The sequence below is a fragment of the Myxine glutinosa genome, chromosome 5 (genome assembly GCF_964187855.1).
Source record: "Myxine glutinosa chromosome 5, kmMyxGlut1.1, whole genome shotgun sequence".
NCBI classification, from domain to species: domain Eukaryota; kingdom Metazoa; phylum Chordata; class Myxini; order Myxiniformes; family Myxinidae; genus Myxine; species Myxine glutinosa.
In genome coordinates this window covers 127,249,244-127,315,673 of record NC_136265.1, presented here as the reverse complement: position 1 = coordinate 127,315,673, position 66,430 = coordinate 127,249,244, and the positions used below count along the sequence as shown (strand labels likewise).

The window sequence follows — 66,430 nt, the reverse complement described above, 5'->3', positions numbered from 1 at the left end:
GGAACCACATTCGGACCAATCAGGATGTTCCAAGTCTTTAAGACGTCACTGAAGCACAATTTATTCCCTCAATGAAATCATTTCAAACACCGCCCATTTCACCATTGCTTCCGTAACTTCCCGTCTATTTATTACGTACGGAAATTCGTTACATCACTCACACCCTCTCTCTCCCTTCCCAAGCACCAGACGCTGGATCCTTCCGAAACACGGCCCACCTCATCCGATCTTACCCATTGCCCTCCCAGACCCCATATGTTATTGGCAGACCCCATATGTTATTGATATTATTCAATCTACGAATGCAGATATTCCATAGTTGGCAGAGCCGATTATCCTATATATATATATGTGTACCGTCTAGTGTATACCGTCAAGGAGACTCAAAAAGAATTATATATATATATATGTATATCAAAAAGAATTATATATATATATATATCAAAAATAATTATATATATATAATTATATATATCAAAAATAATTATATATATATATATATATATATATATATCAAAAATAATTATATATATATATATATATATATAAACGGACTTTTCGGCCGTTGGGATCAGGACGAGTGCACGTCACAGAGCACACATTTTGATTTATATCTCCGCCCAATCAGTGGTGCCTTCTGGGTTTTTGGTTTGCATTAACTGTAAACAAATGTGTGTGCTGCAGATATGACTGTTTCTTGCAGATTATGCGGTTTGCCGAGTGAGACATAGCATAGGCCCAGGCTGATGCTCTCCATTGAAGCCACGAGATACTATGATATATAAATATAAACATAAATATAAATTATGCAAGTATAAAATTAAAATATAAAATTAAAACAATTTTAAAACGTAAATTTAAAACAATTTTAAAACATAAATTTAAAACATAAATCTCCTTGAATGGCCCAAACAGAACCCCGACAAATATCCAATCGAAAATCTGTGGAACGACTTGAACAATTTTATACAGAAGAATGGGCAAATATTGCCCAATCAAGGTGTGCAAAGTTGGAAGAAACCTATCCCAACAGACTGCTGTAATTGCTGTCAACGGTACTTCCACCAAGTATCAACTCAGTGTACACTTATCCAACCAAGATATTGTAGTTTTGTATTCTTAATTAATTTTCTGAAATTTGTAGAATTTGTTTTTCACTTGGAAGTTGTGGGTTACGATGTGTAAATAAAGATGGAAAATGTCTGATTGAATGTAATTTAATTACAGGCTATAAGGCAACAACAGGTGAAATTTTAGAAAGGGGGTGTAGACATTCTATACGCACTTATGTGTGTGCATGTGTATCTTTCTATCTATCTATCTACATATATATATATATATATTGTTACGGATCCGGGGAAAGCACTCCCATTGGCAAGGTGGGGTGGGGGGGGGGGGTTAATCCCCTTGTCCTGTTAAGCTGGTCGTCCGGCCGGTCCTGGGGGTATGACTTCACTTCCGGTCGATGGTAAGTATGGTTGTAAGCCCAATTTGTCTTAATACCTAAGTACTACCACCGGCCGTAAGCGAAGAAATACTCCGACCCGGGCCGCAGCGTGGTTGGATTGCGCCGAGCGAAGCGAGCTGCGACTCGGGCCGTTACCAAGAGACGAAACCCGATTATAAAGCAGTTTGGCCAAAATCGCGCCACAGGTACTCAGTCGAAAGAAGGGACTAAAGCGATCGGATGAGAATGAAACCAAAGAATAAGGAGGAACAGCTATTTATTAATTATTTACACAAAACCAAAGAAAGAGAAACGAAAGTAATTTACAGAAGAGAAAGCAGATACACAGGGCAAGTCTTAAATAGTCTTAATTATGAAACGCCAGACAACACAAAGGACAGACCACGGACTTACACGACAAAGGGAATTGCAGGCAGGAATCACTGGAGGAGGGAGAAGGGTCCATGCAGGACAGCAGGGCTGGAAGGTTCGGCAGGGTACAGCAAGGAGGTCCACTCCAGCTCCACGCTCCGGGCTGGAAGCGAACAGCAGCCGGCAGCTCCACGTAGTCGGTTTCACACGGCAGGGCTTTCTGTAACAGCTCCGCGCAGCTCGTCTCTCATGCCTTCTCACCGGCCCACGTACTTGTTCGTCCCACTCACTCAACTTTCTTCTGAACCCCTCACTCCAGCTCCCTCACTCAACTGACTCTCTACCGACTCTCCTTCTCACCGACTCTCCTGAAGCAGTCCCTTCCAGTCGCTTTTATTACTCGTCGCCGTATCAAGCCGCGGGCTGCGATGGCACGCCTACCGGTTCGCTCACCGCGGTGCTGGTTGGTGGTTAGGGCTGGCTGACTCCACCTCCGATGATGACGAAGTGCCACGCCCGTGATTTGGCGGCTCCTCCCCCCTTCTTCTCCGAGATGGAGCACATGGGCAATGGCGTCTGGGGCGAGCGCTGAGGCGACTGTGGCTGGCAGAGGCGCGTACCACAATTGGGAGAGGGAGAGCAAATGGACCGAATGGGGCCTATCTAATTTGATTAATGCAATGTAGAGTCAAACTATTGGAAACACAGCCTTACCTGAAACACATAATAATGAAATAACTACGAAGAGGGCCTATGGTTCGCTACGTGTTGTTCATGGACTAACTAGGGGACGACCTTTGATCTTAACAATGAAATGGAAGTATTTACACAGAGTATTATTTACAAAGGGTATATTTACAACAATTTACAAAGTGCAGGGTTCTCAAAACCCCAACAATATATATATATATTGTTGTGGATATGAGGATTGTGTTTTTTGATTGTGTTTTTTATTATTATTGCTTTATTCTGGACCCTCCTTACTCCAGTTATGTATAAAGGTCAAAGGGCGTTCCCGTAGTTAATTCCATAAAGCATACACGTTAGCCAATCATAGATTTCCCCCCTTGTTGGTAGTTATATCTTTATTATGTGTATTAGGGTAAGGCCTTGTCTTCCATTAAGATGACACTCCATTGCACCAAGTGAAACCAGATAGATCCCCTTTCATTCCCATTCCCAAAACCTCCATTTCCAGCTACATCCCCTCCAAGTCTCCATTGCCAACCGCACTGGGCAGTTTGCCAGGTTTGTTACAGCGGTGGTTGCTGATTTCGCCCCAAAGCCGCCATTAAGCATGTGCTCAGCTCGGGGAAGAAGGGCGTGCCCGCCCATCGTCATCAAGGGCGGAACCAGAGGGCCGTGCCGACCAATCAGGGCCGAGGCGAGCTGACCGATGGGCGTGTCCTGAAGGCCGGCGGCTTGATCGCCTGAGGCGCTATAAAAGCGCGCGGGCAAGAAGCAAGGGGTTGTTGAGACGTGTGGTTGGACCAGATGAGCTGTGACAAGACGAGAGAGACGAGTCCTGAAAGGAGCACGTGACGTCCACACAGCCGCAGCAGCAGCAGCAGCAACAGCAGCAACAATAGCAGCTTGGGACCAGACGGCAGTTTTGAGCAGGGCCGCGAAGGAACGGCGGCTGCTAAACGCGCCGATCGTGCTGCAGGACCCGTTGGACCTTCCTCTCCCTCCAGCCATCCACCTCCTGCCTTTCCATCCTTTTGTGTACGTGAGTTTGTTCTGTGTGTCTTGTCCCTGGGTATTTAATTAAGCTTGTATAAGTTAATAATTGCACTGTGTCTCTAATATCTTCTGTAAATTATTTTCTTATCTTTCCTTCTTCCTTGGTTACTTTGAGCATGTAAATAATAGGAATAAATTTAGTTGTATTTCCAACCTTTTTGTCTTCTTCTTCTTCTTCACATCCGTGTCGCCTTTGTCTTTTCCCTATTGAATATCTGTGGCGCGATTCGGCCAACGTTCGGGAATCGGGTTAGTCGGGGTAACTGTTAGGGCCGCGGGGCCATCCGCTCGGCAAACCAACATCTTATCCGCGGTCCGTAACAATATATATATATATATATATATATATATATATATATATATATATATATATATATATATATATATATATTGTTGCAGATTCTGGGGTCGGCGCTCCCCTTACCAAGGGGGGGGGGGGGTTAATCCCCTTGTCTTTTAAGCTGGCCGTCCCCCAATCCTGGAAATTATGACGTCATTTCTGGTCGGTGGTATGTAGGGTTGTATGCCCAATTAGTCTTATTCTGGTGTGTGTGTTCGTCTCCCCGGTGGTAGTACCTAAGTACTACCACCGGCCGTAAGCGAAGAGATAACTCCAACCCGATCCGCAGCGGTAATGGATACGCCGAGCGAAGTGAGCCGCGACTCGGTCCGTTAACCATAGACTAAACCCGATTAAAGCGGTTCCTATCGTGCCACAGGTACTCAATTGAAAGAAAGGACGCAAACGATCGAATAAGAGGAAACCCAGAAAATAAGAAGAACAAAGAGTGGGTTTATTAATTATATACAAAAACCCAAGGAAGAGGAAACGAAAGTAATATACAGAAGAAGAAGAGCAAAAGGACACAGGGCAAGTTTAACTATACAGTCTTACTTACAACCCCGGACAAACAGACTCACACGGGATGGTAGTGGTAGGGGAGGAGGGTCCAGGCAGATGGTTCCAGGTGATGGGATCCGTCCAGGCTCCGGGTCCGCGGGCGAAGAATGGCAGGCAGCTTCGCTTGTCGTTGGCGCACGACCGGACCTTACATATGCGAGGGCTGGAATGCCGCATACGTATATTGTGCCAAACGCTCTCTCTCTCCCGATCACTCAATGTCCGTATCAAATGGAACGCTCCCGGATCAGTCCATTAACAAAGGCTCGTGGCGCAGTTCGTTACGAAAGGAGGTCGTACAATGCAATCGAGCTCTCCCCGCGCAGTCCTTATTAAAATCAAGGAGTCAGTGGCGCAGTTCATTACGAAAGGAGGTCGTACAATGCAATCGCGCTCTCCCCGCGCAGACCTTTCACAATGGAGCTCCCTCGCACAGTTCTGAAAACAGTCCTCGCGCTTGCGCTTATATAACGCGCTTTGAAATCAATGCGCGCTTCATAGAGACACGCCCACCAGTGAGCTCACCTCAGCCATGGTTGGATAGCGAGGGCTCACTGGCTCCGCCCCCTTCTTCTCCAAGCTTGACCGCGTGCGTAATGGCGTTTGGAGCGAACGCTGAGGCGGCTGCGGCTGGCAGAGGCGCGTAATACAATTTGGCGAGAGAGACTGGCAAAATGGATGGAATGGGGCCTATCTTATTTAATTAATGCAACGCAGATGCAACTATTGGGAACACAGCCTTATCTGAAACACATATTAAGGAAATAACTGAAAGTCCTATGGTGTCCTACGTGTTGCATATGGCCTAACTATGGGTGCGACCTTATTAAATGCTGGGATATTTACAAGAGTTATTATTTACAAGTATTTACAAGTGAGGGGTTCTCAAAACCGCAACACTGCACCCTCCTCTTCTCCAGGCCCATCCCGGGCCGAAACAACTTTAATTTAATGTGACACTTAGGTGTGGTAACCCTCTACTTTTAACCTCACCCTGAGTGCGACAGTTTTAATACTAAGTATGTCCCGCCTGCTGCGTTGCATTCTACCTAACAGACTCATGCCCACAGACTAACCGAATTGCGGAATTATTTTCAAAACTACACATAAAGCCAGTGGGGAGCATTATTTACAAACACACTACTATTTTGATTATTTACAACTACACCCAGGACCTGTCTTTTGTGGGAAACAAAAGCAGAACTTTTGAGAAGAGGAAAAATACCACACTGCACTGCACTGATGCACCATACCACATGCACCAATATGCACCAATAATAAAAATACCCAGCAAAGCACCATCAAGAAAAGCACAAAACACATTTCAAAGGAAAACTAATAAATGGTGTCTTGTGATGTCTTCTCCGCTGGGCCGCTGGTTGTGGTCGTCTTGCTCTTCTCACTTGCTGCCTATTTAATAAAACGGATTGCACCGATCGTGTCCGCTCTTTATTTATGGCTAGCAGGCCCAACTCCGGTGGTCCACCTGCATTGCATAGGTGCCACTTAAAACCGTGGTCCTCAACCAAGATCCTGCTGGCAACAATGACCGGTCCCCAACAGAGGTGCCAGGCCCCAGAACATGGGGTCCATAAGGTGGTGCTAGGCCACAGAACGTGTGGTCCATAAGTGGTGTACCAGTGCAGGCCGGAGGCAGCGGAGGTGCGGGCACACAACTGCAGTCACCTGCGCACTCCCCCCGGGCCAAAAAGAAACAAGTCCATGAGTGGGGGAAGGAGGACAAGCAAAGCAGCGGGGCAAAGCCGCAAGAGTACACGTTAAAAACAAGGCAATGCAAGGTGAAGGTCGCTGGAGAGCGAGCGGAGAAAGCCCGTCCCTAGCATACGTCCTCCCCCCTCCCCCCCCCCCCCCCGCTGTCACCTAACATACCCTTGCCCCTACCCCATATTTACACAGTCTACACATTTACAAATTCCGTCTCTACCCGTCTTGTCCTTCCCATTCCCTCTAATCCAAATTCGTCATCAATCCCCCCTAAGGAGGAAGAGATGGAATAACAAACAATGTCACCCCCACGTCGAGATGCATCTTTCATTCCCAAATGTCTGCCAAAATATGGTGTGGAGTTTATCACCTCGGTGAGTGGATGCGGATGGTGCGAAGAGACTTTCATCCTAGCTATCTCCTAAATGACATTAACTCTGTTTTCTCTACCCGGGGTCTTTCCCTGCAAAACCATTGGCCACTTTACTCTATGCGGTTCTAAAAACCAATTCCCATTGAACATACTGTGGCGCTCACCAAATTTGGGGTCTCACTCCCCCGATTCTTTCCCCCTGTGCCCTCGCACAATTTCAGGGCTGGGTCGTGTGGCTCATCAGCAGGTCTGCTCACCTGCACACCTCCGCCACCGTACGTCACCACCCGAGCTTACCTGCTCCTCACCCTTGCCTACCTGGGGAAGGCCCTGCCTGGCGCTTACCCCCTCGGTGCCCTCTCTGGCACTGGGCTACCCGGGTCCGTCCTCCGGATCCTCGGGCCCCATTGAACACTAACTGGCTCCCAGAGCCTACCTGCGGCCTCACCTGGCCGACAGACTAACAGTGGCGGAGTGCCCAACCAACCATTCTCACTAACAGGCCACACGCCCAGCCATTTTACTCCACTTACGCACCAACCAAGCAGTACTCTGCTACTTTCAGCACCACAGATGTCAATGTCCAACCACAATTTACCTACTCCCTCTACCTACTTTTAAACTACCCTCCCCGGGTATTCGTGAAGGAGTCCATCCTTCCCCCATCCACTCCTTCGCACCATACACTCCACTCCACGTATTCCAGAATACTCACTCCACATATTCCACACTACTCACTCCACACCATTCATTCCATACACCTCTTTTCTTGCACACCTTTTGTGCTCACACACCTCAACCCCAAAAATTCTCGTGCACACAGCATCATCTGGCTAACTATTACTCTTCGAAGATTAGTGCTTCCCTGTCATCCCATTAAACTATGCACATCCCTCGTCGTTATCAACCATCTACCCTACTCTACGTCCCCACTACAGGTACAAAAGGCACTACTTAAATCTCAAGTCACCTAAAGTCATTTCTAGGTTCCCTATCAATAACATAACCCTCCCGGGCTAGTTTGTACAGCCAAAACCCCATAAAACTACAGCTCCTTTGTCCAAAGGTACGATGTGAGGGATGGTAGATCTACCATCCCTCTATACCGTATACCATTTGCCATCATTACTGCTACCATTAATCGTCCACTATGCTTGAGCCTCTCGGTGCGGGAAATACATTATCAAAGCTCGGCTTCGCAAAGCCGAGCAATGAATTTGGGTGGTTTGTCTCCTGCAGGTTGGGTCCGTCCGGCATTCGGATTCAGGGGAGGAGGTTTTGTCGGGCCAAGACTCCAGGCACCATCTCGGCGCAAGGCCTCGCGCTCCCAAGCGCGATTGCCCAGCCTTGCCCGGCCGGAGCGCCGCCACCACAAGGGGCGCTGCTCCGACCCCTCCTACCTCCCCTCGAACCGGGCCGGTCGCCTTGCCTGGCAAAGCACGGAATCGACCGTGCAGGGCGGAGCCCGGCGTGGATCGCGCACGGCGGTTCTTGAGAAACCGCCGTGGCTATGACCTCCGCCGGTCCCCGCAGCACACAAAGCCCGTCACGGACCGAGAGCTCGCGTCGGCTAAACGTCGGCCTAACCGCTGTCCCGGTTAACGTCGATGCTCGGATTGCATTCTCACACCATGCGTTCCGTTCTTCACTCACACCTCGAGGCATCTCCGCGCCTCTCATACACTCCACCCACTCTTTTACCACACTCTCTCTCCGTGCACTCTCTTCTCTTGCACACCCCATTATCACACACACATCCGTTTCACAACTTTCTCATGCACACCCGGGCGCACTCTCTCCCGGTACGTACTCCGTACCACTCGTGGGTGTGCACTCTTGCACCTACCCACTCGGTGCACACCTACCCACGGGTTTGCAATCCCCTATCGCACACCCAATCACGCACTCTAATGTGCATTCCCGCACACGCTCCTCAACCAACCCAGGTGTGCATTCTCGCACGCTCGCCACAACCAACTCACTCTCTGTATCACAATCACTCCCACTATCACACTCTGTCATGCATTCTCACTCTCACACTCTGTAGCACACTCACTCTTCGACGCACACTTTTCTCTCACACGCGCACCATTTTCTCTCACACAGCGCCCCACGGACCTTTCACACATGCCCGGGTGCTGTCTGGATCCCAAGCGCGCGAAAATTCTTTTTGCGCCAAACACTTTCCCGAAACATCTTTTGGCACCACATCCAGCCCGACTCACCTTGGCGCTTCTTCTTCTTCGCTCCACCACCACCTGCAAACTTTCATTGTGGTTAAGCACGGCATCACGATGCGAATACAGACTTTGCAAGCATTCCATCTTTTCCTCCTGCAAGTGGCTTTCTAAGTCCGCCGTCTGCTTAATCCCAATTTCCACGATTGCTTCGGTTTTAATTTCTTTTTCCTCGACGACCGCTGGCGCTAACAAAATCAAGTTTTCTAATTCTGCGGTCGCCGGCTTCCCCATACCCCGGGTCACGATTTCTATACCCGTCCACGTGACTTCGCTCTGCTCAACGTCGCTCAACCCGTGCTCCTCTAGCCGCGTTACCTCGTCACGTACCCATGTGCTCTTCCCACCCAACTCGCGGTCCCTCTCCCTCTCAAATTCCTTTGCTTCATACCTGGCCTGCCCCCTCGCTAGCCCCTCATTAATTTCTCGGGCTTGGCCATTTACGTACTCCAACTGGCCCTCTAATCTGCTTCCGAATCCCCCCAATTTGCTTCCTAGCCCCCCAATTTGACCTCCCAATTCATTCCTCAACCCCCCAATTTGGTCTTCTAACCCCCCAAATTGGCTTCCCAATTGCTCCCCCATTTTGTTTTCTAACCCTTTTATTTCCCTAGTGGACTTATCACTTTGGGTGTCCAATTTGTTTTCCAATCGCTCACCCATTTCATCCATTTTATGCTCCGCCTTGATCATATAGGCTCTCATTTGCATCATAAATAATTGGAAGTCCCCTAGCCCCGTGGGCTCGGCACTCGCCACCACGTGCGAGGTGCCGCCATTTTGTGCGCCTGCAACCCCCTCTCCCGCACCTTCTTCATTCTCCTCCTCCATTACTCCCACCTCTTCCCTGGGGTCCTGGGTTGACTCTAACTCCTCATTTTCCCCCACCGGCATCCGATCGCCTTGATCATCCATGGCACGACTATAATTTGGATGTTCAATAAAAATTTTGGCCGCTCGAAATTTTGACCAAATTTTTCAGGTAATATAAAAATTTGGTTCGGGCTTCAAATCCCACTCCCAGACACCAATTGTTGCGGATTCGGGGGTCGGCGCTCCCCTTACCAAGGGGTGGGTTAATCCCCTTGTCTTTTAAGCTGGCCGTCCCCCAATCCTGGAAATTATGACGTCACTTCCGGTCGGTGGTAAGTAGGGTTGTAAGCCCAATTAGTCTCATTACCTAAGAACTTCCACCGGCCGTAAGCGAGGAGACAACTCCCACCCGAGCCGCAGCGGTAATGGATACGCCGAGCGAAGCGAGCCACAACTCGGGCCGTTAACCATAGACTAAACCCGATTAAAGCGGTTCCTATCGTGCCACAGGTACTCAATTGAAAGAAAGGACGCAAACGATCGAATAAGAGGAAACCCAGAAAATAAGAAGAACAAAGAGTGGGTTTATTAATTATATACAAAAACCCAAGGAAGAGGAAACGAAAGTAATATACAGAAGAAGAAGAGCAAAAGGACACAGGGCAAGCTTAACTATACAGTCTTACTTACAACCCCGGACAAACAGACAGACTCACACGGGATGGTAGTGGTAGGGGAGGAGGGTCCAGGCAGATGGTTCCAGGCGATGGGATCCGTCCAGGCTCCGGGTCCACGGGCGAAGAACGGCAGGCAGCTTCGCGTGTCGTTGGCGCACGACCGGACCTTACATATGCGAGGGCTGGAATGCCACGTACGTATATTGTGCCAAATGCTCTCTCTCTCTCCCGATCACTCAATGTCCGTATCAAATGGAGCGCTCCCGGATCAGTCCATTAACAAAGGCTCGTGGCGCAGTTCGTTACGAAAGGAGGTCGTACAATGCAATCGAGCTCTCCCCGCGCAGTCCTTATTAAAATCAAGGAGTCCGTGGCGCAGTTCATTACGAAAGGAGGTCGTACAATGCAATCGCGCTCTCCCCGCGCAGACCTTTCACAATGGAGCTCCCTCGCACAATTCTGAAAACAGTCCTCGCGCTTGCGCTTATATAACGCGCTTTGAAATCAATGCGCGCTTCATAGAGACACGCCCACCAGTGAGCTCACCTCAGCCATGGTTGGATAGCGAGGGCTCACCGGCTCCGCCCCCTTCTTCTCCAAGCTTGACCGCATGCGTAATGGCGTTTGGAGCGAACGCTGAGGCGGCTGTGGCTGGCAGAGGCGCGTAATACAATTTGGCGAGAGAGACTGGCAAAATGGATGGAATGGGGCCTATCTTATATAATTAATGCAACGCAGATGCAACTATTGGGAACACAGCCTTATCTGAAACACATATTAAGGAAATAACTGAAAGTCCTATGGTGTCCTACGTGTTGCATATGGCCTAACTATGGGTGCGACCTTATTAAATGCTGGGATATTTACAAGAGTTATTATTTACAAGTATTTACAAGTGAGGGGTTCTCAAACCCGCAACTATATATATATATATATATATATATTGTTACGGAACCGGAGTATGGCACTACCCTTATGGGGGGGGGGGGGGTAATCCCCCCTTCTATTTTCACTGGCCGTCTCCGCTCCTGACGATACCCAGCTACCTCCGGAAAGGCAGGTGCGCAGCCCCGTTCGTACCCCGGACAGATGTTAATTGCCGAGCGGTTTTAGCAACCGCGGCACGAACTATTAACAAGGACTAGACCCGATCCTTGAACATTGGCCAAATCGTGCCACAGGTTTTCAATGGGGAAAAGACAAAGACGAACGGATGTCAAGAAAAAGAAGAAGAAGAACCAAGGTAGGAAATACAACTATGATTTATTTCTACCTATTATGTACACAATGAAAAGTAACCAAGGAGAAGGAAAGATAAGAAAATAAAGACAGAGGATGGAAGGACCAGAAGGACACAGTGCAATATTAACTTATACAAGCTTACTTATACCCCAGGGACAAGACACACAAAACAAAGTCACGTACACAAAAGGATGGAATGGCAGGAATGGTTTGGGACGGCAGAGGAGGGTCCAGGTAGATGGTGGCATTGAGGTCCGGCTCCAACCGTGCGCTCCGATCCACGCTTTGGGGTCGAGGCGAAAACCCGGCAAACACAGCTCCGCTTCGTGTCTCACCGACCGGCAATAGGGCCTAGAGGGTCTCGGCCTATTGCCGCAATACAGGCACCCCCTCACGTCTCTCTTATCTCATCTCTGTGGGGGCTTCCTTGGTCAGCCGCTCCACTGGACTCTCCGCTCCTCCTCAACTGGACTGGACTCGACTGGGCTCCGGTGCACTGCCAACTCTCTCACGCATCTGCCGACTCCTCACGCATCTGCCGACTCCTCACGCATCTGCCGACTCTTCACGCATCTGCCGACTCTCTCAAAAGGCTTGCGCACGCGCTTTTATATCGCGCCTCGAGATCAATCCGCGGGCTCCCAGGGCACGCCTACCGGGTCGCTCACTGCAGTGCCGGTTGGCTGGCACGGGCTCTTTCGCTCCACCTTTGATGACGATGGGCGGCCAACGCCCTTCATACGGCTCCTCCCCCTGCTTCTCCGATCTGACCGCGTGCTCAATGGAGTCTTGCGGCGAAACACACGGTCCCAAAGCAGCAGCGGCGAATGCAGAAAACCGCACGCAGAAAACCGCCCAATGCAGTTGGCAATGGCTGACAAAAGGGGAATTGGAAGGGGATCTACCTTATTTGAATTCGGTGCAATGGAGTGTCAATTAATGGAAGACAAAGCCTTAAACTGATACACACAATAAGGAGATAACTACTAAAAAAGGAAATCTATGATTTGCTACGTGATTGTATATGGAATAACTAAGGGGACGACCTTTGACCTTTATACACAAACTGGAGGGTGATATTTACACAAAAAAACACAATTCTCATATCCACAACAATATATATATATACACACATATACACTACATGGCCAAAAGTATGTGGACACCCAAACATTACACCCATATGTGCTCATCAAACATCTAATTCCAAAATCATGGGCAATAATATGGAGTTGGTCCCCCTTTTGCTGTTATAACAGTCTCCACTCTTCTGGAAAGGCTTTCCACTAGATGTTGGAACATTGCTGCGGAGATTTGCTTCCATTCATCCACAAGAGCATTAATGAGGCCGGGCACTGATGTTGGGCAATTAGGCCTGGCTCGCAGTCAGCGTTCCAATTCATCCCAAAGGTGTTCGATGGGGTTGAGGTCAAAGCTCTGTGCAGGCAAGTCATGTTGATCCACACCGATCTCGACAAACCATTTCTGCATGGACTTTGCTTTGTGCTCGGGGGCATTGTCATGCTGAAACAGGAAAGGGCCTTCCCCAAACTGTTGCCACAAAGTTGGAAGCACACAATAGTCTACAATGTCATTGTATGCTGCAGCGTTAAGATTTTCCTTCACTGGAACTAAGGGGCCGAACCCGAACCATGAAAAACAGCCCCAGACCATTATACCTCCTCCACAAAACTTTACAGTTGGCAGTCTGGATTTGGGAAAGTAGTGTTCCAGAGAACGCGTTTCCACTGTTCCAGAGTCCAATGGCGGCGAGCTTTACACCACTCCAGCTGACGCTTGGCATTGCGCATGGTGATCTTAGGCTTGTGTGCGGATGCTCAACCATGGAAACCCCATTTCATGAAGCTCCCGTCGAACAGTTGTTGTACTGACGTTGCTTCCAGAGGCAGATTGGAACTCGGTAGTGAGTGTTGCAACCGAGGACACATGATTTTTACTTGCTACACGTTTCAGCACTTGGCGATCCCATTCTGTGAGCTTGTTTGGCCTACCACTTCGTGGCTGAGCTATTGTTGCTCCTACACATTTCCACTTCACAATAACAGCACTTAGTTGACTGGACGGAGCAGAAATTTGACGAACTGACTTGTTGGAAAAGTGGCATCCTATGACGGTGCCACGTTGAGTCACTGAGCTCTTCAGTACAGCCCATTCTACTGCCAAAGTTTGTCAATGGAGATTGCATGGCTGTGTGCTTCATTATACAGTCACATGAAAAAGTAAGTACGCCCCATGTAAAGTTTTGACTTTTTCAACATATTTCAACATACAGCTATTTGATCTTCATTTCAACAATATTGATAGATAAAGGTGATATAATATAACAAATATCATGAAACATTTACATTTTGTAGTCCATTGTATAATTTAAATAAACATAAATGCAAATTTCGCATGTGGAAAAAGTAAGTACACCCCTACATTTATCACTACTTCAAATACCTAAAACTAGAATCAGGTGCACCAGCTCAGGTGCAAATGATTAGGACATCGTCAGAGAGGATCTTGGAGGAACCTGTCTTATTTAAACCTCAGACATTTCGTTTGGTTTGTTCTTTGTTGTTGAAGTGTGCGGCGTCACCATGCCAAGATCAAAAGAGCTCTCTGAGGCCTTCAGAAAGGTTATAGATGCCTACGAGTCTGGGAAGGGATTTAAAAAGATCTCCAAACAATTTAAAATCAATCATTCGACTGTCGGGAAGATCATCTACAAGTGGAGAAGATTCCAAACAACTGCCAACTTGTTTAGGCCAGGCCGCTGATAGGGATATTTTTTAGATAGTATGTGATAGCTGAATCAAGAAATTCAATGTCCATAAACTTTTGTCAGAAGAAGAATCACAAATTTTAATTCCCGAGGAGGACAACACTTTCTGTCTACAAGGAAATACACAGCAAGAAACAATAACCTTTATCAAACCAAGAAGAGCATATTACAATTCACAAAAGCACATTGCAAAATTCACAGAAGGTCCCAAGTGAAATCCTGGTACAGTAGAGATGTACATAAAAGGAAACATCATAAGGATACAGTAGCATGCACAGTATAGTGAACATACAGTGTAAACATACAGAATCGACCAGCCAAGTAAAACATCCTAAGTACACCATTTACAGCATTACAACCCTAGTGAAAATCCTAAAGTACAACAAACCAACATCTTACAAACCCAGTGATAATCCTAATATTTTGACGTCAGTCCTGACCTTTATACAATTTGAAGTGGGAGTAGCAAGTGGAGGGAGAGGAGCAAAGAGAGGGGAGGAGAGCAGTAGGATTGGTTAGGCAAAGTGTGGGTGGGAGGGAGTAAGGATCGAGGGATACAATGTGATTGGTCGAGTGAAATATTGAGATGGGAGTACTCCCCGCCGAGAGCAGGTCTGCATTTCAAATTCTTTAATGGGACTTTGTTTTCCCATCGTCTCCTGCCAGACATTTCGGAGCCATCGTCCTTCTAATCCTGCTTGGAGACTTCAAGAACATTTGAAGGTCATTCTCAGTGAAGCACAAATAAGAAATAAGTGGATATATCTTTTACTCATTTTGGACACGACAAGGACAAAGATTACTTACTTTATATCTTTAACCATATTATCCTTAGTCATAATTAAATAATTACAGTGCCTTTATTATTAAAACTATACCAAATGATTTACTATTCTGTGATTTTATCTGTACTTCATTTATTGTTAACATCATTGTTTTCCACAGGACCTAAGTATTCTACCAGTTGATGCAAGGATTATCATACAATATTGTAAATTAACACACTAGTAACATGAGTTTTTAATAAGTCATGTTAAAACTTCAAGACAGGCATGCAATTAAATAAGAAAGTCCTTATTTAATCAATAGGGCACTCAGTAGCTATGACAACCACATCCTTTGTCAACCTGCAAACTCATCTTTTCTCTCATAAGTCAAAATCATATACAAGAGGTATAAACCTATATACTGTATATACCCTAACAAAAGATTTTTTTACTGAGAAGATATTGGATCAGAGAGCCAGAGATAGTTAGCCTACCAGACTGCATGTACGTGGATTTGGAATAGGTTTATAGGATTTTACACTTTAGACTAACTTTTATCAAACACTAATAAGCTATAAGTTTTATTCGATTCAGTGTTCAATTATCGTTCTTTTGAAAGATTTACTGAGAACGTTGACAATTCCATAAAACTATCTATTTTTATTTTTATTTTTTTTGTATACAAGATCGAGGCTCGTGAAAGAGCGAACATTAATCACACAGAAAGACAAACCGACACATAAAACATATAACATCGGGAGCGGTAGACAAGATGGGGAGAGAGGAGGAAGGACACAAACACAACATTATTTTGAGAGCAGGGACCGAGAGACATGGAGACATCGAGAGATCTGTGAGAGGGAGAGGGCATTGGGCGGGGCATGGGAAGGGGGGGGGGGTGGGAGAGGTATAAAACATATGGACACTGCCAGGACTTCCAGTAAAGAAGTTGGAATTTCAAACAAGGTGGATCTGGGGTGAATTAGCGGGGGTAGAAAAGATCAAGGTTTTGGATGGGGGAAGATATGAGATGGTGGTGAACAGCTGTTTTAAAGACCTGGAGGGACGAGTGGGATTGAAGGGAGTGAGGGACTTTGTTCCAGAGGCGGGAGAAAAGAGGAATGAAAGAGTGAAGGTGAGCAGAGAGCCGAGATTTCGGCAGTTTAACCATCAGAGGGTTGCTGGCAGATCTTGTGCGACCTGTAGGAATGTTTGGGGGACAGAGCACAGAGAGAGCTGGGGGTGCAAGGCCGGAGAGGAGTCGGTAGAAGACAGAAAGACCACCTACCTGCCTGCGGTGAGTGAGTGAAAGGCCCTCAGAGATAGCTTCATCGCGGGAGATTCCAATAATTCTGAATGCTTTGGTTTCAACAGCGTGAAGCCGAGCTAGGTGTGAGGCAGGAGCACCGGCCCATAGGGGAGAACAGTATTCCATTGAGCTGCGGACGAAAGCCTTGTATGTGGTGAGGAGCTCAGGTAAGTGGCATTAAATTAACTTGCAAGTGGAAGTAGAAAGAAAGTGCACTGGGCCCACCCCCCATCGACCAGTGCAGAGTAACTCATCCACTTCTATTGTCTCAAGGAACTCTTTGTCCAACTCTGCAAAATAATTACCATGTATTTTACATTTTACTTATCAAAACAGTTAGCTTCGACCTCGTACTGAGTCGATTATTCACTAGTTTTACCACACACAATGGGATTTGGAAAGCAGTTCAGTGAATGATAATTACTTCAGACACCCTGGTCAGACATTGTGGCATCAGTTGTATTATTTTATTTTTTGTTGGAAAATTGTATTATTTTACATTGAAAAACAATATCCTTCTACAACTTATTTATATAACTCAATAAAACATTTCATTTTATTTATCATTTTGGGAAGACCCAATCCAACACTATATTTCGAAAAACACCCTATCTGTAATCATAATACCCTCAGTCATAAAATGATTTTACCATGACAATATGTGGTCTACCATTGCCTCCACTAAAAATTTACTTTTCTCGAGCAAACAAATTTGGTCAGAGTGTCGGAGATAATTCGCCTACTGAAGGAAATCTCAAATTCTGCATGGAAATCATAAAAAAAACGTGCACACGAGGTGAGCAGGTTGTAGCTCATAGAAATTACTTGCTGCATAAATTTTACACTTCCACACCGCCCCAGCAAGTTCAGCCCGAGAGCAGACCGCAAGATGCTGAAAGAAGTCTCTAAGAACCCCAGAATGTCATCACGGGACCTACAGGTAGCTCTTGCCACTGTTGATGTCAAAGTGCATGAGTCTACCATTAGAAAGAGGCTGCACAAATTTGATATACATGGGAGGTGTGCCAGGAGGAAACCTTTGCTGTCCAGAAAGAACATCAGGGCAAGACTAAAGTTTGCCAATGAACACCTAGGCAAAGACCAGCACTTCTGGAACAATGTGCTCTGGACAGATGAGTCAAAGGTAGAGCTATTTGGCCACAGTACCAGAAGACATGTTTGGCGAAAACCAAAGACAGCATTTGACCACAAGAACCTGATACCAACTGTAAAGCATGGTGGTGGAAATATTATGGTTTGGGGCAGCTTTGCTGCATCAGGGCCTGGGCAGCGCACCATCATGGAATCCACTATGAATTCTTCATTGTACCAGAGGGTGCTTGAGGAGAATGTGAGGCCATCTGTCGGAAAGTTGAAGCTCAATCGAAGGTGGACCTTGCAACATGACAATGACCCTAAACATACCAGTAAATCACCAAGGAATGGCTGAAAAGAAAGAAATGGAGGGTTCTGGAATGGCCAAGTCAAAGCCTGGATCTAAATCCCATCGAGATGTTGTGGGGGGATTTGAAACGAGCTGTGCATGCAAGAAACCCTTCAAACATCACACAGCTGAAAGAATTCTGCATGGAGGAGTGGGCAAAAATTTCTCCCAGTCGATGTCAGAGACTGGTAGACAGTTATAAGAAACGCCTACTTGAGGTTGTTTCTGCCAAAGGGGGCAATACCACCTATTAGAGCCAAGGGTGTACTTACTTTTTCCACATGCGAAATTTGCTTTTATGTTTATTTAAATTATACAATGGACTACAAAATGTAAATGTTTCATGATATTTGTTATATTATATCAACTTTATCTATCAATATTGTTGAAATGAAGATCAATTAGCTGTATGTTGAAATATGTTGAAAAAGTCAAAACTTTACATGGGGTGTACTTACTTTTTCAAGTGACTGTATATACCTCTCTGAAATAGCCGAAGCCACTAATTAGAAGGGGTGTCCGCATAATTTTGGTCATATATTCATCCACAAGACGTGAGGTAAAGTGGCTCCGAAATTCATTTTTCACTCTTTTAAAGGTAATTATTGTACATCTGATTTTATTCTTACAACTTCCAGAAACATCGGTCACGATCTGTTTGGATTCAGATTCTACTTTTATTTTACATTGATAACATAGTAATACATTTCGGTATAACATGGAATCTCAGTTTATTAACAGTGTGTTAAGATCCGACCTCCGCAGACAGGATGACCTCCAAGGTCACTCTCCTCTAAGCTGTCTAGCCTGCTGTGCTTTTGCCAACTTTTCCTCGTATACATACAATCCGAAGATAAAATATATAACCGGAATTAATTAAGAGTTACGGATGTAGCTTCAGGATGATCTTTATTCGTGACAAGCTACCTACTTCTTGGACCTACTTCTCGATCTCAAGGAGATTGAATGTGTGTGTGTGTGTGTGTATATATATATATATATATATTCTTCATTTGTGTGCAGCACAAGGCTGCAGGGTAGCATCATTGGCTGAAGGTGCAACTGCGCCGCTGATGCGGTGCCCTCTGCCGGTTAGGACAGGAAATTGTCATTTGTTCGGTGCTGGTGATGGCTTGCCTACTCTTCCTAAAGGACACCATGGGATTTTTAACACCCACCAACGAATGTCAAGTAGATGGACACCCATTTCACATCCATGCGAGGTACAGCACACTGATTAATCTACCTGTGAAACACCAGGATGACAGTTTAGAGCTGGGTCAGGATTCAAACCCAGGGTAAACAGCTTCGAGGTGAATGTGGTAATAATTAAAAAAAACTAGAGAAGCAAACCTCCGGTGTTTGCATTGTATGCACTCAATAATATATTCTTTATTTCATAAATTCTTCAGGTACATACAAACAAACAAAACCCGGTTTTCAATAAGCAAACATGGAGGTCAAAAGGTATTCCGTTTGAACACAACGATACAGCATACTGGTAGTGTAAAGTAGGAGGGAGTTGGACAGACATGCAGGTAAACATAAATAAAGGGTATCAAAGATGCACAAAGACCAAATCTCAATGTGAACAGTGTGGTGGATGATCAACTACTTCCTCTCTTAAGTCATCTTCACTGTGCTGTGGGGTCCTTGGAACAGTCAACGAACAAGCTGCGGATCCTGAAACCAAGAGGACATCGAAGCAAAGTTAATGCTCCAAATTGATACAAGATTGGCAAGTTGTTCGTTTATGTCCAAACCAGCAACAGGAGTGAAATGGAACAATGGTGCTCGATGTTGCAGTCACGTAATTTGATTCTGACTCTATAACACTCACTGACCTTGACTTGTAGTGTTTGCAGACAGGTTCTTTCTGTCGATCAAGGTGTTGAAAAACAGAATTAGCTGCTGCTTGTCATCACCTTCAGAGTTGGGAAAGAGGGCAAGATCTACCTTGTGATACTTCATTCTTGACACAATCTCACATTCCCAACTTGTATTTTACGCTCGAATGGCTCCACTCAGACTCGATCATATCTATCGACCACCAGCATATTCTGACGTCGTAGTCCGGATCTCATCCCCATCCATCTTCAATGAACATGAAAATCCTTCCGTTATCTTTACACTTAGAAAGAAAAATCATGAACAACCCTAATATAAAAGGAAGATGACAGACGAACAGGTTTACCACTTCCGCCCACATTTAACCCCCTTCTGGGGGTGGAATGGGGCGTGACGATGATCTGGGGTTTCGGTCCACGGACGGGGGTTCGAGGCGACCTGGGAAGATTAAATTTCCTGGGAGACTTGATTGGAGTATCCTGGAGAGAAAGGAGGTGGAGGAATTGCACATGGGGTCTTTCCTGTCGATCCAAGCACTTGGCATTCCTTCGTGGCCTTCATGGCATTACTACGGTTCGGTTCATTCAGCATTCTTACAAGCAGAATGGGAATTATTGCTCCAAAAAACGAAACAAAAAGAAAAACATGTACATATACATATATCTATATATATATATATTACACAAAAAACCTCAACAGGTGGCCTTCATCATAAACTCACCTTTTTCGACAGCAAGGGGCTCAGAGGTGGTTTGGACAGAACCAGCTGTGAAAACACCACCCAAAGTGCAGGCAATCACAACACTTGATTTTACACATTTTCATTTCAATGGCCTTCCAGGAAGAGCAAACATGGCAGAGTTGAAAGCAAATCTTGGGGTACATTGCTCTGTCTTTTTATTTGTCCACCCAGGAATGTACTGGAAGACCATAGAGTCGACACTTATTCTCAAATGAAACAGCCTGGTTCAAGAACACTACTACGACCACCACTATTTCCACCTTTTTGGGGTGGAGGTGGTGAGCAGAGGGGGGAGTGAGTGGTCCAGGAAAGAATTTTGCTCAGGTCTTTCATGAACCAGTTGGCCAGGCCTTATTGTCCACTCAAAGTGATTTGAATGGCAATTTGTAACTTGTTGGGGGTGCACAGCAACAAACTTTCCTACTCTTCACAAAGGATACCGCAGGGTCTTTAAGGTCCATCAATTAATACTAGCAGACGGGACAACCGCCGTAAGGGCCGTCTGAGGGAGGGACGCCATGCTTTGTGATGCAAGGCCCTGCGCCTGCGTCAGCTCCAATCCGGCGGTTTATAGTTAGGTCGGGAAACGAACGCACGCTAGGCTCTGTACCATCCTGTTGGCCTAAAGAAAAGCTTCTCATCAGTCGTTCGGTTTCCTTTAAGCACTGGCTACAAGGAACGGACGTCATCCCATTTACCAACCGAAACCACAGACCTGTAGTTCCTGCAAAAAGTCTTCATGATCCTTCACAAGGATTTCTTCTTCTTTTGTGGGCTGTGGAAGGTAGAAACAGTGAAACAATCACACAATCTAAAACGATCATGTAATAGGAAATCTCATTGTTTGATAAAATTCCATAATTACACAGATGCTCTTCTTAGACAAAAACCAAACATACCAATAGAATGTGGGTTTATTGTCATTGGTGTTCCACAAACACGTAGTTGGGTTCAACATTTGAAGATCCACAAACCACACATTCACTGCAGTATTTAAAGGGTACACGGTGATGGTTCAGCGACTGTGCCGTGAATTATTCAGGCCAGAGTCTTCAGAATAAAATAAAATCAAAACATTTTTGTGTGAACGAGTTTCCCACATGGGGAAAAAACCCAAATGGCACAAATTAGTCCGAGTTTCCACTTAGTCCGAGTTTGGTGGATAAACTAGGTAAGGCATTGCAACCGATGCTTTACTTCAAATTTCTCACCTGAACACTGTCACGTGCTCAGGCAGCATCACATAGCAGTGACAAATTTCTAGAGGGCTGTCATTTAGAGAAAAGGGGACCGAAAAACAACAACCACAGTTCCCGAAAAAGGCCAACCCCCGCTTGCGGAGAAAAATGGCCTCTAAAGGTGTTTTTTTTTTTGTCATTTAGAGAAGTGGCAGTGTTTGTTTATTTAACAACTTGGTAAATATGTTACAAACTGTTTTTTAAAAGGTGCAATTCTACGTTGAAGTACAATCACAGGTGGATTTCTCGACGATCAAAACTTTGCCCTTTAAATCGTACTGATGTTCCTTTAAAACGGATGTTCAAAAATTGAAAGATACAATAGTCCAAGACACAAAGAATAACGATAGTCTAACAACGGCACAGCCGGGCTCGGATCTGCTGTCCCTGTCATGTGACCAGATTCTCAGGTCTGATTGGTGGGCGTTTGTGAGGAACATATATACATACACCGGTCCCAGACAGCATTGCCCTACGGGCTATGCCATAAAGATATGGCTGCCGAACCACGTGACTGATGACGTCAAATTTATTTTTTCTCCACCAATTTATCCCTCGATAATACTCAAGAAATTTCATACTGATCGGATCAAGCGTTCTAATTGTAGATTTATGACGTCATAATGAAGGCACCTATGACAATCATTAAAAACCACCTTTAGAGGCCATTTTTCCCCGCAAGCGGGGGTTGGCCTTTTTCGGGAACCGTGGTTGTTGTTGTTTTTTTTTGGTCCCCTTTTTGAAGCAATGTTTTACGGCCGGATGCCCTTCCTGACGCCAACCCTTTTTGCCACCTTTAACGACAAACAGGGAATTACCAGTGAACTGGTCCTCAATTAGCCGACCTCGGAAGGATGACAGGCTGAGTCAACCCCCCTGGCGTTAATTCGGCGATCGACCGGGATTCGAACCCAGGATCCTAGGATCCTAAGCCGGCACCCTAGCCGCTAGCCCAACACCAGGGATCCGACCTATGACAATCATTAACATATGTTATTCCCAATGGGGACTATTTTACAATGAGCCACCTTTCAATTTTTTTCCCATGGAGCAGTTTCAGAGATATAGCAGTGCAAAGATTTTCGGTGTTTCCAAGATGGTGCCCGTACCACGTGACCCATGACGTCATAATTATAATTAAAGAATTCTGCAGGAGACGGCATTCCTATGGTGAAAAATTTGTCAATCGGACCAACGGTTGCAGAGAAAACGGATTTTAAAGGGAATATACCCACAAAATGCCGGCAGAAGGGACATACATAGGACAAACACGCTTTTCGAGATGGCATTATCCTATGGGCTACGCCATAAATAAAAAAAAGGAAGAGGCCTAGATACAAAATGGTAAATTTTGCTATTACTTATACATTGAAAAATAGGTCTGGCAGGATTATTGTAGAGATAAAGTAGTTTACTACTGTAAAGGCAGTAAGAAGTCTGTTTGATTTCCAACCCGACAAAATAAACATTGGCATGCTTTGCGCTATTGTGAGTATCTCACTCCGAGAACATTTTGAACACCCCGCATACCAGCTGATGGAGTTACATTTGGTCAGGCGACTGGAGTTCGTTTTCACAGCATCGCATCGCAAATACCATGACGGTAATCTTAATCCTGACTGCATTCATTTTTTGAGACCCAAACAGCACAATTGATCAAGTTTGTTTCCTCCTCCTCCTCCCCTTCTCCCCTTCCCCCCCCACCCCCCAGACATTCGCAACCAACTCGATATCAGAGCTTGCCTTTTCACTTGTCGGCTCAACGATGATATCCTCATAAGGGGTATGAGGATCGAGGTGCATCAGTGATTTAGACAAAATGGCGATCTTGCGTTCACTATCCCAACCAGCTGGTCTGCAAAAGAAATCAACAGATAAATAATTAATTAAAATCACAGCCACAAACACATTTCGCAAAACGGAAGCCAATGTCACTGAATACGTGGAGCCCAAAAAAAACCCCAAAAAAAACCAACAAAAAAAAAACCTTAGGACATGCGCTTCCCCAAAATGAGCCAAATCCAGTAAAACTGAACTCACATGAAAATAAATGGGTATTCTTGGTACGACACCTGTGCAGCACCCCATCGCCTGCATAGTCGCCACTCCAGGTACGATCTTAGCTGATGCACACTGTTTTGCTCTTGTACGCACAGGTAAGTCATCGCAGCCCCATCTGTACAACGGGTTTTGAGGAAGAAGCAACACACAAGACAAAAAGCAAATCCTTATTGCATCTACTCTTCCACCCTCATAATGAAAGGTCCACAAGAATAGAATGTTTTTAATTTGGTTTCCCCAAAGTTAACTTGGTTTTTTATTCCAAAGACATAATTCCCATCATTATTTTAAAAAACGAACAACACTCAGCCCACAGTACAGCTTAAGCAGATACGACGAAGGTGAATCTGGATAAAATCCATGTGCTCTTCACTCAATCCGTGCTCCTTCACAAAACCCAGGAGTTTGTCACACTGTGGGATAAGAACAAAAGTAATAAACTTTCCAAAGGCAGGTGGACCGAACACCAAAAATCGACCCCAGGCCTAGTCATTTTTCAAACCAAGGAAATATGTCTACCAACATGACCCAGAGTGAGCAGCTCTCTACCTTTGATCCAACCACCACAATTGGTAGGCCGAGATTTTTCTTGACAGTCAGGCCTGCAACCTGATGCTGAGGGCTCTCGGATTGCTCGTTCCGGTGTGGGAATTCAGATGCCACGGGTGTATAATCATCACCTTTTACGAAGTCTCCGATATCGCAGGTCACTGAAACGTTCCGCCACAAGAGGAAATCTAAATATTTCCTCCGAGGATTCACATCAAAAAAAAACAAAACAACCACTCCAAACTCAACTACCAAATATTTCACCTGATTCAACATTTAAATACAGAAAATAAAATACATTGCATTCTTTCTCGACCCGATAATGGAGTTTGTCGTCATATGTATTATGTATGTGATGTGCATATTGCTCGACTACAACACTTTCTCTCAATCTGCACTTTTTTCTGATTCATACAAAGAGGACTCAACCTCTTCGGAATGAGAGCAATGACATTCCAAACAGACCTCCACCTCAAATTCACCAGTGCTGTTCCCATATCAGTTAGAAGAAAGAGCAATCAGAGATTGTAGACCCTCGCCAGGACGTGTTTTTAGTGGTCTTTAAGGAGTTTGTGTTTAAACAAATATGGTGGCCGAACCACGTGACCGACGACGTCATCATTTATTTCTTTTTTTCCTCACCAATTCATCCATAATGACACTCAAGAAATTTCATCTTGATCCGATGAAGTTTTGTACTTGTCGAATTATGACGTCATAATGGAGTGACAATCATCAACATATGTTGTTCCCCACGGAGAGTTCTTTACAATGAGTCATGTCTCATTATTTTTCTATGCAGTGCTTTCAAAGATAGAGGTGCAACTTTTTTTCGTTTTTTTTCAAGATTGCGCCCTAACACGTGACCTATGATGTCATAATTATCATTTAAAAAAATTATACAGGAGGATGTGCACCTATGCTGAAAATGACCTGTCAATTGAACCAACGGTTGTAGAGAAAATCATATTTATTCTGTGTCGACAGACACAAAGAGACAAACATACAAACGGACTCAAACGCAATACCCTCTCCTCTGGTGAGGGTAACTAGAACGACACTCGGTAGAGCGCATACCTCCACCAGGCTGACCAGGTTACGTCATCGATACGTAGCACGATATCTCAAAAAGGTATCCACCAATATGTATCCACCGATAGACCGGATCTGCATCCGTACCTGAACCAAAATCAAATTAGCTTGTTATTGCCACCTACCCATTACCCAAGTAATCCAACTAGTTTGGTCACAAGTCGTCCACACCTTTTTGAGACATCATGCCACATATCGTTTTTGGCCTCAGTAGTTTGGAAGAATCACTTTTTAAAAATTATAGTAGCCGGATCCGAATCCGGATCTTCACCAAAATGTAATAAAATCGTATTTGGCACACACCCAACATATTCACAGAGTTTCGTCCTAATCCGTCTATAACCTTTTGAGATATCCTGCTCAGACAGATGGACAGATGCCTTCCGTGGCGGAGGTAATAAACTCACGCTTCCACTGTGCCACCTTCAGCGCATCTTCAGAAAGTCCAAGTCCATCCAAATGCTGCTCAAGAACCGTGGCCCACCGTTTCAAACTAGCACATGCCGCCCAGGGACGGGCCAGGTCAACCACCAAGATGACTGCAGCACTCCACCCACGGAAAGGCTCCCCATTGCGATACTCGGTCCCTGGATAAACAGCATCAGCGGGCAGTGCCAAGTGCAGAAAGCGTTTATCCTGCCGATCTCCCGATAAAATCCAAACACTGCAGTACTCCAACTCTGTGAATGTGGGAAGAACACAAGGAGAAATAGATACAAAATAAAATATGGTGGTGGCACGTGAAGTTGTTGGAAATAGATTACATATAAAGAGTGGTGCGGGTGCAGTAGAGAAAGACAAAATAGTTTGTGCAGTTGGTTACCTTCGGTGTAGATATCACGTTTAGAAAAGTACAGGTAGTTTAGGCCATTCCTACTCTTCATCATCAACCCCCCTGGCACACCGCAGAGAGCCGCAGCCAACGATTCTTTCCCAGAGTCCTGGTCACCTGAAAGCAGAGTCAAGCCAAGACATCATAGAGGGATCAAAACCAGTCGCCACATGACAACCAGTCAAACCTAAGATAAAGTGTTCCAGCAACGGATGAGGGTGTAAAGTTGGCTTTAGTTCACACTTGGATTCCCAGATCGCCTTTATTTGGTGTCCTGAAGAGCGGAGTCCTTGGTTTGGGGCTCCTGGTTCAGTGTCTGCTAATCCACTACTCAGTTCCACCACCCACGCAACAACTTTCACCTTGACACATTTCCTTCTCCTCCACCAAAGGTGGATGGAGGATCTGTATTCACCTCTGTTTGTCCATCTGTCTGTGAGCGGGGTAACTCGAAAGGTATCGACCAATTCAGACGAAACCTGATGGACAGATTAGGTGCTAGACAAAGACGAATCAATTAGATTTTTGTGAAGATCCAGATACGAGAATTCCTTTTAAAGGGATTCGTCACGAGAGAGACAGACAAACACAGATAGACACAGACAGAGCTATACACACAGATACAGAGACAGAGACAGACAGACACACAGCGAGAGAGAGACCGAGAGAGACCGGCAGAGACAAAAACAATGCAAAACATGAGATTTCAAAAGATTGTGGACCCATTGGGACACAACTTGGTGGATGAGTTGGTTAGGTGACAAGCCAATGAGATTTTGGTTGAGGTCTGGATCCAGATCCGGCGTAAAGTGGGAATGGGATACAAAACATAACCTGTTCAGCCCGGCGTAGGTATGCGCTCCTCTAATAGTCTTGAAGCTACAGTAATCTAGCATAGCAGCTCAGGGTCCATTTGTGTCAACCTGACTTAGAGCTGCACTTGTAAGTGTACAGAGTAAATATGAACTGATCGATTCAAAAATCAATAACAAAGCAGAAAATATTTTTACCAATATCAACCAATGGTTATGGTTGAACTCATTCGTCAAAGGAAAACAACTCAACGCATAATAAACACAAGCAGACAGTTGCTATTTTTCAGGTTTATTGCTGTCCGTCTTGTTATGGAACTCGGTGCCAAGACCAGTCCCGGCCATTTACACTCACCGAGAATGACGACTCTTCTCCCGAGGGGGAACTCAGGGCGACCCCGTAGGCTCGCTTCGAACAGCAGCGATTGCCTCCGAGAAAACAAAATGTATTCATTGGTCAGGGATACGGGACGCTGCACAGGAACCATATATATATATATACATACCATACACACACACACACACACACACACACACACACACACACACACACACACACACACACACACACACACACACACACACACACACACACACACACACACACACACACACACACACACACACACAATATAGAAAACAAAAGAAAAACAAAATAAAAAATTAAATTAAAAATATAAATAAAGCAAACACACAAACACAAAAAACACAAACAAAAACGTGCACACACAAAGGAAAACAAACAAAAACACACACACAAAGAGAAACAAACAAAAACACACAAACACAAACAAAACACGCACATAAACAAAAACACGCACACAAAAAAAAACACGCACACACAAACAAAAACACACACAAATAAAAACAAAAAACACGCACACACAAACAAAAATACAAAAACAAAAACACACACAAAGGAAAACAAACAAAAACGCACACACAAACAAAAACACGCACACAAATTAAAATAAAAACACGCACACACAAACAAAAATACAAAACAAAAACACACACACACAAAGAAAAACAAAAACATGCACACACAAACAAAAATACAAAAACAAAAACACATACAAACAAAAACACGCACACACAAGCAAAAACACGCACACACAAACAAAAGCACACACAAATAAAAACAAAAACACGCACACACAAACAAAAATACAAAAACAAAAACATGCACACAAAGGAAAACAAACAAAAACGCACACACAAACAAAAAATCAAACAAACAAAAACACACACACAAATTAAAATAAAAACACGCACACACAAGCAAAAATACAAAAACAAAAACACACACACAAAGAAAAACAAAAACATGCACACACAAAAACACACACATACACAAAAATACATACAAACAAAAACACGCACACAAAGAAAAACAAAAACGCACATAAAAACACACACACACACACAAAACCAAAAAAAAAAAAAACACAGGCCGACACCGACACCGACACACACACCGACACACACACCGACACACACACCGACACACACACCGACACACACACCGACACACACACCGACACACACACCGACACACACACACACACACACACACACACACACACACACACACACACACACACACACACACACACACACACACACAATCATACTCGTATATAATATAATAAACCGAATTCTAATACTTTCAACCAAACTTTATAATGAGCGGAACCAAATCACCATCCTACCAGATTCGTTCTGATCGCCCCTTCCCTTCGCCGGACTCGGAGTGCTGGACACCGCCGGCCCGACCTGGCGAGACTCCATAAGCGGCACCCGGACCCGCAAAATGCGCCATAACCTATGCGAAACACGCGCGCCCCTCCCACTTAACTTTTAGTTTTATCAGGTGAGGACTGCGGACACCTCGCTGTTGTTACCCCGCCCGGGTAGCGCAAAGTGAGGTTTTTGGATCACGTTGTCTGTCTGTCTCTGACAATCTACTTTATAATCGATGAACTACTTGATATAAATTTAATTTCATGTTTTGAACACGATCCTGAACACGAACACGAACCGGACCAGAAACCGGAACCGGAACACGAACACGAACCGTACCAGGAACCGGAACCGGAACACGAAGACGAACCGGAACACGAACACGAACCGGAACCGGACCACGAACTTGCAGTTTATCAGTACTTTGGCTCTGAACCACAAACCGACAGAAATGCAGGTATTAAAAAAGTGCTTCTCACCACTCATCCATCCAATCAGAACGAAAGTGCATGGTTTTTTTCTTGTCTCAAGTAGAAGAACCTTCATCTATCTTCTATCTATAATTCCAGTAATCTCTGTGTGTGTGTGTGTCTGTCTGTCTGTATGTATGTATGCGACCGCTGTTTCTCGACAACTACCGGTCCGATATACTTGAAACTTGCCAGGTATATTGCTGGGGACCCGAGGATGTGCCTTTTCAAGGTTTGAAATTAATCGGACAAGTGGTTCCCAAGGTATGGTCACCGTACTCGCAAGCCGTTCGCTTTGGCTTTGCGAATGGACCAAACCATTTCATGTAAATAGAGGGGGGGGGGGGTTCTGTGGTCGTTGCGAATGGACCAAACCATTTCATGTAAATAGAGGGGGGGGGGGGGGTTCTGTGGTCGTTACTGCCACGTGGTTTCAAAGTTTTTTTTTGTTGTTGTTGTTTGCACGCATGTTTTTTTGCACGCACGTACGGGCAAGCACGTACGGGCGTGCCCGTACGTGCGGGCACGCCCTAGTATTAACAAATTATAGTAGTCCAGCGGATAGGTGCAATATAGAGACGAATCGTGCACTTTTTGATAAAAGCATCAAACTTGGAACACATATTCAGGAGGCCATAACAAACAAAATTAGAGATAGTGCCATCCCAGTTTTGGCCTGTGATCGCTATGGCAGCCATCTTTCAAAATGGCTGCCACATGACACGAAAATACCACATAACTCAGCAACCATGAGGCCTGGGATCTTAATTCTGGTGTCTATATATAGGTTTTGGGGGTCATAGAAATCAAAGAAGCCAATATCGAGTATGTGTGGACACTTACAGTACCACCTTTTAAACGTAAGTACCATTTTACAGTTTAGGAAGACACATTCATGGTCTTTTCGCACGAATGTATTGATTAATTACCAAGAAATATATGGAATCATAATACACAAAAAACCACTGTACTGACAGACAACATATTTCATAATATGGTTACTAGTACCCGACTGCAAAGCTGCAATGAGCCGGCAAAGCCAAAGCCTCTTGCCACTATTTTACCCATCACTATGGCATCAGTAGGTTAGGTAGTTGGTAGTAGGTAGGTGTAGTAGGTACCGTACCTAGTTCAAAATGACACCATTTGCATTCTGGATGAGATTAAAATTTATAAAATTTACCTCTTGATTAATTCGGTGAATTCCGTCTCAACTTCGGATATTTCCTCCCGTGAAAAACTATCCCCTACGGCCGCGAGATTTCTTTAAAAAAAAAATTATTCGTCAATTTTAGAATATTTGACGCCGTTTTCAGCCTCCGAAACGCGGTAATAAGCTTTTTTGAAATATTTTTTCAAATGCTCGATTCTCATTGGTTCCGGTGTTTGGTGAAGATTTTCGTTGAAGATAACCAGGGCCGGTGCTGGCCCGGGGAACGAGGTTGGTCTTAAAGTATTTTAATTACAAATTAGAGGTGCATAGGATGGTGAATCAAACAAATACGAGTGAAACAAACGCCTATTGAACTTTTCTCAATTTTTAATGCATACTTCCGCATCCGGAAGATGGCGGCCTCCATTGAGTGATTTGGTGCGTCAAAGCTTGGAATTCGCAAAGGATCCAGCAAAATCTGGTTTTTCAACATAATACGTACGCGTTCATTCACAACACCGGCTTTGCCGGCTACTAGTATAATACTAGTATGATCTTTGCTTTTCTAATAGTGGGGTAACTTCAGCAATTTTCATCTCAACAAGAATGGTGTACTGTCCAGATGGGAAGTCAGCTTACGTTCAAATTTTGGTATATGGTGCTGCAGCTACAGCTCACCATCCTCCTGTTTGTTAGATCTATCCGGAGTGCTGATTTCCAGTTGTATATCCAGTCATTGACAAAACTTGTGCACTGGTTCTTTGCTCTCGACCACTTCAACTACGCACGTTGGATACCAGTTCACCTCCGTGACATGTTGGCTCTACCTCAGCGGAATCCTCTGGTCTATAATGAGTTCATGAAGGGACACTTCACAGTCAAAAAGACCTGCCATGTGTTTTCGAAAATGGCACTTGATCAGGCACATGAACAAAATAATGCTGTGGTGAAGGATGATGGTGGAGCTGTTGGCTTGACTGAGTCCCCTGCTGGCTCTCCAAAGATGGATGGTCAGTGGTCCAGAAATGGCGCGCCTTATCACAGACTTTGAAGCATCGGTGGATCAAGCATTGAGAACTCCTGAGGTGCGCCACTACGAACAGTGACCAGGGGTGCAGAAAGCATTCGTACAAGATCTCCAGGCATTAAAGTCTGTCATAGATTATTATGGCAATCCTTTCCTTGAAACACACAGTGACCTGCTCATTCTGGATACATGCGATATCGCAGATAGGTCAATTGTCGATGCTCTGTATCGGATAGAGAAACTTGGACGCGAGAAGCTCAACACCTTTGTTCATGAACGACTCGTAGAATGTACCAAACCACTGTTTGATGTTATCACAAAGAGCAAACTCCCTCTATTCAGTACTCCACCAACACACCAGAAGACGAAATCAGAGGAACATTTGGTGGCACTGTTATTTTGCACTGTTATTTTTTTCATAGCACTATAAGTTTAATTTAGGGTTCAGGTATCTTATATTCCATCAATACAAATTAAAGCAATACAAAGACCGCCAAATGTTGTGTCTCTGTAAACTGGAAAAGGGCACTTATGTTCCAAAAGTGGTACAAGACGTGATCACACATACTCATTATTGCCTTCTTTGAATTCTATGACCCCAAAAACCTATATATAGGCACCAAAATTAAGATTCTAGGCCTCTTGGTTGTTGAGTTATATGATATTTTAGTATTAGACGGCAGCCAAAAGGCCAAAACTCATAGGCCATCATAGGCCAAAACTGGGATGGCACTATATCTATTTTTTCTTGCAATGGCCTACTGATGATATCTACCAAGTTTGATGCTTTTATCAAAACGTGCACGATTCTTCCCCCTATCCGCTCTACTATAGGTAGAATATAATTAGCTTACAGGTATAGCTCCACCTCTCACCCTCATCTCCTCCTCTTCTCTTCTTCTGCTAACTCTTCCCTCTGCTAACTCTTCCCTATGCTTACTTCCCCTTTTCTTCCTCACCGTTCTTGTCATCCTCACCCTCCTCCTTGTCCTCCTCACCCTCCTCCTTGCCCTCATCACCCTCCTCGTCCTCATCACCCTCCTCGTCCTCATCACCCTCCTCCTTGTCCTCATCACCCTCCTCATCCTCATCACCCTCCCATCCTTATCACCCTCCTCCTCACCCACCTCCTTGCCATCATCACCCTTCTCGTCCTCATCACCCTTTTCCTTTCATCATCACCCTCCTTGTCCTCATCACCCTCCTTGTCCTCACTCTCCTCGTTTTCCTCATCACCCTCCTCCTTGTACTCATCAGCTTCCTCCTTGTCCTCACCCTATCCATCCAAACAACCTTGTCCTTTGACCTTTTGAATAATAAAAAAACAATTGGCATGTAGCTTTTGATTGGTGAACCAATTCAGTGACCCGATATGCAAACTCATAAAATTTCAGGTCAATCAGTGAAAATTGTTGATTTTATGCAACAATGCAACATGCAACAATATGCAACAACTTTGACCTTTTGATTTAAAAAAAACAATCAGCTTCTAGCTTCTAGCTTTAACAATCAGCTTCTTGGTCTCAACACATCATCAGGGGTCAACATATCATTCGGGGTCAACATATCGTCAGGGGTCAACATATCATCCGGGGTCAACACATAGTCAGGGGTCAACATATCATCCAGGGTCAAAACAGAGTCAGGGATCAACATATCATGTGGGGTCAACATATCGTCAGGGGTCAACATATCATCTGGGGTCAACATATCGTCAGAGGTCAACATATCGTCAGGGGTCAACATATCTTCTTTCTGCTCCAATCGGCTCATCTGATCATGTGCTTGTTGAAGTGGACATCTCTCTGACCATTCTCAGAGAGCCTCCACAGCGTCGACGAGTCTGGCATTTCACTCAGGCCAACTGGCACGGTCTTCAAGCAGCCATCAATCATCTGGACTGGTCTCCCATCTCTACCGCCTGTGACATCAACTCATCCTGGGAATTCTTCCAAAGTAAATTGCTCTCTCTCATGCACAGATTTATCCCATCTCGTCTTCAGTTGTCATACCCTTCCTCCCGTCCATGGTACACGGAATCTTGTGGTGAGGCTGTTGCCCAGAAACAACTTGCTTTCGTCTCCTGGAAAGCAAATCCAACGGAAGGAAATCTCATTTCCTTTCACAAAGCCCGAAACAAGTGTGTGTCCACCCTCAGGAGAGCTAGGAAACAATGTCTCTCCGTTCTCAAGACCGAACTCTCTTATCTGTCTCCCTCTTCCAAATCCTGGTGGCGTCTGGTTAAATCTGTTTCTGGTGTTTGTTCCCCCTCCATCCCCTCCCTCACCTCAAACGGCTACACGGCTGACTCCGCACGTGAAAAAGCTGAATGCCTCAACTCTGTGTTTGCCTCTAAATCTTGTGTCCCAAACCCATCCCTCTCTGTACCCACCGTACCCAGTCGTACCCAGCTGCTCCTGGACTCTGTGTCCTTTCCTCCTGACAAGGTGGAAAAGTTTCTGTCAACCCTCGACTCTGATTCTGCAACTGGTCCTGACGGCATCAGCCCACGGGTCCTAAAATCCTGTTCTTCCGCTCTTTCACTCCCTCTCTCTGTTCTCTTCACCCTCTCTTTTGCTCAAGGTCATCTGCCAGCTGCTTGGAAATCAGCCAACATCACCGCTTTGCACAAAAAAGGTGCAAAAACAGATCCTAGCAACTACAGACCAATCAGCCTTCTTCCAATTATCAGCAAAGTCATGGAATCCATCATTGCTTCAGATATGAAATCTTTCCTCTTCTCCAATGGCTTGATCTCTGACCATCAATTTGGTTTCAGACCTGGTCACTCTACTCTGGACATGCTGCTTCTGCTTTCTCAACAATGGATGGAGGTCCTCAATGCCAAACAGGAAATTAGAGCTGTCTCCCTTGACATTTCACGTGCCTTCGATACGGTCTGGCACCCCGCTCTGCTCACCAAACTCTCCTCCTTTGGTATCCATGGAAATCTCCACACATGGCTGGCGGACTTCCTCTCTAGTTGTAGTCAACGTGTGGCCCTGAATGGGTTTCTCTCATCTCCTCTTCCTGTTCAGGCTGGAGTTCCCCAAGGCAGTGTTCTGGGCCCTGTGCCTTTTCTGGTCTTCATCAATGATCTCTCTGACTCTCTTGAAAATCCTCTCTATCTCTTTGCTGACGACTCCACTCTTTGTCGCTCCATTCCTCATCCCTCAGATCGGCAGTCTGCAGCCTCCTCACTCTCTGCAGACCTGGACAAAATCACAGACTGGGCAAACAAGTGGAACATGTCTTTCAATCCTGACAAATCTCACACTCTTACGATGTCTCTCCGAAAAGACCGACTGGACAACCCTCCCATCCACTTTCTGAATAATCCTCTCCAAGAAGTTCTGTCACTCAAGCTTTTGGGTCTCACGATCTGCCATGATCTTTCCTGGGAAAACCACATTTCAAATCTGGCCTCCAAAGCCAGTCGCCGACTGGGCATCCTCCGTCGTGCGAAGTCCTTCCTTGGCACACCTGAGCTCCTCACCACTTACAAGGCTTTCATCCGCAGCTCTAGGGAATACTGCTCTCCCCTCTGGTCTGGTGCTCCTGCCTCACACCTAGCTCGTCTTCACGCTGTTGAAACCAAAGCGTTCAGAATCATTGGAATCTCCCGCGATGAAGCTAACTCCAAGGGCCTTTCACTCACTCACCACAGGCAGGTTGGTGGTCTTTCCGTCTTCTACCGACTCCTCTCTGGCCTTGCCCCCCCAGCTCTCTCTGGGCTCTGTCCCCCAAATATTCCGACAGGTCGCACAAGATCTGCCTGCAACCCTCTTATGGTTAAACTGCCAAAATCAAGACTTTCTGCTCACCTTCACTCCTTCATTCCTCTTTTCTCCCGCCTCTGGAACAAACTCCCTCACTCTCTTCAATCCCACTCCACCCTGCAGGTCTTTAAAACAGCTGTTCACCACCATCTCTTATCTTCCCCCATCCAAAACCTTGATCTTTTCTACCCCCGCTAATTTCACCCCAAATCCTACACTTTTTTGAAATACCAACTTCTGTCCTGGAAGTCCAATGTCTCCTTGTGTTTTATACCTACCCCCCCCCCCCCCCCGCCTTCCCACGCCTCCTCCCCCCAAGCCCTCTCCCTCCCACACTTCTCCCTGCTCTCAAATGTTGTGTTTGTGTGCTTCCCTTTCTCTCCCCATCTTGTCTTCCGCTCCCTCTTTTTATATATTTTGTTTGTCTGGTTGCTTTGTTTGTGAAATAAATGTTAGCTCTTTGACGAGCCTCGATTCAGTATACAAAAAAAAAAAAAAAAAAATCATCCGGGGGCAACATATCGTCAGGGGTCAACATGTCATCTGGGGTCAACACATCAGGGGTCAACATATCATCCGGGGTCAACATATCATCAGGGGTCAACATATTGTCAGGGGTCAACATATCGTCAGGGGTCAACATATCATCCGGGGTCAACATGTCATCAGGCGTCAACATATCATCCGGGGTCAACATATCGTCAGGGGTCAACATGTCATCCGGGGTCAACATATCGTCAGGGGTCAACATATCATCCGGGGTCCACACATCGTCAGGGGTCAACATCTCATCCGGGGTCAACACATAGTCAGGGGTCAACATATCATCCGGGGTCAACATATCGTCAGGGGTCAACATGTCATCCTGGGTCAACATATCATCAGGGGTCAACATATTGTTACGGAAACGGAGTACGGTTCTCCCCCTTAGCAAGAGGTGGTTAGCCCCTTGTCTTGTTAAGCTGACTGTCTCCGCTCCTGGTACTTGTAACGCTCTCCCGTGGGATGGAACGGATCAGGGTTATGGGTCCAGGGTTTATCCCGAATACCTTTATCGGTCCCTCCGCACAACAGGGCGACAAGTACCGCTCGAACCCCGGTTTTAGATGTTCTCGTTGCCGAGCGGTTTTAGCAACACGACATTCGAGCCATTAACAAAGACTAAACCCGATCCTAAACGTTGGCCGAATCGTGCCACAGGTGTTCAATGATGGAAAATCACAAAGACGATCGGACAAGCATGAAGAAGAAGACGAAGGTAGGAAATAACAGGATTTCTTATTATTTACACAAGACTAAAGGAAGAAAAGCAATCAAAGTAATATACAGAAAATGGAAGGAGCAGAAGGACACAGAGCAATTTCTAGCTTATCTACAGGCTTAACTTAAACCCCAGAAAACACAGACAAACAGACGACAGTCAGACTTACACGGGGATGATGACAGGAATGGCAGGAGGTTCGTTCATCTGACGAGGTTCCCTTCCGACCCACGACTCTCTCTCTCTTTCTGTCGGTAACACTGGGATTCTCCTCTCCAGTACCTCGAACCCAGCTCCAGCCTCGAACCCAGCTCAGCAGCACGCACAGCTTCTCGTACCAGCCTCTCGTACCAGCCCAGTAGCATGTACCCTCCTTGCGCGCGATTGTCGCACGCCTATCTCAAGCGGGGCGTGACACGCCCTCGGCCGTTTGGGTCCCGCCCCCGTGCTCTGTTTTGTGGCCTTATATGGCAATGCCACGGTCTTGTTACCTTATTTGGGTATGGAGCTGAACAGCCCCGCCCCCGTGGCGCGCCATGGCTTGTCTCTTCTCGGCGACCCCGCCCTTCTTGTCCAAACAGAGCACGGAGCACATATTCACCATGGCAGCGAACGCCGCTTCCAAACCAGGGCCAGTTGAGAGGGCGCGCACCCCACGCTTGTCAAGCGGTTTTGCACAGAGAGGGAGAGTTTGGCTGGGAAAAGCAATCCTTGAAGGGGACCTATCCTATTTCATTTGGTGCAATGCAGAGTCAACTAGTGGAAAACAGAGCCTTAAACTAATACACATAATAAAGAAATAACTATAGAGAGGTTCTATGGTTCTCTACGTGTGTGCGATGGACTAACTAAAAGGACGACCTTTGATCTTTACACAAATTGATGGAGGTATTTACAAAGAATTACTGTTATTTACAGAGGGTGATATTTACAACACAGGATTCTCAAATCCGCAACACTGCACCCTCATCCTCCCGGCACGTCCCGGGCCTATAAAACTTTACTTAATGTGGCACGTAGGTGTAATTCCCTCTACAATTAATCTGACCCTGAGTGCGACAATTTTAAAACACAAATAAGTCTGTCCCGCTGTTGCATTGCACCCTACCTAACAGATTCACGCCCACAATTAACCGAATTGCGGAATTGATTCTCAAACTACACATGAACGGTGGGGAGCATTATTTACAAGTGACATTAATTGTATTTACAAAACGCAACCCAGGACCTGTGATTTTTCTTTTGGGAACAAAAAGGAAAATCCTGTGGGAGGGGAGGAGACAGCATGCACTGCATCGACGCACCAGCACCAATAAAGAGCACCAAAACACCAAAGCAGCAGAAAGCACCATCCAGTGCTCATTTCACACCATAATTATAAAACACACACAAAAAAAAACACACTGATGCTGGTCTTCCTCGTTCTGCTCTGCTGGTCCGTCGTTCTTCCAGATGTTGTCGTGTTCTTTGCTTGCGGCCTATTTTGTGGAAATAAAAAGGCACACAACGCATCCATTTTTTATTTATGGCCCACAGGGGCCGACTATGGGTGGTTCACCTGTGGGCTGGGTGCCACCTCACCGAGGTCCGCAAGCAAGATCTTTCTTGGGCCATCGTGGCCGGTCCCAGCAGAGGGGATAGGCCCCAACATGTGGGGTCCATAAGTGGTGCTTGGCCACAGACTGTGGTCCATAAGTGGTGCGTGGATGCAGGCAGCTGGTTGCGAGAATTTCGGGCACACAGACACGGCCTCCCACACACTCCCCTCAGTGCCCAGAGAGCACGATCCTCGGTTGGGAGAAGGAAGACAGAGAAGACAGGTGAGTCATGGGTCAGGGTGCAAGGGTACACATCAAACAAGGCAATGCAGAATGAGGGGCGCATGGGAGCGAGCTGAGAAAGGTTCGTCCCTACGTACGCCCCCCACATGTGACCTACACTGCCCCCCTTGCCCCTCCCCGTATTTACAAAATCTACACACTTACAAATTCGTCACTACGTCTCGTCCTCCCCATATCTCCCCTAATACCAAATTCATCCACAATCCCAATTTCTAACCAAATTTGCCATCATCCAATTCATCATCAATCCCTCTTAAGGAGGAAGAGATGGAACAACAACACAATGTCACACCCACGTCATGATGCGTCTCACAATCCAAACATCTGCACAGAAAAATAAAAACAGATGGCACGGTGTGGAGTTTCGTCACCGCAGGTGAGTGGATGTAGATGGTGCGAGGGGATTCTTAATCCTAACTATCCTCTAAATGACTTTAATACACTTTACACTACCTGGGGTCTTTCCCTGCCAATCCATTGGCCATCTTACACTCTATGCGGTTTTAAGAACCAATTCCCATTGACCAAACTGTGGTGCTTCATCAATTTGGGGTCTCACTCCCCCGGTTCAACTCTCTGTGCCTTTGCACAATTTCAGGACTGAGTCGTGTGGCTCCCCTAACAGGTCTACTTACCTGTGCGCCTCCGCCACTGAAGTTGCCTCCCGAGCGTACCTGCTCCTCGCTAACCTACCTGGGGAAGGCCCTCTCTGGCGCTTACCCCCCTCGGTGCCCTCTCTGGCACTGGGCTACCCGGGTCCTTCCTTTGGATCCTCGGGCCCCCTTGAACTCTAACTGGCTCCCAGAGCCTACCTGCGGCCTCACCTGGTCGACAGACTACCAGTGGCGGAGCGCTCAACCAACCATCCCTCTAACAGCCAACACGCCCAGTCTTTTCCACGTCACTAATGCACCCATCCAAACACCATTCTTCCACACGCACCACAGATGCCAATATCCAACCACAATTTACCTATACCCTCTACCTAACTCTTAAACTACCCTCCCCGGGTATTCGTGATGGGGTCCATCCTCCCCATACACACCTTCGCACTATCCACTCCACTCCACAGTTTCCACCATACTCACTCCACACCATCCATTCCATACTCCATATATTCCAGACCATTTATTCCATACAACCATGCTCCATACCTGTATTTGCACACCTGTGCCATCACACTTGGTGCTTCCTGCACCCTCCTTCCTCCCAGGCTTCTTCATTCAATACAATGCACAATCACAATTATTCCTCATACGCTGCTCCATACACTTCCACGCTCAATACAACTCACAATCACCTCACACTTTTCACAATACACTTCTAACTCTCCAAACCATTGCCTCAGGCACCCGAATTCTCCCACCCTCATACACACATCTCTCCCGAGCATTGCCTAGCAATTCCTCATTTGCTCAATATCAAGATTCTCACACACACGGCATCATCTGATCTACCTGGTGCCCTTCTAACTTGGTGCTCCCCGTCTTCCCTTTAAACTAAGCACATACCACGTCATTAACAACCATCTAATCTACCTACGTCCCCGACTACCTGTACAATGTCGCTACTTACTCCTTATGTCACCTATGGTCATTTTTCTAGATCCCTATACAATTATCCAAACCCTCCCTCGGCGAGCTTACACTGCCAAAACCCCATAACTAGTGCTCATGTGCCCCGTGATGGGAGGGATGGTGGATTGGCCATCCCTCCACCTCGGGCATCTTCCATTATCAATTTTGCCCATCAAATTCCAACCAATCAAAATTTGCCAATCTCTGCCAATCAGTTTACCAATCATCAATTTGCCAATCATTACTGCCAATCCTATGCACTATTCTCAATTTCGGATCCAAAACACTATCATCATCACAGTCCGCTATATTTGAGCCTCTCGGTACATCATTACCTCATTAAAACTTGGCTTCGCAAAGCCGAGCAATGAATTCGGGTGGTTTGGTCACCTGCAGGTTGAGTCTGTCCGGCATTCGGTTCAAGGGAGGCGGCATGCTTGGCCTGAGATTCCACGCACCATCTCGGTGCTGAACCTTTCGGTCTCCGGCCCGATGGCTCGATCCCGCCCGGCCGGAACGCCGCAACCACAAGTGGGCGCCGCTCCGGTCCCTCCTACCTGCCCTTGAACCGGACCGGTCGCTTTGCCCGGCAAAGCCCGGACTCGACCGTGCGGGGTGGGGCCAGGCCCGAAACCGCGCCGAGCCTCGCATCCAACAAAGCGCACCGCGCCCCGAGTGCTCACGTCGGCTATCCGTCGCCCTAAACGCTGCACCGTTTAACGTCGATGCTTCACTTGCATGCTCACATGCATACGCGACCCATTTTACACTCACCAAGCCCGGCGTTCCAACGCCGCCCGTACATTCCACACACTCCGTCCATTCCACCACCGCACTCCCTGTTACACACCACACCTCTCACGCACCCTCTTGCGCACACTTGTCGTTCGCACACCTTGTTCCACACCTCTCCTCCGTTACGTCCTCCGTAACACTCACCATGGGCGTGCACTCTCGCATCCACCCACTCACGCGCTTCAATGGGCTCTCCCGCACCCATGCCACAACCAACTCAGGTGTGCTTTCCGTCACACTCATCCCAAGCGTGCATACTCGCACCCGCTCCTCCACCAACTCACTCTCCGGGTCACTCTCACCCTCGCACGTACACTCCGTATCGCTCTCACTCTCTGTGTCACTCTCCGTACACTCCGACGTGCATTCCCGCTCGCACTCGGTTTTACTCCCACACTTTATAACACATTCACTCGCCGATGCACACTTTTTCCTCACACGAGTGCCATTCTTTCGTACACTACACCCCACGGACCTCCCACCAACGCCCGGGTGCCATATCGACCCCAATCGCGCGACAATTCTCTTCGCGCCAAACACTTTGCCGAAAAACCTCTTAGCACCATATACAGCACGACTCACCTTTGGGATCCTCTTCTCCACGCGCACCTGCAAATCTTTATAAGGATTAGTAAGTACGGAATCAGGATGTGAATTCAGATTTTGTACAATCCCAAGCGTGCATTGGGATTGTAGTGCTTTTCTAAGCCTTTGCGAGTGCTTTTCGAGTGCTTTTCTAAGCCCCCGGTCTCTCCAATTTCAATTTCCACTACTTCTTTTTCTTTATTCACCTCGACGACCGCTGGCTTTATTAAAATTCCCTCTTCTACCTCAGCGGTCGCCGGCTTCTCCATAACCCGGGTCGCGATCTCTATACTCATCATTTTAATCGCGCTTTGCTCCGCCTCGCTCAACCCGCGCTTCTCAACCCGCTTTACCTCGTCGTGCACCCCGCAACCTCCTCGCTCAACCTGCGGTCAACCTCCCTCTCGGCTTCCCTTACCTCATATGCGGCCTGCCCCCTCGCCAACCCCTCATTAATTTATTTGGCTTGGCCAATTATGCCCCCCAGTTTGTCCCCTAATCTGCTTCCGAATCCCTCCAATTTGCTTCCCAACTTGTTCCTTACTCCTCCCGATTTGCCGTTTAATCCCTCACATTTGTTGTCGAAACCCTCAAATTGGGCTCCTAGCCCCCCGCTTCGATTTCCCATATTACTTAACCCGTCTCTCAATCCCCCGATTTGGTTTTCTAATCGCTCCCCCATTCTGTTTTCCAATCCTCCAATTTGGTTTCCCATGTCATTCCTCAGGTCTTCACTCGTCTGGACCATGAGGGCCCTCATTTGCATCATAAAGAGGTCCAAATTCACCGGCGCTGCGGCCGCGGCTGCCGCAGCGCCGCCATTTTGTGCCTCTGCAACCACGTGCGCAAGGCCGCCATCTTGTGCGCCTGAAACCTCCGCTACTCAATGCGTATTGTTTTCCTCCCACATTACTCCCACCTCTTTGTGGTCCTGGGCTGCTTCTAACTCTTCTTCTTCTACCCCCACCGGCATCCAGTCGCCTTGATTATCCATGGCACGATTTAATTTAGATCTGACTACAATTTCGGCCGCTCCAAATTTTGACCAAATTTTTTTTTGGGATGTTTTAAAAATTTGGTTCGGGTCCAAATCCCAACTCCTCGACACCAATTGTTACGGAAACGGAGTATGGCTCTCCCCCTTAGCAAGAGGTGGTTAGCCCCTTGTCTTGTTAAGCTGACCGTCTCCGCTCCTGGTACTTGTAACGCTCTCCCGCGGGATGGAAAGGACCAGGGTTATGGGTCCAGGGTTTATCCCGAATACCTTTATCGGTCCCTCCGCAGAACAGGGAGACAAGTACCGCTCGAACCCGGGTTTTAGATGTTCTCGTTGCCGAGCGGTTTTAGCAACACGACGTTCGAGCCATTAACAAAGACTAAACCCGATCCTACACGTTGGCCGAATCGTGCCACAGGTGTTCAATGATGGAAAATCACAAAGACGATCAGACGAGCATGAAGAAGAAGACGAAGGTAGGAAATAACAGGATTTAGTATTATTTACACAAGACTAAAGGAAGAAAAGCAATCAAAGTAATATACAGAAAATGGAAGGAGCAGAAGGACACAGAGCAATTTCTAGCTTATCTACAGGCTTAACCTAAACCCCAGACAACACAGACAAACAGACGACAGTCAGACTTACACGGGGATGATGACAGGAATGGCAGGAGGTTCGTTCATCTGACGAGGTTCCGTTCCGACCCACGACTCTCTCTCTCTCTCTGTCGGTAACACTGGGATTCTCCTCTCCAGTACCTCGAACCCAGCTCCAGCCTCGAACCCAGCTCAGCAGCATGCACAGCTTCTCGTACCAGCCTCTCGTACCAGCCCAGCAGCATGTACCCTCCTTGCGCGCGATTGTCACACGCCTATCTCAAGCGGGGCGTGACACGCCCTCGGCCGTTTGGGTCCCACCCCCGTGCTCTGTTTTGTGGCCTTATATGGCAATGCCACGGTCTTGTTACCTTATTTGGGTATGGAGCTGAACAGCCCGCCCCCCCCCCTACGCCCCCATCCCTCCCCCCCCCCCCCCCCCCCCGTGGCGAGCCATGGGCTTGTAGCCTTACTTGGGCATTGAGCTGAACAGCCCCGCCCCCGTGGCACGCCATGGCTTGTCTCTTCTCGGCGACCCCGCCCTTCTTGTTCAAACAGAGCACGGAGCACATATTCACCATGGCAGCGAACGCCGCTTCCAAACCAGGGCCAGTTGAGAGGGCGCGCACGCCACGCTTGTCAAGCGGTTTTGCACAGAGAGGGAGAGTTTGACTGGGAAATGCAATCCTTGAAGGGGACCTATCTTATTTCAATTGGTGCAATGCAGAGTCAACTAGTGGAAAAACAGAGCCTTAAACTAATACACATAATAAAGAAATAACTATATAGAGAGGTTCTATGGTTCTCTACGTGTGTGCGATGGACTAACTAAAAGGCCGACCTTTGATCTTTACACAAATTGATGGAGGTATTTACAAAGAATTACTATTATTTACAGAGGGTGATATTTACAACACATGATTCTCAAATCCGCAACAATATCATCCGGGGTCAACACATCATCAGGGGTCAACATATCATCCGGGGTCAATATATCATCAGGGGTCAACATATTGTTGTGTGTGTACCCTGTAGTGAACACCGCAGGGCGACACGGATGGCCAAACGAGCTTTAACTCCAAGGTGTTCAATCCAGTGATGATGGTATTCTTTATATGCGAGGGAAAGGAGAACGACGAACTTACCTGGACAGCTTCCACCCGACGTCTTCAAACCTGCGATTAATCAATTAACTCAAACCGACACAGAATTGAAATGTACAAAAATACCAGCTTTATTAAATAAATGCCAGTGACAGAAAAAAAAACGGCAAAATAAGATCCTAAACGGGACCGCCCCAGCAGACTCGAATACAGACAAAGGGAAAAATAACTATGAAAATAAATGCATTAGTTTGTGGGCACTTAGCTCTGAGCAGCTCTTGAACCTCGTCAGGTATCGTCCCGGTTTGTCACAGGCCTCTACGTCCTTGCGCGGGATACACAGGCTGCACTGCCACGAGCGGGAACTAGGTCTCCTGTGCAATCCGTGCCTCTCGCCGCCGAGCGCAAAGTCAGCAGGCCGCGCCCATTCCACTCGCCACCGCTCGTCAATGAATTCCCTTTGCGCAGGAGCGCTATGAACTCCGACCACTCACCGTGAACTCCCGAAGCAGAGCGAGATATCAAATCGTGACCGTTCACCACCAAAGCCAGAAGATGAGAGGAAGTCACGAGAGGAAAATGTCGGGGAGAGCGTTCTTTTATACTCGAGGCTCTGACGTCATCCGTGCTGGCTCCACCAATCCAATAGTCCCATCTTAGCATTCCTTGCTCCAATCAATCCTGGACCAATCACTCTTCTTCGGGGCGTAGCCTTACGGTACTGCCTGCTTGATGTGGCGATGTTGCGGCTGGCAATGCCAGTGGTATTGTTCAATGTCTTGTTCCGGTCGCTTTTATTTAGTGTTATAAATGCGTGATTTCTGTCTAGGTGTGTGTGCTGCTGGTGTCATAAGGAACAGAGGAAAAATAACAGAGGCCATTACATACAGGGGATTAATTACCCATGATCCATAACTAATTAACATAACCCCATCCCTCGTGATGGGAGCGCACGTACACGACATACGGTCTACCGGATCCCTACTTATGACATATGGGGTTTCTTCTTCTTCACGACAGTCGGAGCACACTACCTATGCAATTCTACCTGGACTAAGGTAATCATTGCCTACCCCCTACAAACGTAACAATATCATCCGGGGTCAAAATATCGTCGGGGTCAATACATCGTCAGGGGTCAACATATCATCAGGGGTCAACACAGACAACAGGATGCAGATGATCAAACACAAAGGCTACCATTTAATTCTTTATCTATGATATTTGATTCTGAATTCAAAAGTAAATCGTGAAATATGGGTAATCTCGTTCTGTCAAGTCGTCCGACTTATGGTGACATTCATGATCAGATTTTTCCAAACATCCCGATCCTGCACTGATTCCCGACACCCTGGTAGAGACAGCCAGGTTAAATCCTTTACCCTATCCATCCAGATCCAGCACATCCATGGTCGACCTCTTCCTCTTCTTCTCTCAACAATATACATACCCAGCCAGCATGGTTGATTTCTCCAGAATTTCTGCATACATTATGTGTCCAAAGTATGACAGTCTCTGTTTTATCATCAACGCTTCTAATATACATGGCGGTGGTGATATATAATTTATTCAAGCCTTTATTTGTTTGTTACCTCCATCACTGAAGATGGACGAAGGTTACGTTTTCACCCCCTGTCTATTTGTCCGTCTGTGAGCAGAATATCTCAAAAAGTTATGGACGGATTCGGACAAAACTTGGTGGATGAGTTGGTTAAGTGACAAGAACAAGCCAATTCGATTTTGGTTCAGGCCCGAATCCAGATCCAGCCTACCAGTGGGATAAACAAGAATGACCGCACTGTTGTCACAACCAGCTGCGATCAAATCTGGAAACGATCGATTGGGAAACACATTTAATGCGTTATTAAAAGATTAACTGGACACCTCTTAACCATGACACCATCCACCACAGTTACATCAGAACGAGCTGATTCGTCAAACAGTCACGGATTGCTTAACCCCAATGAGGTCGTTCAAAAATTACGTAAAGATATATTTTTTAGTAACTTGCATAACATAATACTTGATTACGTCACGTAACACTTCATTACCGTGCGTTCTGACGGGTTTTATTAAACCTTACTAATATTCGACACGAGCAGAGTTACCCGGCGTTGCCCGGAAAATAAAGTCAGTCACGTGTGTGTAGTGGGCTTTTCATAGTCAGAGGAAGCCACGCCCCTCGTCTAAATCTGATGTGCCCATGTTTTTTGTCATGAAAAGTTACCCCCCAATGGACCCCCTCTTCCCTCTCTAAGTCACTTCCTTAGGCTGTCCATGAGGCACAACCGAACAAACATATTGTTACAGACGCGGTTTTAGATGTTATATTGACCGAGCGGTGGTGTATTTAACCGCGTCCGAACAGTTACTCCCCGATTAAAACCCGATTCCACCCGACGTTGACCAGATCGCCCCACAGATATTCAATCGGGAAATCTCTAAAGCGACCGAAAGAGAAGGAAAAGAAGAAGAAGAAGAATGCGGAGGAAGAACAGATTTATTATACACACACAAGCAATGGATGGAAGAAGCAGTAACACAGCGAATCGTTAACTTACACTATTCATTTTTACTTAGCCCCAAGACAACAAGCAGGACAGGACGTTCACACTTACACAGGGGATAATGCAGGCAGGTAGGGCTTGAGGTGGATTGCTTGATAGGGAGGCAAAGTCGGGAGGCCGCAGCTCGCAATTCCTCGCGGTTTTGGCGGGAAACCCTCCGTCGTGTATCCGCTGCGGTAGACGTCACGCGCTGGTTCGGCACACCTGCTCCTCTTCTTGAGGTGGAGCCGTCTCCTTCCTTTCAGCGCGTCTCTCCAAAGCTGGTTTCCTTGCCGAGTACCTCTCCTCTTTGGCTTGGAGCGTTTCGCATCTCACCGCCCTCTTGGTGCAGTCTCTTTGCTCATCTCCCAAGGCCTCTCTCAGTCATCTGGTAAAGCAGTCCCTTACAGTCGCTTTTATCACCTCGGGCGAAATCAAGCCGCCGGCTCCGAGGGCACGCCTACCGGGTCGCTCACCGCGGTGTTGATTGGCTGTTAGGGCTGGTTCACTCCTTCCCTCTTATGACGAGGTGGAGACACGCCTTTCTTCCCCAACCCTACCTCGTGGCCAATGGTGGTTTGAAGAAAACCGCCCAAAATGCAGAAGGCAATTGGAAGGGAGGTTTTGGGGAAATTGGAAGGGCCTACGCTTATTTTGTTTGATACAATGCAAAGTCAATCTAGTGGGAAACACATATTTAGCCTACATGGAATAAGGAAATACACTATTTAAAAGATATATCGTGACCTGCGTGTAAGTTTCATGGAATTAACTAGGAGGCCGACTGCGACCATTATTTACATTAACAGGGTGTTACCGTACTTTTGTAACGTTCACATTGTAACGTTTCCACATTCGTTACACTGCACCCTCCTTTCTTCAGGCCCGTCCTCGGGCCTATTAAACTTTAACTTAGTGTGACACGTAGGTGTAATTCCCTCTACAATTAACCTGACCCTGAGTGTGACAATCTTAAAACACAAATAAGTATGTCCCCCTATTGCATTGCACCCTGTCTAACAGACTCAAGCCCACAGCTAACCGAATTACGGAATTATTCTCAAACTATACATTTACGGTGGGGAGCATCTATCTATAATTCCAGTAATCTCTGTGTGTATGTTTGTATGTTTGTATGTTTGTCTGTGACCGCTGTTTCTCGACAACCACGGGTCCGATATACTTGAAACTTGCCAGGTATATTGCTGGGGACCCGAGGATGTGCCTTTTCAAGGTTTCATATTAATCGGACAAGTAGTTACCGAGCTATGTCCAAAAAACGATTCAACCAATCAGAGAGCAGCGAGCTATCACGTGTGCCGAACGTGCCGAACAGACTCTGCCTCGGACGGCACATTTGAGAGCGTATTCATTTATTTCACGTTGGCAAACTATGTTGGCGTTCAACTATGTTTTAAAACTAATTAAAACTAATTTGCGATTCTTTCGCTTTCCTGCGCGTTTGGGCACGCTATGGCGATTTCTTTACCAAACTCCGCAAGCCGTTCGCTTTGGACCAAACCATTTCATGTAAATAGAGGGGGGGGATTGTCACCGTACTCGCAAGCCGTTCGCTTTGGACCAAACCATTTCATGTAAATAGAGGGGGGGGGATTGTCACCGTACTCGCAAGCCGTTCGCTTTGGACCAAACCATTTCATGTAAATAGAGGGGGGGGGGATATAATTTTAGATATAGATATAGTACGGGCATGCCCTAGTTATTTACAATGACGTGATTTCTTATTTACAACGCAACCCAGGACCTGTGTTTTTTTTTTTTTTTCTTTTTAGGGAACAAGAGAAAGAAATTCCTGTTGGGAGGGAGGAGACAGCACGCATTGCATCGATGCACCAGTACCAATACCATCAAAGCACCCAAAAGCACCAAACACCACAAAGCACCACAAAGCACCCAAAAGCACCATCCGGTGCACAGTCACCATGGTTCATAATAAACACAACAAAACAACTGGTGGTGGTCTTCTCTTTCTCTGCTGGGCCGATGTTCTTCCCGACGTCTTCTGGCTTCATGCGGCCTAGTTGGAAATAATAAAAAGCACAACTTGTGTCCATTTTTATTTAGGGCCCCAGGGGCCAACTAAGGGTGGTCCACCTGTTTGGCATAGGTGCCACCTTACCGAGGTCCGCAAGCAAGATTCCCTGGCCACTATGGCCGGTCTCCAACAGAGGTGCCCTGCCCCAGAACCTGGGGTCCATCAAGTGGTACTTGGCCGCAGAACAGCGGTCCATACAGTGGTACATCAACGCAATGCATGCTGGTTCTGGGAATCTCGGGCGCACAATGGCCACCTCACGCACGCTCCCATCGGCACCCAATGGCGCACAGGTCATGTGGGAGACAAAAGAAAGACAATTGAGCGAGGGGTAAGGTCACAAGGGTACACGTCAATAAGGCAATGCAAGGTGAAATGCGTACGGAGGGCGAAGTGAGAAAGCTCGTCCCTACCGTACGTCACCCCCCTGTCACCTACCCTACCCTTACCCCATATGTACAAAAATCTACCCATTTACAAATTCGTCACTACTGTCACGTCTTCCCCATATTTCCCCTATACCAAATTCGTCTCCACAATCCCTTTACTTCAAAATTTGCCATCACCAATTCATCATCAATCCTCATAAGGAGGGAGAGATGGAATTACGCACAATGTCACACCCACGTCATGATGCGTCTCACAATCCAAACATTTGCATCATAAAAAATAATCAAAACATGGCATGGTGTGGAGTACCTGTCACCTCAGGTGAGTGGATGCAGATGGTGCGAGGAGATCCTTCATCCTAACTATTTTCTAAATGACTTTAACACACTTTACACTACCCGGGGTCTTTCCCTGCCAATCCATTGGCCAACTTACACTATGGGTTCTAAAAACCAATTCCCATTGACCAAACTGTGGTGCTTCTCAATTTGGGGTCTCACTCCCCCGATTCATCTCCCGGTGCTCTCGCACAATTTCTGGGCTGCGACGTCTAGCTCTCCCAACAGGTCTACCCACCTGCACACCTCCACCACTGTAGTTGCCACCCGAGCTTACCTAGCTCCTCACCCTAACCTAACTAACTGGGGACAGCCCCTCTCCTGGCTCTGTCACCCCATGGTGCCCTCTGGCACTGGGCTACCCGGGTCCGTCCTCCGGATCCTCGGGCCCCATCCACAACAACTACTACCGGCTCCCAGAGCCCACCTGCGGCCTCACCTGGCCGACATCCTCACAGTGGTGGAGTGCCCAAACCAACTACACACACTAACAGGCTACACGCCCAGCCATTTCCACAACAGTAATGCACCTATCCACATACCATTCTGCCACCCGCACCACAGATGCCAATATCCAACCACAATTTACCTGTACCCTCTACCTAACACTTACACTACCCGCCCCGGGTATCCGTGATGGGGGTCCACTCTTCCCCCATTCACACCTTCGCACCATCCACTCCACTCCACAATTTCCACCATTCTCACTCCACGACCATCCATTCCAATACTCCAGATATTCCACACTACCATTTATTCCACACAGCCACATACACCTATTGTTGCACACCTGTGCCCTCACACCTGGTGCCACCTGCACCCTCCTTTCTTCCTGGACCATTTGGTCAACACAACACGCAATCACCACTACTCCCTCATACACTGCTCCACACACCTGTTCAGTTGCACACCTGTGCAATCACACCTGTTCCATTCTCACCTGTTCAATCCTCACACACACGGCATCATCTCAGCTAACTACTCCCCTCTGAAACTTGCGCTTCCCAGTCGTCCCTTTAAACTATTGCGCTCCCACGTCATTATAATCCACACTAATCTACCTGCGTCCCCACTACAGGTATCAGTCACTAACTAACCTTAACGTTACCTAATGTCATCTTCGCTAGATCCCTACAATTATCCAAGCCCTCCCTGGCTCGGTTGTCATAGCCACCCCATAAACTATTGCGCATTTGCCCCCACGTCTGTGAGGGATGGTGGATTTGCCATCCCACCACATCGGGGGTCTCTCACTATCAATTTTGTTCGTCCAGATTCCAACCAATTCAAAAATTTTCCATTTACTGCCAATTCTACTCACTTTTCTAAATTTCGTTTTAAATCACTATCACTATCACGATGACCATCATCACAGTCCGCTATATCCTAGCCTCGGTGCGTCATGACATCATTAAACTCGGCTTCGTAAAGCCGAGCAATGAATTCGGGTGGTTTGGTTGCCTGCAGGTTGAATCCGTCCGGCTTTCGGTTCAAGGGAGGTGGTTTGGTTGGACCGAGGCTCCACGCACCATCTCGGCGCGGCACCTTGCGGTCCCGGGCCCGATGGCTCAATCTCCCCCGGTCGGAACCCCGTCCCCACGAGGGGGCACCGTTCCGCTTCCTCCCACTCGCCCTCGAACCGGACCGGTCGCCTCGCCCGACAAAGCCCGGACTCGACCGTGCGGGGCGGGGCCAAGCCCGAATCGGCAACGACGCTTCGAAGAGAAGCGACGCAGCATCGATCCGCGCCGGGCCTCGCACCCAACCAAGCACCCCTCGCACCGAGTGCTTGCATCGGCTATCCGTCGCTCTAACCACTAAACCGGTTACCATCGGTGCTTCACTTGCATGCTTACAAGCATACGCTACCCCTTTCACCCTCACAAAACCTGGCGTTCCAACGCCGTCCGTACATTCCACCAACGCTCTCCCTGTTACACACCACACCTCTCGCGCACACTTTGGTCCACACCTCTCCTCCGTTACGTCCTCCGTAACACTCACCATGGGCGTGCACTCTTGCATCCACCCACTAACGCGCTCACATGGGCTCTCCCACACCCGCGCCATGACCAACTCAGGTGTGCTTCCTCCAATCCTCGCACACGTTCCACCACCACCTTACTCTCCGTGTCACACTTCGTACACCCCGACGTGCATTCTCGCTCGCACTCGGTTTCACACTCGCGCTCCGATGTGCCCTCTCGCACCTGCGCCATCACCAACTCACTATTCGTGTCACACTCCGTACACCCCGACGTGCATTCTCGCTCGCACTCGGTTTCACACTCGCGCTCCGATGTGCCCTCTCGCACCTGCGCCATCACCAACTCACTATTCGTGTCACTCTCCGTACACCCCGACGTGCATTCTCGCTCGCACTCGGTTTCACACTCGCGCTCCGATGTGCCCTCTCGCACCTGCGCCATCACCAACTCACTATTCGTGTCACTCTCCGTACACCCCGACGTGCATTCTCGCTCGCACTCGGTTTCACTCCCACACTTTATAACACACCCACTCGCCGACGCACACTTTTTCCTCCCACGCGTGCCATTTCCACTCACACGGGACCCTTCACCAACGCCCGGATGCTTCCTCGATCCCAAGCGCGCGAAAATTCTTTTGTCGCTAAACATCCTCCTGCAAAATCTACCCGCACAATATACAGCACGACTCACCTGGGGGATCCTTTTCTCCACGCGAACCTGCAAACTTCCATTCGGGTTAAGCACAGCATCGTGATGTGAGCAGGGACTTTGTACATAATCCATTTCTCCCTGCAATTCCCGGGCTACCTCCGTCATCTCTTCAATTTTAATTATTCCCGCTACTGCTTTTTCTTTATTAACCTCGACGACCGTTGGCTTTAATAAAACACCCTCCTCCACCTCAGCGGTCGCCGGCTTTTCCAAACCCCGTGTCGCGATTTCTACCCCCGTCATTGTACCCGTGCTTTTCTCAACTTCGTTCAACCGGCGCTTTTCGACCCGCGTTACTTCCTCGTGCACCCCTGGGACCCTTTCGCCCAACTTGCGGTCTCTGTCCCTCTGCTCCCTTGCCTCTGATATCCGTTTTTCCACTTCACACCTGGATTCCTCCCTCAATGTTTTTAGATCACACCCGGATTCGTCTGACATGGCGTCCCTCTTCCAATTATACATTGACTCTTCCATAGAGGCCCTCATTTGTGCCATAAATTGCTCCATGAGGGCCTGCATTTGGGCCATCCCTCCCACTTGTGCAGCGGGTGCGGCCGCCGTAGCTATGTGCGAGGCGCCATTTTGTGCGTCTGATACTCCCTCAACCGCCTCCTCATTGCTCCCCTCCATTTGATCCTGGGTTACTCCTAACCCCTCCTCTAGCTCACCCACCGGCATTCGATCGCCTTGATTGTCCATGGCGCGATCTCAAAATTCGGGTTTTGCTTTATAAAACAAAATAAATTTCGGCAGCTTGTAATTTTGAGCGCGTTAAGCGCGCTTCGGGTCCGATTTCGGGTCCGATCTCCCTCCTCGACACCAATTGTTACTCTAATAGTACAATTGGTGTTCCAAAATTTGGGCCTAACAAATTTAGTCCCAGGTCCGAATCCAACTCCTCGACACCAATTGTTACTCTAATAGTACAATTGGTGTTCCGAAATTTGGGCCTAACAAATTTAGTCCCAGGTCCGAATCCAACTCCTCGACACCAATTGTTACTGTACTAACACAATTGGTGTCCAAAATTTGGGCTAAATAAATTTAGTCCCAGGTTCGAATCCAACTCCTGACAACCAATTGTTACAGACGCGGTTTTAGATGTTATATTGACCGAGCGGTGGTGTATTTAACCGCGTCCGAACAGTTACTCCCCGATTAAAACCCGATTCCACCCGACGTTGACCAGATCGCCCCACAGATATTCAATCGGGAAATCTCTAAAGCGACCGAAAGAGAAGGAAAAGAAGAAGAAGAAGAATACGGAGGAAGAACAGATTTATTATACACACACAAGCAATGGATGGAAGAAGCAGTAACACAGCGAATCGTTAACTTACACTATTCATTTTTACTTAGCCCCAAGACAACGAGCAGGACAGGACGTTCACACTTACACAGGGGATAATGCAGGCAGGTAGGGCTTGAGGTGGATTGCTTGATAGGGAGGCAAAGTCGGGAGGCCGCAGCTCGCAATTCCTCGCGGTTTTGGCGGGAAACCCTCCGTCGTGTATCCGCTGCGGTAGACGTCACGCGCTGGTTCGGCACACCTGCTCCTCTTCTTGAGGTGGAGCCGTCTCCCTCCTTTCAGCGCGTCTCTTCAAAGCTGGTTTCCTTGCCGAGTACCTCTCCTCTTTGGCTTGGAGCGTTTCGCATCTCACCGCCCTCTTGGTGCAGTCTCTTTGCTCATCTCCCAAGGCCTCTCTCAGTCATCTGGTAAAGCAGTCCCTTACAGTCGCTTTTATCACCTCGGGCAAAATCAAGCCGCCGGCTCCGAGGGCACGCCTACCGGGTCGCTCACCGCGGTGTTGATTGGCTGTTAGGGCTGGTTCACTCCTTCCCTCTTATGACGAGGTGAAGACACGCCTTTCTTCCCCAACCCTACCTCGTGGCCAATGGTGGTTTGAAGAAAACCGCCCAAAATGCAGAAGGCAATTGGAAGGGAGGTTTTGGGGAAATTGGAAGGGCCTACGCTTATTTTGTTTGATACAATGCAAAGTCAATCTAGTGGGAAACACATATTTAGCCTACATGGAATAAGGAAATACACTATTTACCACCTTTAGAGGCCATTTTTCCCCGCAGGGCAGGGGTTGACCTTTTTTGGGCACCCTGGTCCCCTTTTTAAAGCAATGTTTTATGGCCGGATGCCCTTCCTGCCGCCAACCCGGTTAGTCGCCTCTTGCGACACACAGGGAATTACCAGTGAACTGGTACTCAATTTGCCGACCTCAGAAGGATGAACAGGCTGAGCCAATCCCCCTGGCGTTAATTCAGCAATCAACCAGGATTCAAACCCAGGATCCTAGGATCCCAAACCAGCACCCTAACTGCTAAGCCAACACCAGGCTTACAAATAGGATTATAGATATGGTTAAATTTTTCGGGGTCTCTCATCGTGAATAACAGTTGACCCAAACAAAACCAATGGAAATCTGACGCAACAAACCCAGGCAGTGTATAATCAGCAGAGGCCTACAGGCCTATTGTGTTAGACACACCAGAAAATCAAGATGGCGGCCATATAATTTCAGCTCGGCGCTATGTCGAGTGGAGTCGTGACAGATGTGGGTGTGGTCCGGCAGCTGTCTGACCAATGGGTGCACATTTCAAAAATCGACCCCCAAAAATAACCCCTACAACAGCAACACGAAGCTCCTGTAGACATGCGACAAGTCACAGGTAAAAATGTAAAATGTTTATTTTGGCGGAGGTATGTGCTCCACTGAGTGCAGTTCTAGTTATTCTTACAGTCCATGGAATTTTTAACATTCGTCCCCAAAGCCACATTTTCAAACTGTGAATCTTCTTCCTTTCTTTTTTTTTTCACTGTCCACGACTCACATCCATACATTAAATGGAAATACCAGAGCATTCACAAGCCTCTTCTTGGTTTGTTTTGTCACATCTTTGTCTTTCCAGAATTGCTGTTCTCCCCAATGCAAACCGTCAATTAGGCACCAAAATACCAGACTCATATACAAAGAACAAAGGGGCAAGAGAGGATTTGTGCAAGGGTGAGTCGGTGGCATGCAGATCGCTGGCACACACGGTTGGTGCGGCAGATGGCGATGAGGAGACATGAGGATGGGGATTGGAAGAGGCATCCTCGTCTCTCGGGAATAGTCCATCACGCTTGGACGAAGAAACAGAGAGGGCTTTCTGTTTTATAGTGGAATGGGAAAGAAGCTGACATCATCAGCGGAGGTGGAGGTGTGCGCATGCGTGAATAAAGGAACGTGGTTATTGCTTCCATTTTTCTGAGGCGTGTTTGATCGACTCAGTAATGTAGACTGGAATATTCGGGATATATTCACGTGTTCAGGATACGAAAAAATGGCGACGAGAATCATTGATTGTTTTGTAACCCAAAGAAACAGCAAAACTTGGCTGTTTGGAAGTATTGGAGCTTTTGATGAGAAAGTGGAGTGCTTGGATGACTATGTGGACAGATGCAATGCAGGTGAGGAGGTCAACACTAGCCGGGCGAAAGGTGGGAGCGCTTCTTTACAGACCGTCAGGACTTCCACGCAGGTGCTGTGGATGGGCAGGACTTCTGTGCAAATGCTGTTAACCATTGGGACGTCCACACAGGTGCTGTTGAGGAATTCACCGCCCTGAGAGGTGTCTGCTTCGAGATGTGATATGTTCCGTGTGCCATAATATGGGACATGTACGAAAGATGTGCCCCTTGAACAGTTCAACCAAATATGTGGATTTGTCGGTGAATGACAACATTGATTTGGACAGTGGTCAGGAAAGTGACCATGAGGCATCTGGTTCATACTGTAACAGTGCAACGACCCATGAGGTAAAGCCAGTAAGGCTCAGTGTGACGATTGGTCACACAGACATTGTCATGCAACTTGACACGGGAGCGTCATGCTCAACTGTTTCAGAAACTGTATATAGTGACAAGTTGTATGAATTTACATTGTACCACAATAAAATAACTTTACGCAGTTATACAGCGGAATTAGTTCCTATTGTTGGATGTACCAAGGTACCAGTACGGTATGGGAGTAACGAAGAGTTTATGTTAGAACCTCTTGTTGTGAAAGGGAATCATCCATCCTTATTTGGGAGGAACTGGCTAAGTCACACAGAATGGCACACAACCCAAGGTATTCTTCAAGTTAGATTTCACAGGTGCATTTAACCAGTTATTTCTGGATGAAGATTCCGCAAAGTTGATGATGTTGAGCACATAGAAGTGTTTATTGGTAACTAAACGTTTGTGTTTTGGTGTGAAAACTGCACCATCTCAGTTTCAGGCCACCATGGCCAATACTTTGGCACTGGTAGATCAAGAACTTTGTTACATTGATGATGTCACAGTAGCTTCCAAGACAGTTGAAGAGCATATTAGATATAGTTCTTGAGAAAGTGTTTGGTCGGCTTAGCAAACACACTGTCAATCCAAATGGGGAAAAATGCAAAATTTTATTTTGAAGAAATTTCTGAATTGAAATTGAAGAAATTGAAAATTTGAAGAAAGAAATTTTGAAGAAATTTTCTGGCCCAGAAATTTCTGGGCCCTGTGCTTTTTCTGGTCTTCATCGATGATCTCTCTGACTCTCTTGAAAATCCTCTCTATCTCTTTGCTGATGACTCCACTCTCTGTTGCTCCATTCCTCATCCCTCAGATCGGCAGTCTGCAGCCTCCTCACTCTCTGCAGACCTGGACAAAATCACAGACTGGGCAAACAAGTGGAACATGTCTTTCAATCCTGACAAATCTCACACTCTTACAATGTCTCTCCGAAAAGACCGACTGGACAACCCTCCCATCCACTTTCTGAATAATCCTCTCCAAGAAGTTCTGTCACTCAAGCTTTTGGGTCTCACTATCTGCCATGATCTTTCCTGGGAAAACCACATTTCAAATCTGGCCTCCAAAGCCAGTCGCCAACTGGGCATCCTCCATCGTGCGAAGTCCTTCCTCGGCACACCTGAACTTCGCACCACATACAAAGCTTTCATCCGCAGCTCAATGGAATACTGCTCTCCCCTCTGGGCTGGTGCTCCTGCCTCACACCTAGCTCGTCTTCACGCTGTTGAAACGAAAGCGTTCAGAATCATTGTATTCTCCCGTGATGAAGCTAACTCCGAGGGCCTTTCACTCACTCACCGCAGGCAGGTTGGTGGTCTTTCCGTCTTCTACCGACTCCTCTCCGGCCTTGCTCTCCCTTCTCGGTCTGTGCTCTGTCCCCCAAATATTCCTACAGGTCGCACAAGATCTGCCTGCAACCCTCTTATGGTTAAACTGCCAAAATCAAGACTCTCTGCTCACCTTCACTCTTTCATTCCTCTTTTCTCCCACCTCTGGAACAAACTCCCTCACTCTCTTCAATCCCACTCCTCCCTCCAGGTCTTTAAAACAGCTGTTCACCACCATCTCTTATCTTCCCCCATCCAAATCCTTGATCTTTTCTACCCCCGTTAATTTCACCCCAAATCCACTTTTTTGAAATACCAACTTCTTTCCTGGAAGTCCTTGGTGTCCTTGTGTTTTATATTTCTCCCACCCCCCCCCCCTTCCCACGCCTCCTCCCCCCCGAGCCATCTCCCTCCTTCACATCTCCCGATGTCCCTGCTCTCAAATGTTGTGTTTGTGTGCTTCCCCTTCTCTCCCCATCTTGTCTACCACTCCCCTTTTTATATACTTTGTTTGTCTGTTTGATTTGTTTGTGTGATAAATGCTCTTTCACGAGCCTCGATTCTGTATACAAAAAATAAATAAATAAATTTTAAAAAGGGGGAAAAAATCGAAAACGACAAAAAAAGTAATTTTTTAATGAAAATGAAAAAAAATATGAAAAGAGGCAGCACGCAAAGAGTTAATGAGCGTTATTTGATGTGAAATTCTCCACAGACGACTGATTTGTTGGTACTTTTATAGGTTTACATGTTTGTATCTTGGTAAGTTTTATTGTTTGCGGAATTGTGTGTCATTCCTACAAAGGAAGTTTTCCAACTTCCTGATATATCGTCAATTCAATTTTAAATTTGATATCAGATTTCAAGTTGGTGACTATTTATGCGATTATATCAAATTCATGAAAATGACAAAAAAAACAAACAATCATCTTCTTCATAGCCACTTCAAAATCATTTGTGTCCCCCCACTTTTAACGCCACTGGAGAGAGGTACCAACACCCACCCAATTTTCATGGTGACGATTGAAATCACCACACATGAGAAAGAGAGCGTTGGGATGAGTGGTTAAAAGTTAGTACATGGAGTCGTCACTCTGGAGGACGGTACAACACACAGACAAACAATACTTGGGAGTTGAGAGGAAGTCACAGTCGAAGGGGTTTGGGAGGTGTAAGATCAGTACACGGAGAGTGAGAAATGGAGTTCTTGATGTAAATTGCATCTCCGCCACCAGGATGGGGTTCAGGTCAGTGCCACGACGCCATTTGGACACACACAAGTACCCTGCAACAAATGCTGACAGGTAACAGACCTTTTGGAACGCTGTCCATATTTTCCATCCAATCATCATGTTGAAGGAGCAGGGCTCCTGCTTGAGACGGACGTAGTGACGGACAAGACACAAACTCGTCCGAGAAGATGTTTAATGTATAATCAACTCGGGAACTCTGAAAACCCGTTTATCGGGTTCGCATACATATAATCCAAGCCAAAAAGCATACGTCAGAACCAAAGCCACGCCTCTCAGGCGAGGCACGCTTTGGTGGTCATGTGACCGACAGGTGCAAGCAATTATAACCTCGGCGCCGCGGTTTGTCCGCCGGTTACGTCACCGGCTTGGGCAAGGAGATTATGTTGCTGGTCTCGAGCTTTGGGGGACCCATCGGTCGCTACAATGTAACTTTGTTTAAAAACGTCATCCATTTAATAGGTAGCCGCTTGTATGTTGGAAGTTTAGTGTCAATCGCTGAAGCAGTTGCGGAGAGAATGAATTTTAAAGCGAATAAAGGTGAAAAGTGAGGGCCTTGGCCGATGTTCCACAACATTGTCGACGAATGGTCGTGGACGCCGATTACCAGTTTTAAATGTAAATATGGTCAAAGTTATAAAATAAGAAGCGGAAAAGATGTTGGCGTGTTGGCGTTGCCTCTCAACCATTTCCAGTGTAAACTCCATTGTCTAGGCTCACGTGGCCCGGAGTGAACAGACTGAGGCTGCACCGGCCGACTTTCATTTACGTATATTTTCGGTTATAGAAATTTTCCGACTGTTTTGTGATTTTTCATGGAATATTGACTTTGATTTGCATCAGAATGCGGATTTAAGCTTTCGACTCCACCTAGAAGGTTCTAAACATTTATATGAGTGAGTGGTTAGAAAAGGCTTTTTTTTGTTTTTTTTGTTTTTTTTGTATACAAGATCGAGGCTCGTGAAAGAGCGAACATTTATCACACAGAAAGACAAACCGACAAACCGACACATAACCGACAAACCGACACATAAAACAAATAACATCGGGAGCGGTAGACAAGATGGGGAGAGAGGGGGAAGGACACAAACACAACATTTGAGAGCAGGAACCGAGAGACATGGAGACATCGAGAGATCTGTGGGAGGGAGAGGGCTTTGGGGGGGAGGCATGGGAAAGGGGGTGGGAGAGGCATAAAACATATGGACACTGCCAGGACTACCAGGAAAGAAGTTGGAATTACAAACAAGGTGGATCTGGGGTGAATTAGTGGGGGTAGAAAAGATCAAGGTTTTGGATGGGGGAAGATAAGAGATGGTGGTGAACAGCTGTTTTAAAGACCTGGAGGGAGGAGTGGGATTGAAGGGAGTGTGGGAGTTTGGTCCAGAGGCGGGAGAAAAGAGGAATGAAGGAGTGAAGGTGAGCAGAGAGCCGAGATTTCGGCAGTTTAACCATCAGAGGCTTGCTGGCAGATCTTGTGTGACCTGTAGGAATATTTGGCGGACAGAGCACAGAGAGAGCTGGGGGAGCAAGGCCGGAGAGGAGTCGGTAGAAGACAGAAAGACCACCTACCTGCCTGCGGTGAGTGAGTGAAAGGCCCTCAGAGATAGCTTCATCGCGGGAGATTCCAATGATTCTGAAAGCTTTGGTTTCAACAGCGTGAAGACGAGCTAGGTGTGAGGCAGGAGCTCCAGCCCAGAGGGGAGAACAGTATTCCATTGAGCTGCGGATGAAAGCCTTGCATGTGGTGAGGAGCTCAGGTGTGCCTAGGAAGGACTTCGCACGACGGAGGATGCCCGGTCGGCGACTGGCTTTGCAGGCCAGCTTGGAAATGTGGTTTTCCCAAGAAAGATCATGGCAGATAGTGAGACCCAAAAGCTTGAGCGACAGAACTTCTTGGAGAGGATTGTTGAGAAAGTGGATGGGAGGGTTGTCCAGTCGATCTTTTCGGAGAGACATAGTAAGAGTGTGAGATTTGTCAGGATTGAAAGACATGTTCCACTTGTTTGACCAGTCTGTGATTTTGTCCAGGTCTTCAGAGAGTGAGGAGGCTGCAGACTGCTGATCTGAGGGAAGAGGAATGGAGCGGCAGAGAGTGGAGTCGTCAGCAAAGAGATAGAGAGGATTTTCCAGAGAGTCGGAGAGATCATTGATAAAGACCAGAAAAAGCACAGGGCCCAGCACACTACCTTGGGGAACTCCAGCCTGAACAGGAAGGGGAGATGAGAGAAATCCATTCAGGGCCACACGTTGACTACGACCAGAGAGGAAGTCCGCAAGCCATGAGTGGAGATTTCCATGGATACCATAGGAGTAGAGTTTGGTGAGCAGAGCGGGGTGCCAGACCGTATCGAAGGCACGTGATATGTCAAGGGAGACAGCTCTGATTTCCTGTTTGGCATTGAGGACCTCCATCCATTGTTGAGACAGCAGAAGCAGCATGTCCAGAGTAGAGTGACCTGGTCTGAAACCAAATTGATGATCAGAGATCAAGCCATTGGAGAAGAGGAAAGATTTCATATCCGAAGCAATGATGGATTCCATGACTTTGCTGATAATTGGGAGCAGGCTGATTGGTCTGTAGTTAAAAGGATCGATATGTATGTATATGTATATGTTATAGATATGTATGTATATGTAATATGTGTATAGAAAGCATACCTCCACCAGGTTGAACAGTTTACGTTTTGTATCCACTGATACTGACAGGTCGGATCTGGATTCGGACCTGAACCAAAATCGATTCGGCTCGTTCTTGTCACCGTACCAACCCATTCACCAAGTTTTGTCCGAATCAATCCATAATTTGTTGCGATATCCTGCTCACAGAGGCGCCGACAGACTAACGCGGGTGAAAAGTGTGATCGCATTGCGATATTATCTTCATCCGAATGAAGCAGCATTTACACTGTGAAGTGACACTGACAGATTCTCTGTCCAAAGCAATGTTTCCATATGCGAGCATGCGCGCTAAACCTTTTCATATGATAAAACTAATCAAGCAACAAGTTTGTTATGTAACTAAAGCTAAACCTTTGAACAAATGCTTCACCAATTGCTCGCTACATGCAATCCATGGCAGCATCGTACGGGTCAGTATCACGCCTCGTATTAGCGCTGCCTCTGTCACTCTCATATCATTCCCATCATGAATCAGTGCAATTTATTTTAGGTTTATATTTATATTTACATATTGGAAGACTTACTTGCATTTAAAAAAAGGAAATAGTGTATTCTATTCATTTACGCCATGGCGGCCGTGTCTGTCACTCGTTTAGTCCGGAGACACAAGTGGGCAGTGGATTTCGCTTCCAGGTAGGTGGTGGTTTACCTCATTTATTACCTCACCTCTTTTATGAGACAATATTCTGAATTTCTAAACTTCCCATTGGAGGGGACGTTTAATGCTAAGCTGTTCGTCCTGTATGCAGGTATAGCCGTATAGTATAGGCTTCGTTTTGCGGTGTTTCGATGCCTTCTGAGCATTTGCTTTGTGATACTGACTGGAAATTTCAATCCCATAAACTGCAATGACTTGTCCGGTTCAAGTTTCCTTTTAGTCACAGAAATATTACAATGTGGATTTTCTGATACACGGTGGGGAGGGTGGAAGAAGTGGTAGGGGGTCATTGGGGAGGGAGGAGGTGGGGGGAGGGAGGGAGGGAGGAGGGAGGGAGAAGGAGGGAGGGAGAAGGAGGGAGGAGGGAGGGAGAGGAGGTGGAAGAGTGTTATGGGGGTAAGAGGTGGAAGATGGTTATGGGGGGAGGAGGTGGAAGAGGGTTATGGGGGTGAAGAGGAGAGGAATATGGGGGGTTGGGGGGGGGGGGAGAGGAGTTGTAAGAGGGTTATGGGGGTAAGAGGGGAGGAGGTGGAAGATGGTTATGGGGGGAGAGAGGGGAGGAGGTGGAAGAGGGTTATGGGGGTGAAGAGGAGAGGATTATGGGGGGTAGGAGGGGGGAGAGGAGTTGGAAGAGGGTTATGGGGGTAAGAGGTGGAAGAGGGTTATGGGGGTAAGAGGTGGAAGATGGTTATGAGGGGAGGAGGTGGAAGAGGGTTATGGGGGGGGAAGAGGAGAGGAGGTGGAAGAGGGGAGGAGGTGGAAGAGGGTTATGGGGGATTATGGGGGGGAGGGGAGAGGTGCAAAAGGATTGATTATTGGGGGGAGAGGGGGGATGTATGAAGGGTGATGAGGTGTAAGAAGGGTGAAGATGAGGTGGGAGAGGGGTGAGGAGGAACAAGTGGAAGAGGTGATGAGGAAGAGTGATGTGGAGGGGTTGAGATGCACAAAGGGGTGATGTGTGGAGGAGGGTGAAGAAGAGTGGTGATAAATGGCAGGTGGTAAGGAGGAGGGGTTAGAAGTGAGGGGAGGGTGAAGTGGTGATGAGAAGTGAGGAAAGATGGTGAGTGAAGAGGTGAAGAGGAAAGGAGGGGTATTGAAGGGGAAGCACAAAAGGAGTGTAGGAAGGGGGTAGGAGAAAGTAGAGGAGTGGATGATTGCTTGAGAGGAAGAGGTGAGGATTCATTCTTGAACACACCAATCTTAAATTTTTGTTCACCTTTAATGGTTTAGGATTGTTCCAGGTTCAAGTTCAAGTTCAATAAGAACACCGAGGAAGGTAAAAACCTGCACACCACTTCCGTATAACCTGAGAGCTTATAAATCTCTCAGGTTGAGTGAGGGTCCGATGTTTGAGTGTGGGAACCTGGGACCCATTTAATAAATTCTATCCACACATCAATCCCTGGTGTTGGGCTAGCGGCTAGGGTGCCGGCTTAGGATCCTAGGATCCTGGGTTCGAATCCCGGTCGATCGCTGAATTAACGCCAGGGGGGTTGACTCAGCCTGTCATCCTTCCGAGGTCGGCAAATTGAGTACCAGTTCACTGGTAATTCCCTGCTTGTCGTTAAAGGCGGCAAAAAGGGTTGGCGTCAGGAAGGGCATCCGGCCATAAAACATTGCTTCAAAAAGGGGACCGAAAAACAACAACAACCACAGTTCCCGAAAAAGGCCAACCCCCGCTTGCGGGGAAAAATGGCCTCTAAAGGTGGTTTATCCACACATCAATATTTTTTACCTTAAACCTATTTCTTTCCCGAGAGGGGACCTTTGGGGACGAGAAATGCCCCATGTCATTCTCTGAAGGTTTCAAATAACTGATGTACAGTGCATTTAGTAGGTCACTTTATTGGATGCATATCATAACTATGACGTCATAGGTCACGTGACATGGCGGCCATATTGGATTTAATGCAATCCTTTAAAATGCATCCCTGCCTTCATTTATCGATCGATTGAGTTTAAACTTTGACCACTTCTAGTATGGCACTCGATAGGAGGCATATCCTAATTATGACGTCATAGGTCATGTGACATGGCGGGATGGAGCGGTATGGTCCCCGGATCATCACTGCCCACAGTTTTAGCCTTGAGGGGAAACGCCTCTCTGCCCCTCTTGCCTCCCGCTCCCTTCATTTTATGTTTTATGTGTCTGTTTGTCTTTTTTTGTGTTTAATGCGTTAGCTCTTTTTTAGTTTTATGTTTTAGTTAGTTAGTTTAATGCGTTAAACAAAAAAAACAAAAAAAATTCAGAAAGTATTCAGACCCCTTCACTTTTTTCACATTTTGTTATGTTGCAGCCTTATGGTGAAATCGTTTAAATTCATTTTTTCCCTCATCAATCTACACTCAATACCCCATAATGACAAAGAGAAAACAGGATTTTAGAAAGTTTTGAAAATTTATTAAAAAGAAAAACTGAAATAGCACATTGACAAAAGTATTCAGACCCATTGCTATGACACTTGAAATTTAGCTCAGGTGCCTCCCATTTCTCTTGATCATCTTTGAGATGTTTCTACACCTTGATTGGAGTTCACCTGTGGTAAAGTCAATTGATTGGACTTGATTTGGAAAGGCACACACCTGTCTATATAAGGTCTCACAGCCGACAATGCATATCAGAGCAAAAACCAAGCCATGAGGTCGAAGGAACTGCCTGCAGAGCTCAGAGACCGGATTGTGTCGAGGCACAGATCTGGGGAAGCCTACAAAAAAATCTCTGCTGCATTGAAGATTCCCAAGAGCACAGTGGCCTCCATAATTCTTAAATGGAAGAAGTTTGGAACAACCAGGACTCTTCGTAGAGCTGGCCGCCCGTCCAAACTGAGCAATCGGGGGAGAAGGGCCTTGGTGAGAGGTGACCAAGTACCCGATGGTCACTCTGGCTGAGCTCCAGAGATCCTGTGTGGAGATGGAAGAAACTTCCAGAAGGACAACCATCACTGCAACACTCCACCGATCTGGGCTTTATGGCAGAGTGGCCAGACGGAAGCCTCTCCTCAGTGAAAGACACATGAAAGCCCGCTTGGAGTTTGCAATAGAGCACCTAAAGGACTCTCAAGACTGTGAGAAACAAGATTCTGTGGTCTGATGAAACCACGATTGAACTGTTTGGCTTCCGTCTGGCCAAGTCTGAATACTTTCTGAATGCACTGTATGAGCACGTTCACGTGGCTCGTAATGAATACGATTTCGTGATTTCAAAATTTCATAAAACCTTCATCCTTTTCCATCGAATCAGTGACCCTGAGAAACTACGACCCACTCAAGACTGTTTGGCTCGACACGTATTATGCAGTCACTACCTGGCTCAAGGCCGTATCCACCAAGGCACAGGTACCACGACCGGAGGAAAGTGGGTCGGAGTTTTATAAAAACGGAATGCTCCTTGCGTCCAAAACTAATGCCAATGGATCCTGCTCTCGTCAAATAACCAGGTTTAAGGTGTAGACGCTGATGTTTGAATGGAATCGCAATATAAGTCACTTTACTGAAGTTGGTTCACACACATCATGTGGAAGTCTTACTCGTCGGTCTGACTGACCTTCCCTAATACACTTGTTGTTTCCCCCACTTCCGGGCAGACCTCGTGGAGAACGACAGCTCGAGCTGGCCGCACCGGCCGGGTACTCGGAGCGGCCTCTTCCAGACATCAGTGTGCAGGATGCAGATCACTCGCTTGTGGAGAAGGTAAAGGCTCCACACGCACCTACCTCGAATAGACACTCGACGTGTTCAGTCGGCTAAAGTGAGTGCCGGTTTGTGTGCGCGTTCATTGTTGACGAGAACGTTAAACTTGTGAGCACTTCCATCGATGCCTGAATTTCATCACTTCCTCACGGTGACTTGCGGTGACCTCTAAGAGGTCATGCAGCCACGACTCGGTTTCCGAACGTATCCGATTGCGTTTCCAACTGTTTGTCCGTGCCGTGTGCAGCGTTGCTGGGACATAGCGCTGGGGCCCCTGAAGCAAATCCCCATGAACTTGTTTATCATGTACATGGCCGGGAATACCATCTCCATATTTCCCATCATGATGGTTGCGATGATGGCTTGGAGGCCGATTCAAGCTTTAATGGCCATGTCCTCAAGTAAGTGGCTGCTAAACTCCGGCTTTCTTCTTCTTTTTTTTCACCTCGCCTGCCACTAGGATGGTTGTGTGTGTGTGTGTGTGTGTGTGTGTGTGTGTGTGTGTGTGTGTGTGTGTGTGTGTGTGTGTGTGTGTGTGTGTGTGTGTGTGTGTGTGTGTGTGTGTGTGTGTGTGTGTGTGTCTACTTTATTGATGCTTTATCTATATAACTTAAGCAAAATGCTCTGTCTTGTTACTTGCAAAATCGAAGATTTTACAAGTATATTGGTCGGTTGCGTTTGTGGTTCTGTCTGTCACGGGCCTGCAGGTCACAATTCGAAACCGATCGTCACGAAACTTAACCAAGTTGTATAGGTCGTCCCAATTGAGAAATCTATTGTTTTGGGGGTCAAAAGGTCAACATAGGCCAAAGGTCACCAACTTTGCCAAATTTCTAAAATCCTCAATTTTCATCCGATTGACTTGAAATTTGAAGAGGACTTGCATATCTGGTCACTGAATTCAACCACCAAGTATATTTGAGGTCAACATAGGCCAAAAGGTCAACATAGGCCAAATTTCTAAAATCCTTAATTTTTATCCGATTGACTTGAAATTTGAAGAGGACTTGTATATC

The 66,430-nt window shown here is 46.8% G+C and overlaps 2 protein-coding genes across 2 annotated transcripts in view; one reads left to right on the top strand and one right to left on the bottom strand.

Annotated features, from left to right (window-relative positions):
* Nucleotides 1-19,202: 19,202 nt before the first annotated feature.
* Nucleotides 19,203-58,554, bottom strand: LOC137427119 (cytoplasmic dynein 1 light intermediate chain 2). Its single transcript, XM_078778675.1, has 14 exons — nt 58,448-58,554; nt 28,725-28,837; nt 27,368-27,441; nt 26,192-26,317; nt 25,776-26,048; nt 24,277-24,437; nt 24,047-24,140; nt 23,707-23,842; nt 23,410-23,521; nt 21,144-21,203; nt 20,408-20,452; nt 20,033-20,165; nt 19,683-19,763; nt 19,203-19,521 (listed from the first exon to the last, which is right to left on the bottom strand). Exons 1-14 carry the CDS (start codon nt 58,484-58,486, stop codon nt 19,421-19,423), a joined length of 1,548 nt encoding a protein of 515 aa, XP_078634801.1. The 5' UTR covers nt 58,487-58,554; the 3' UTR covers nt 19,203-19,420.
* A 3,035-nt stretch (nt 58,555-61,589) lies between these two features.
* EMC4 (ER membrane protein complex subunit 4) overlaps nt 61,590-66,430 on the top strand; it is a 7,220-nt gene continuing 2,379 nt past the window's right edge. The window contains exons 1-3 of the mRNA XM_068116303.2: nt 61,590-61,699; nt 65,309-65,414; nt 65,662-65,815. Coding sequence (XP_067972404.1) covers nt 61,635-61,699; nt 65,309-65,414; nt 65,662-65,815 — 325 coding nt within the window. The 5' untranslated portion in view covers nt 61,590-61,634. The remainder of the gene's footprint in view (nt 61,700-65,308; nt 65,415-65,661; nt 65,816-66,430) is intronic.

Excerpts from the sequence above, each read along its gene's own strand:
- LOC137427119 (XM_078778675.1), bottom strand. The coding sequence starts at position 58,486 with ATGATGATTGGATGGAAAATATGGACAGCGTTCCAAAAG. Across the intron at positions 24,438-25,775 it reads GAAGGTGGCACAGTGGAAGC|TGACCTGCGATATCGGAGAC; the intron begins GTGAGTTTATTA and ends GGAACGTTTCAG. Across the intron at positions 20,166-20,407 it reads GCCCCTTGCTGTCGAAAAAG|GATACTCCAATCAAGTCTCC; the intron begins GTGAGTTTATGA and ends CTTTCTCTCCAG.